Below are 72,089 nucleotides of genomic sequence, written 5' to 3'. Positions count from 1 at the left end.
TTCTTCCCCCTCCCCCCACCGCAATCAGTGTGAAAAAATGTCCCCACACGACACGTCACCCATCCATGTTCACCAGATACTTTGCTTAACCTGCTGAGTTACTCCAGCACATGGTGTGCCTTTTTTTATATTGATTTAACACCTTTAGATTATCTTAGGTATCCTAGAGACAGCTCGCATTGTCTCTAAAAAAGCTTGTTGATATGCAGCAGCAGAATTTGATATCTAGAAAAAAATATTGGCATGGGCTTGAGAAAGATGGTTGTCCTTTTACCTCTACACCTTTTTTTCCAGCAAGAAAACAACATTGAAACAATCGAATAGAAAATAAAGTTACCGTTTGGGTAAAAGGTGAAATATATATTTGTTTCCAAACACCTTTATTCAACAGCAGGAGTTAAGGCTGCTCGACAACTGAAGAAAATTATTTCACAAACCTAAAAAAGGTTCTGTAAGAACTGCCAAAAATAGATTTCAAGCTGCCAGGTATATTCAATGCTTTGTGTAGCACAGAAAAATCAAGTCAAAGCGGTTTCAAATGTAGTTCCCTGTGGGCTAAACTGATACTGTAGGAAAATAAATGCTCAGATTACAATGCGCCATTGGTCCAGGGTGGTTTGTGCCTGTAGAGGACACTATTTGTGCTGCTACCTGCTACAGGTCCACCACCGATTTTCCAGCACCTTTGGTTCCAGAGCCTTTCTCAATGATCTGTTTTGCCGGACCAATAGAGGTCACGGCCTTGAGGGGGCTGAAATAATGACTTGCAAATTCGACCTTGGAAGTCGGCTATGGGAACGGATATGCTGGCTCTGGCTGGGCTGGAGTTCCAGAGCCCCAGCCACAGGCGGCAAAATCTTCCCGGCAATCACCGTGGAAGTCCCGATGAGGTCTGAATCGGCCGCCTCACCCGTTCTAGGTGCCACATTTTCGGGGGGACTTCCAGGGGGGGATATCAAGTGCGATCTCGTAATTTTGTCTGAACTAAAGGTGGTTCTAGACCTAGACGGATATGATCGTGGCGTTTAAGCAACTTTTTGAGAGGCACACGAATATGCAGAGGACAGTGGGATACGGATCATGTGTAGGCAGAGGAGTTTAGTTCAAGAGTCAACAGTGTTTTATTGCCATATGTACCGAAATGGAACATTGAAATTCTTACTTGCACGAGCACAATAGGTTTGTAAACACAGTACTCAATAGATTGTATAATGAACAAAGAAAAAAAAGTTCCATAAATTAAAAAAACAATACATTGCAAACCAAAACAAAGCCCAAAGTCCCTAGTGCAACCAAGACAGTTTGTAGTTTAGTTGTTTGTCTCGGCACAGATATTGTGGGCTGAAAGGCTGCAGTGTTGGGTGTTCTATGTTAGTTGTTTACTTGCTGCAGTAAAGGAACAAATGAATTGATCACCGGTGGGCAAACCTTGTCACCCCGTCGTGGAGTAAACAGCTCAGAAAGAGGAAATGGGACGATGAGGCAAACGGATTCATTGTAGTCAAGTTTGCAGCCAGGAATTTGCGAGGAATAACTGCATTTATGGGGTTCTGTTTCTCATCAGGATTGATGGAAATTTAGGCTCCCTGCTGTGAGAAATAATACGACTGATATTTCTAAATGACTGCTGCTGAGACGTTGAATGCGTTAAGACTCATTTAACTCAATAAAGGCTACTGCAACTGAAATAATTGACTCCAAGAACTTTCCACAGCGATAGAAATGTTCTCAGTTGAATGATGATATCCATTATCAACTGGGGTACCAAAATACTATTGGTTTACGGTTATATTTGATAGAATTCTCGCTTGAACGAAAAGTCAGGCTTTACCTGTGAAACCACATCCGTACACTTTACATTTCTTTTTGTAAACCAGCATCCGCAGCTCCTTATTTCTACGGGCATCATTCCTTTTCCGATTCCTGAGGACACCATTCCCATCACAATTCCTTAGTTGTGGACACAGCCCAGACCATTATGCAAACCAACCTCCATTCCATTGAGGCCACCAGCATAATCAAGGACGAGTCGCATCCCGGTCACTCCCTCTTCTCCCCTCTCCCATCAGGCAAGTGGTACAGAAGTGTTAAAATGCATACCTCCAGATTCAAAGACAGTTTCTTCCCAGCTGTTATCAGGTAGGTCAACCACCCTACCAACATTGAGAGCAGTCCTGAGCTACTATCTACCTCATTGAAGACCCTCGGACTATCTTTAATCGGACTTTACTGGACTTTATCTTACACTAAATGTTATTCCTATTATCCTGTATCTGTACACCGTGGATGGCTTGATTGTAATCATGTATAGCCTTTCCACTGGATTACACGCAACAAAAAAACTTTTCATTGTACCTCGGTACAAGTGACAATAAACTAAACTAAACTAAACTACCCTGAACTAAACTAAACTAAACTAAACTGAAATAAAATAAAATAAAATAAAATAAAATACACTATCTGTGAAACTACATCCATATAGACTACACCCATTTTGTTGTAAACCAGCATCTACATTTTCTTGTTTCTACATCTAAACCACATCCCGAATGAGTTCGCACCAGTTCACAGGAGGAGAGGAAAGGAAAGAATACTCAAAAGATAGATGAATGAGAGTACTTCAGTGCAATCTTACAATACAATGTTCTAACAATCACATGTGACACATTGTCACACTCTGAGTAATGGCAATGTGTAACTGAGTCTGGCTTGTCAAAACCTCTCGCAGAAATAAGAGCTCTCTGTAATCTTTCACTCAATGTGATTTATGCTTCAAATTTTCAACCAGCAATAAAAAGGTGTTATATACTGAGAGTGCTGTTGGTTCAATGGTTTTGTTTAAAAAAAAGGCTATTTGAAATTTATTTTCTTTGCTTTTTTACATCATCATTTTAGCACTGTTATTGGATAATAATTTGACTTTGCTCTTATGTGACAGACCCAGTGCTTTTAGAGTCATAGCGTCATACAGTGTGGAAACAGGTCCTTTGGCCCAACTTACCCTCACCAACCGACATGTCAAGTCAAGTTTATTTGTCACATACATATACAAGATGTGCAGTGAAATGAAAGTGGCAACGTCTGCCGAATTGTGCTAAACTACAAAACAGAATAGAATTATTTTTTTAACACAAAAAATAAATTAATACAGTAAATTAAATTAGTCCCTGGTGATATGAGAGTTAACAGTCCTGATGGCCTGTGGGAAGAAACTCCATCTCATCCTCTCTGTTTTCACAGCGTGACAGTGGAGGCGTTTGCCTGACCGTAGCAGCTGAAACAGTCCATTGCTGGGGTGGTAGCGGTCCCCCATAATGTTGCTGGCTCTGGATCTGCACCTCCTGATGTATAGGTCCTGCAGGGGGGCGAGTGTAGTTCCCATAGTGCGTTCTGCAGAACACACTACTCTCCGCAGAGCCTTCCTGTCCTGGGCAGAGCTATTCCCAAACACTGTCCCATCTCCACTAGTCCCACTTGCCTTCGTTTAGCCCTTTTCCCTCTATCGTTGCGATAGTCCCTGCCCCAACTACCTCCTGGCAGCTCATTCCATACACCCACCACCCTCTGTGTGAAAATGTTACCCCTCAGATTCCTATAAAACCTTTCCTCCTTCACCTTAAACCTATGCCCTATAGCCTACTCTGGGAAAGAGACTCTGTGCATCTACCTGATCTATTCCTCTTATGACTTTATACACCTCTGTAAGATCACCCCTCATCCTCCTGCGCTTCACAGAATAGAGTCACAGCCTGCCCAACCTCTCCCTGTAGCTCAGACCCTCAAGTCCTGGCAATATCCTTGTAAATCTCTGCACCCTTTCCAACTTGACAACATCTATCCTATAACATGGTGCTCAGAGTATAACACAATACTCTAAATGTGGCCTCACCAACGACTTATACAACTACAACATGACCTTCCAACTTCTATACTCAGTACTCTGACTGATGATGCTTCCTTTTGTAATGGGAGTGACTACTGGCACCTCTGAAAAGTTAAAAAAACAAAAAAAGTTTCATTTTTAACATTTCAGGTTTTAAAGTAGAGTTTAATTTAGTTTAGTTTAGTTTAGTTTAGTTTAGTTTAGTTTAGTTTAGTTTAGTTTAGATGTACAGTGCAGAAACAAGCCCTTTGACATGCAATACTCCGAATGCAGTCTAACCAAAATCCTATCAAGCTACATCGTGACTGCTTGACTTAAGAGTCAGAGTGATTTATTGTCATGTGTCCCAGTCAGAGCAATGAAATTCTTAATAGCATCAGCACAACAGAATATGTACTCAGTGAACCATATAATACATGACAAAAAGGTTCAGTGTTTATATATACACATAAAAACATCAAACAATAATAGTGCAAAAAGGGAAAACCAATTCCTCCAAGTCTATCTAGTTCAGAGCTTATTTGGATGCTGTAGTGTTTAATAGCCTGATGGCTGTAGGGAAGAAGCATGTTCCTGAACCTGGAAGTTACAGATGCCTCTGTACATTATTGTTGTTTAAGAGTCTGTAACTTTCACCTTCCATTCAACAGTTAGTGATGACCCATCATTCTCCCAGAGAACAAAGAGGGAATCAGTCTCCTCTGTTATGTTGAACCAAGGAACTGCAGATGCTGGTTTACAATAAAAAAGACACACAAGGTGCTGGAGTAACTCAGCGGGTCAGGCAGCATCTGGAGAACATGCGTAAGTGATGGTTTCCGACCAAAACATCGCTGATCCTTGTCCTGTGTGACCCGCTGAGTTCATAGAGTCATAGATTCATACAACACGGACACAGGCCATTCGGCCCAACTTGCCCATACCGACCAAGTGGCCCACCTACACTAGTCCCACCTGCCCACATTTTGCCCATATCCCTCTAAACCTGTCCTATCCATGTACCTGTCCAAATGTCTTGTAATAATTACTCCAGCACTTTATGTCTTTTTATTCGAATTAAAATTTTGACAGGCGCATTGTCACACTAGTTCTGCAATTCCACAAGATGGCGCTAAGACTCCTTGTTAGATACTGAACCACCCAACGTTTTGGAATGTACAACCTTATTAATTAGTTAAATAAAATAAAATTGAATTCGGTACTGCTGATTTCAACTTATTTATTCAGTCTTCTTCACTGACGGAGATTTAAATCCAAATAAAATAATCCAATACACATATGTATGTTTCAAATCTGTAGATAGACACAAAATGCTGGAGTAACTCAGCGGGTCTGGCAGCATCTCCGGATAGAAGGAATGTGTGACATTTCGGGTAATGACCCTTTTGTAGTTTTGTTTAGAGATACAGCGTGATAACAGGCCCTTCAGCCCACCTAATCCGCATTGGCTATCGATCACCAGTTCACACTAGTTGTGTGCATCCACTCCCTACACACTAGGGGCAATTTGCAGAAGCCAATAAACCTACAAACCTGTATGGCTTGGAATGTGGGAGGAAACCTGAGCACTCAGAGAAAACCCATGTGGTCACAGGGAGAACATGCCAACTCCACAGAGATAGCACCCATAGTCAGGATCAAACCCGGCTTTCTGACGCTGTAAAACAGCATCTCTACGGCTGCACCGATCTGCTAACTGTAGTTAGGTTGATTTGCGAATCTGGGCAGTTGAACGAGTTTAGATGTTATATTCCTTCTTGTAACACAGGTCCTTAAAATATAAATAAGTCGGAACAAAAATGTCTCCATTGTTCCAACATGGAAATAACAACACAAAGTTGGAATTCTGTGGCACTCTGGGAAAAGATTTTCACTAATAATTGTTGCTTTAAAGCAAAGTCGTAAAATATTTTTACATTTTCTTCATAAGTAGCAAAGATCAGCTGGCATTCTGTCGCTTACTGAGAAATATATAGAGGAAGTTTAGAGTTTAGAGTTTCGAGATACAGTACGGGAACAGGCCCTTCGTCCCACCAAGTCCACGCCGACCATCAATCACATGTTCACACTAGTGTTATGTTATCCCACTTCTCATCCACTCCCTATACACTAGGGGCAACTTACATAAGCCAATTAGCCTACAAACCCACACATCTATGTGATGTGGAAGGAAACCAGAGCACCCAGAGAAACCCACGCGGTCACAGGGAGAATGTGCAAACTCTGCACAGACAGCACCCGAGGTCAGGATCGAACCCGGGTCTTTAGCGCTTTGAGGCAACGGCACTACCACTGAATCGAGCAAAGTTCAAGATGTCTAAGCAGAGGAACCTTGATGAACTGTCTATGGATGGTTAATTGAGACAGCACAGGTAGATAAGTTGGTTAAGAAGATATATCAGAAATTTATCTCCATTGACCAGGATCTAAAATGTAGGAGCACAGAGGTTTTGGAATAACTTTATAAAATATGAGTTATGCTGGATTCAGTGCAAAGTTCCAGTCACCACTACTAGTTTACTGCCGTCCTGCTGAGTTTCACTGTCTGTATTACGGATTATCACCTTCCTGAAAGCCAATAATGGCCATTGTGGGCTCCACCTTTCCTTGATCATCGTTGCTGGCTTTAATCTACCTTTTGCATATCTTTCATTAATTTGTGTTATGTACCTATTCATATCTCTCACTTCCCTCTACCCTGAAGAAGGGTCTCGACCCGAAACGTCACCTATTCCAGAGATAACTCCAGAAATGCTGCCTGGCCCGCTGAGTTACACCAGCTTTTTGTGTCTATCCTTTGTGCTATATAAGTCTGTGACTTCAAAGTGTGATGGCGTTTAGTTCTCAATTTGAGATCACTTGAGTGAATAGTTGCTATATCTTTAAAACAAAATTATTTTGTAGAAATCTTTTTCTGGTGCACAATAATTCCTAAATAACCCAATCAACTGCAGCGGAGAAAAATAACCTTGACAGTAAATCTCAAGACCTGGTACAATTTACACGGTAAACTATTTTGTGTCCCATTAATTAACCACAGTAAAACTGTCTGCACCAATAAAGTGGCAAAGTAGTTGACAGATAAGATTCAATAGGGCTTCAGCAGCCAATATCCTGTGGTTTAAATAAACTATTTGTGCAAATTAAGATACAGATTTCAGATCAATAGAAAAAAATGCAATACTGGAAACTGGGAATTATTTTGTTATTCCCTGAACATGCATTTAAACACATCAAAATAAAAAAACAGAAACATTGGGTGGATAGTTGGGTTGAAATCTTACTTTTGCTTTTTTCACAGATGCTTATAATAATTTGGAAATAACCTCCACTGCGTGAAAGCATAATTAAAATAATTATGCCTCGTGTTCAACTGTACCTTATTATAACTTCCTGATCCAGGTTATAGAGAAACATTGAATAGAACATAATAACATAGAACATAGGGTACAAAACAATACAGCACAGGGCAGACTGCTTGGCCCACAATATCTGTGCCGAACATGATACCAAGATAAAATAATCTCCTCAGCCTGCATATGATCCACATCTTTCCATTCCCTGCATATCCATGTGTGTTCATATGCAAAAACACCTACATGTTTTCTCAAAATTAAAGATGGATAGTTGTCTTCAGTCAGACACACATGTTAGGCAAGACACAAAGTGCTGGAGTAACCCAGCATGTCAGGCAGCATCTCTGGAGAACGTGGATCGGTGGGTGACGTGTTAGGTTGGGACACTTCTTCATATTGATTGTGGGGGGTGGGAAGGGAAAGAAAGCCAGAAGAGAGGAGGGGAAGCATCAAGAATATTGATTTCTCTAATTTCAAGTAAGCCTTGCATTCCCTCTCTCCCCGGCATTCCCCTACCCTAATCGTCCTGCTAGTTCCTCTGTTTGCATCCATCTATCCCAACTTTCCTTGGTTATCGGTGCCGCTCTGATTTGTTCTGAACCTTTTCCTACCTCCAGTTTCCCTCTCCCCTGCATCTCAGTCTGAAGAAGGGTCTCGACCTAAAGAGTCACCTATTTCTTTTCTCCAGAGATGCTGCCTGACCCACTGAGTTCATCAGCATTTTGTGTCTATCTTAGGGACAGGTCAAAGCCTGGCAAGTAATAGGCTATTATTCTCCTCCCCTCCTCAATCAGTCTGAAGCAGGGTTCCAACGCAAAACATCCCCTTTATCCATGTTCTCTGGAAATGCTACATGATCCACTGAGTAACTCCAGCACTTTGTGTCTTGTTTTATAAGTCAGTGCCTGCAGTTCCTTATATCCATATTTGTCAGGCAGTTTGGAGAAATTTCTTCAGTAATCCCCATAAGGTGGTGCTGTTTTGTTGTATAGGTTCCAGAGATGTATCCAGAATGATTGAGAAAATAGCCTGCAATCTACCAAATCTTCAAGTCAAGTCAAGAGTCAAGGATGTTTAATTGTCGTATGTACGGGCAACGTAATAATGAAATTCTTACTCGCTGCAGTTTAACAGATAGAACATAGAACTTAGAGCAGTACAGCACAGGAACAGGCCATTTGGCCCGCAATGTCTGTACCAAACATGAGTCATCGGGTCATGCAGCGTGTAAACAGGCCCTTCGACCCAACTTGCCCACACCGACCAACATGCCCATCTACATTATTCCCACCTGCCTGCATTTAGCCCATATCCCTCTAAACCTAACATATCCATGTACCTGTCTACCTGTCCAAATGTCTCTTAAACATTATGATAGTACCCACATCAACAACGTCCTCCAGCAACTCGTTCCAAACACCCACCACCCTTTCTGTAAAAAAGATTCCCCCTCAGGTTCCTATTAAATCTTTTCCTTCTTACCTCAAACCTATGTCCTCTGGTTCTCAATTCCCCTACTCTGGGTAAAGGACTCTGTGCATTTACCCTATCTATTCCTCTCATGATTTTATACACATCTTTATATAAGATCACCCCTCATTCCCTTGCGCTCCAATGATGCCAAGACCAACTCTTATTCATCTGCACTTGATCCATATCCCTTCATTCCCTAAATTCCCTACACTTAGGAAGGCCTTTGATGAAGTGCCATACGGGAGGCTGCAATGAGAGCCCATTGTATCAGATATGGATGGATAGAGGTTGGTTGGATGAGAGAAGGCAAAGAGTGGCAATAAAGGAGGCTTTTTCTGGTTTTCTGCGAGTCACGGAGTCCAGCGTGGGGTCGTGCTGGGGACACTACTCGGCATTTTGTCTATTAATGATTTGGATGAGGGAATTGGCAGCTTTGTAGCCAAATTTGCAGATGATACAAAGATAGGTGGAGAGGCAGGTAGTGTAGAGAAAGCAGGGACTCTGCAAAAGCACTTGGACAGGTTGGGAGAGTGGGCAAAGAAGTGGCAGATGGAATACAGCACACTAAAGTGTGAAGTTGTGCATTTTGGTAGTCGGAGTAAAGGCATAGACTATTTTCTAAATGGGGAAAGAATTGAGAAATTGGAGGTGCAAAGGAACTTGGGAGTGCTGGTGCAGGATTCCCAAGTATAGGAGCAAAGAGGTCCTTCTACAGTTGTACCGGGCCCTGGTGAGACCGCACCTGGAGTACTGTGTGCAGTTTTGGTCTCCAAATTTGAGGAAGGATATTCTTGCTATGGAGGGCGTCAGAATAAAAGGGCGTACCTTAATAAAGGAGATGAGGAGGATTTTTTTTAGTCAGAGGGTGGTGAATCTGTGGAATTCATTGCCACAGAAGGCTATGGAGGCTGAGTCAATGCATATTTTTAAGGCGGACAGTGACAGATTCTTGATTAGTACGAGTGTCAGGGGTTATGGGGAGAGGGCAGAAGCATGTTGAGAGGGAAAGATAGATCAGCCATAGCCTAATTCTGCTCCTAGAACTTATGAACTTATATCCCTGTGCCTATCCATAAGTCTCTTAAATGCCACTATCGTACCTGCCTCAACCACCAACCCCGGCAGTGCGTTCCAGGCATCACCCTCTGTGTAAAACAATTGCCCTGCACATCTCCTTTCAACTTTACCCCTCCCACCTTCAACCTATGCCCTCTGGTATTAGTTTAGTTTAGTTTAGTTCAGTTTAGTTTAGTTTAGTTTAGTTTAATTTGGTTTTGTTTGGTTTAGTTTAGTTTAGATTAGTTTAGCTTAGTTTAGCTTAGTTTATTGTCACGTGTACAGTAAAAAAAAATTTTGGTACGTGCTATCCAGTCAGCGGAAAGACTATATATGATTACAATCAAGCCATTTACATAGTATTCTTTTAGTTCAAGTCATCCAGTGCAGAGTGGGAAGCCTCCATACAAACACATTAAATCCACCCTCTTCACGATACCATGTTATCCATTTAATCTGCTGAATTTGAAGCAAATCATCACTGCTTCGGAGGTAGTCAAATAAGCAACATTAATTTTTAAAAGTGTGTGCATTGAAAATGACATTCACTCATTCAGTAACCTGTTCTGAACCTTGCCTTTTGCTGTTGGCTACAATTCAAATATATTTATGAGAATTACAAGCTGTTCAAATGCAGTGTAATTATATATCATGAAACATTTGATATTTCTGGTTTAATTACCAGCAAAATGTACTAGTTACATGAGGTTGCCATGGTTCCAGTGGATTTGTGGCTTTGTAAATATGTATCTTCCATAGCTGCGGACAATAAATGCCTTATGTAACTTAGCTTGAAGGAGTGAACAATTTAATTGACAATAGTATCTTTGGCTTTCTCGTTACAGCTGCTTCAGAATTTCAATGGGGTGCCAAAATAGTCCAGAGGACTTTAATACCATTTACCTCTTTATCTTTGTCTTTTTATTATTTTTCTGTTCTGGTAATAGATTTTCGCACATAGATGGTATAAACACTCGGCATTGTCATTGTGAACATCCTGAATTTGTGGCGCAGGGGGTAGAGCTGTTGTATTGCAGAGCCAGAGACCCGGGTTTGATCCTGACTAAGGTTGCTGTCTGTGTATGGAGTTTGTATGTTCTCCCTGTGACACCATGGGTTTTCTCCGAGTGTTCCGGTTTCCTCCCACAATCCAAAGATGTGTGTGTTTGTAGGTTAATTGGCTTCGGTAAACTATCCCTAGCGTGCTGGGAATGGATGAGAAAGTGGGATAATGTAGAACTAGTGTGAACATTCGGCGTGGACTCGGTGAGCCGAAGGGCCTGTTTTCATGCCATATCTCTAAACTAAACTAAACTATACTAAACTAAACTAAACTATACTTTGAAAAAAATAAAATAAACTTAGATAACATCTACACTTTAAGTAATACTCTCCATTAAAAATTAAAATTGGCCTCTGTATAAAAGAATGTCTATTCGCTGAGAAAGTTTGATAACATAGAACTAGTGCGAACAGGTGATTGAAAGCGGGCATGGACAGCTCGAAAGTGTAAAATAAATAATCACCAACTTATTGATTTCCACCTTTTCATTTTTTAACTTTGTTTCAAAATTTGTAGAAGCTAAAAATGTAGAGCTAATCTTTCCATTCTTTTATTAGAATTTACTTTACATTCAACTGTTCATTTTAACCCCCCTTTCTCGAATTGAATATATTTTAGTTTCGATCTTCATGGAAATCTTCTAATCTTAGTTGATAAAAGTAGTTTAGTGAGTAGTCAAATTCTTCCTTCTTTTAATCTACCAAAAACTGTCTCAGCCACTGATACCACCTCAGGGTATGAAAATATTTGCAATTGAATTGACTAACTGGGCATAAAATGGAGTTTGTTGAAGTTTCCATGAATAACTGAGGGTTCTTTATGCTTATTTCAACATGGAAACTTCTGCCTCGATAACCATAGGCCTGGCTTTGATGGGTTAATAATAGCGTAAATTATGTTGTAAAGTCTTAAGACTTTACAGCCACATCAGTCAATCTAATTACCTTTTAGTGAGTCTGCTTGGAGCTGTAACACTAATCTTCAATTAGTATAATTCCTTGTATACTATAGTAACTTTACAAATCTATTACGCTGAAGTGTCAAATAATACCCTACATTGATAAAAGCCGTGGAGGTTAATAGTGGCCGATGTAATTCAGGCCTCGTCAATATTTTTTTACAACATTGTAAAAGCCAATTACGCTCAAATTTAGGAGTGAAATTTGTTGACAACAATTTTAGATGATAATGTTTAGGAAACAATTATCTTGGGTGAATTATACTGTCTGGTGTGTTAAATAAGTTTAGCCTGATCGCATTGGATTCCCCTTTCCATTCCTGTGAGCCATGTTGCTTTTTTAATAGTCGAGAATTTATCGTTGCATTTCATTGTTAAAAATTATGTTATTCTAAAACAAGGAACAATTAAGTTGGAAAGAGTGCAGAGAAGATTTACAAGGATCTTGTCAGGACTCGAAGGCCTGAGCTGTAGGGAGAGGTTGGACAGGCCAGGACTTAATTTCTTGGAGTGCAAGAAGCTGAGGGTTGACCTTAGAGATGTATATAAAATCTTGATGGGAGTAGATAGAGTGGATCACACTGGCTTTTACTCAGAGTAGGGGAATCAAGAATCTGAGGTTTAAGGTGAGAGGGGAAAGATTTATATGGAACAAGCTACCAGGGGAGGTAGTTAAGGCAGGTACTATAACAGCCTTAAAAACTAGAGAGCCTAGGTTTAAGGTGAGAGGAAAAGAATTGAACAGAGACCTGAGGGGCAACTTTTTCCATACAGAGGGTGGTGGATATATGCCAGAGGAGGTAGCTGAGGCAGGTACAATAGGAACATTTAAATGACACTTGGACAGGTATGTGGATAGGAAAGGTTTAGAGAGATATGGGCCAAACGCGAAACTAGCTCAGGTGAAGGCATCTTGGCCGAGGGGCCTCTTTCCATGCGGTGACTAGAACTCTCTAAGAAACACGTGTAATAGTGGTAAACCTTCTATTCTATAAAATTAAACTGAAAATGCCAATTTGCATCTTTTTATGGTGAGGAAATTTAGACATTTTGTGAATTATTGTAATAAAAGACAATTTTCTTTTACTGCTCAAGCCATTCATAAAGATTTCAAGAATATATCATTGTCACAGGCAATTTTTTCTCTAAAAATACACTAAAGTCAGAATAAAAAACAGTGCAAAAACTCTGTCTCAGTGTCTATGCATAAAATAGTATCATATTCAGTAATGTTCGCAGCTATCTTTAAACAAAACATTCTTGCCATTCATGTGCCCCCAACCCTGGCAGTTGTCCTTCTAACTGCCTGGGGCTTAACGTCTGGTATTCTGTCCTTTGAGCCTCTGTTTCTCAGGCTCTCTCCTTCTCCAGCAGACTGAAGAAGGGTCCTGACCCAAAACGTCACCCATTGCTTCTCTCCAGAGATGCTGCCTGACCCCCTGAATTACTCCAGAATTTTGTGTCTCTCTCCGTCTCCGTGTAGTGTGTGCTGGAGTACGGGGATCACTGGTCGGCATGGACTCGGTGGGCCCATGGGCCTGTTTTCGCGCTGTATCGCTAAATTAAACTGAACAAATCTGCCTTGCTTTTATAAATTTCTAGCTACATATTTCGCAGCCGTAATCTAAAATTTATCCAGTGAGAAGTATTTTATTTTACCTAACCTAATAATGTTAATGAAATAAATTGATGAAGCTTACACCTCAGACTGCTTGTCTCTCTCACATAGACCAAGCCCCTCAATGACAAGGGGCAACAAGAAAATACTTTGCTCTGGCAAATCTTATCAGTCAAAGCTGTCCTTTGATCAGCTGTAAACAGGAGAGGTGGATAATCGCAGGCACCTGCCTTCCCATGACTGTGCAGACCAGTAACTCATAAACATTTATGGCCTGCTTAACACTGCTGATAAAGACAGGCCCCACATCTCTCAACAGTCAGCAGCTTCCAGGAAAAGCAGCTCAAAATATCTCCAAGGTTTTCTTGTTTAAACACAAATGCAATGTTAAAGCCCTACCCTGTGGTGACATTTGGATATCATGGAGACGAGTAGACTCATGGCTTTTCCAGTGAAAATTTAGTATGCCTTTCTTTGAAGTTCACGGGCAATATCATAATGGACACCAGCCTCTCGCTTAATTGTGAATGGCTCCTCAGTGCAGGCTGGTGGCGAAAAGATTAACAAAGCTTTATTAAGTTAAATTAATTCTATACTTCAAGTAGCAGGAAAAGAGGCAACGTATTTGAGTCTGAAGAAAGGTCCCAATTCGAAACGTCACCCATCCATAATCTCCAGGGATTTTGCCTGATCTGCTGAGTTACTCCAGCACTTTGTGTCATTTTTTTGTAAACCAGCACCTGCAGTTCCTTGTTTCTCCTTCTTCAACATATCTGCTTACTTGTACTCTGAGTATTAGTTTCCAAAAGCTACTTCCTGCTGTTAGCATTCTTCTCTCTCTAAAGTAGCATTTCATATTTACGATCAAAGTAAATGTAGGGATTGTTTTTTTATTTTATTGTGCATCATTTGCCATTTTGATTGTTTGATTGATAGGTTCAGCGTGGAAATAGGCCCTTCAACCCATGGAGTCCACGCCGACCATCCATCACCCGTTCACACTAGTTCTATTTCATCGTACTTACTCATCCACTCCCTATACTCTAGGGGCAATTTACAGAGGGCCAATTAACCTACAACCTGCATGTCTTTGGGATGTGGGAGGAAACCAGAGCACCCGAAGGAAACCCACGTGGTCACAGGGAGAATGTGCAAACTCCACACGGACTGGATCCAAGGTCAGGATCGAACCCAAGGCTCTGATGCTGTGAAGCAGCAGTTCTACCTGCTGCACAACTGTGCCGCCCAGACAGAGTAGGGAAGGTCTTGCGGCAATCACCAGTTCATGCTGACTTGGTCTCGGCAACAGCAAAGGAAATGGCAGACCTGGTGCTTGCTTGTTATAGTGTGTGTAATTATCATAGGATGGCCTGTTGCTGGCAGATATTTATGATGCTGCCCACACACATATGTGAAGGCTTGATTCTGCCAGTGTCCCTCCGGAAACTGGAGGAGCATTGAGAGAAGAAACAAGAAAGAATCTGGGCAGCACAGTGGGCACAGCGGTAGAGTTGCTGCCTTACAGCAACAGAGACCCGAGTTCGATCCTGACCAAGGGTGCTGTCTGTATGGAGTTTGTCGTTCTCCCTGTAACCGCTTGGGTTTTCCCCGGGTGCTCCGGTTTCCTCCTACACTCCAGACGTGCAGGTTTGTAGGTTAATTGGCTTCTGTAAATTGTCCCTCTTGTGTAGGAAAGCACTGGTGTATGGGTGATTGCTGGTTGGTACGCACTCGTGGGCCAAAGAGCCTGTTTCCACACTGTAGCTCTAAGCAAATCTCTAAACATAGCTTCAGAAAGGAATGAACTCCAGTTTAATAGAAGAAATGTTAATGCCGTGAATGACAATCATCACCATATTATCCTATCTCATTATGGGTTAAACACACATTTAAAATAGATAAATCCACTAAAAGGTAGATTTTATTATCCAATTCACAGTTAAGATAAGCCATGAAGATCATGAGAAGAAATTGAAAGTAAGATTGGGAGTTGATTGCAAGAATAAGCATCAACTTCTCAAATAGTGAAAGGCCTGGATAGAGTTAATGTGGGGAGGATGTTCCCACTAGTGGGAGAATCAAGGACCAGAGGGCACGGCTTCAGAATAAAATGACGTACTTTTAGAATGAAGATGAGGAGGAATTTATTTAGTCAGAAGGTGGTGAATCTGTGGAATTCATTGCCACAAAATGCTGTGGAAGCCATCAATGGGTATTTTTAAAGTGAAGATTGATAGGTTCTTAATTAGTAAGGATGTCAAAGGTTATGGGGAGAAAGCAAGAGAATGGGATTGAGAGGGAAAGATAGATCAGCAATAATTAATTGACAGAGTAGAACCGATGGGCCAAATGCCCTAATTCTGCTCCTATGACTTATGAACCATAAGTACCTTTAGATGCCCCATTAGAGGAAGGCTTTGGAGAGGGTGCAGGTGGTTTACCAGAAGGATGCCTGAATTAGGGGGTATTATTTACAAAGAGAGGTTGGATAAACGTGTTTTCCCTAGAACACCAGAGGTTGAGGGGAGACCTGATAGAAGTATATAAAATTATGAGAGGCACAGATAGGGTAGACAGTCAGAACCTTTTTTCCCAGGATGGAAATGTCATAGACAAGAGGGCAGAACTTTAAGGTGAGAGGTGAAAAGTTTAAAAGCGATGTGTAGGGGAAGTTTTTTACACAGAGAGTAGTGGGTGCCTGGAATGCATTGCCATGGGTGGTGGTGGAGGCAGTTACGATAATGGCGTTTCAGAGGTGCTTAGATAGGCACATGGTATTCAGGGAATGGAAGTGGATCCTGTGCAAGCAGATAAGGTTTGTTTACCTTGGCATCATGTTCGGCCGAGACATTGTGGGCAGAAGGGCCTGTGCCTGTGCTGTACTGTTCTATGTTCTATCTAAGTACATGACTAGAATCTATCATAGAGTCATAGTCATACAGCATGGAAACAGGCCCTTCAGCTTAACTCGTCCATGTCGACCAAGATGCCCCATCTAAGCTAGTCCCATTGCCCACATTTGGTCTTCTAAACCTTTCCTATCCATGTACAAGTCGAAGTGTTGTCATTGTTTAAATGTGGTTATAATGTATCTCCTCTGACAGCTCATTCCATACAACCACCACCCTCTGTGAGAAAAGGTTACCATTCAGATTCCTATTAAATATTTCCCCTCACCTCTTTAATCTATGTGTTCTGATTCTTGATTCCCCTCGCCTGGGTCAAAGACTGCGCATTCACCCGATCAATTTCCCTCATGATTTTATACATTTGCTCTAACATTCACAAAAGGACACTGAAGAATGAAACACCAAGTCTAAAGAAGGGTCCCAACCCAAACCATCACCTATTCATGTTCACCAGAGATGCTGCCTGCCCATTGAGTTACTCTAGCACTGTGTGTCCATTCTGAGTCTGTTGTGTCTGAGTTTTAGTTTTAGTTTTAGGGACACAGCGTGGAAACAGGCCCTTCGGCCCACCAAGTCCACACCGATTAGCAATCACCCATATACTAGTTCCACCCTACACACTCGTGACAATTTACAGAGGCCAATTAACCTACAAACCTGCCGTCTTTGGGTCTTTGAGTGTGGGAGGAAACCAGAGCTCCTGAAGGAAACCTATGCGGGTCACACAGAGAACGTGCAAACTCCGTACAGACAGCACCCATAGTCAGGATCGAAACTGGGTCTCTGGCGCTGTGAGGCAGTAACTCTACCTCAGCGCCACCGTGCCACATGTTGTTTGTCTTGTTGTTGAGCTACACCTTCCTCACTCAGGTATTGAACACTGATCCATCCTTGCTACTGGAGGAGAACAGGAATGTCAGTTTAACGCATCCACCCTCCAGCCCAGGCAGATGACAGCTCATACAACCCGCTAGATGTAAGATACAACCCCAGAGCTACACCACCCTGCAGCAAGATAAATTATGGCTGTAATTATCTTAATATACATGCATCAAAGGAAAAGCGGTAAACCTGCACTAAAGACGCAGGATAAATAAATCTTCGAGACACACTTAAAGTGTTGGAGTGAAGTCATTCATTATATGTGGGCGGTAGGATAATTGTTCCACATAATCCTTATATGGAACATTTTTCTTCACTGTCCATTCTTCAGTTGACTCAACTGTCTGACAAAATGATAACTTACCCATTATTTTGTGTCTTAGGCGAAGATTTTGCATTCAAAATATAATCTGCTTTAATTCCATAATTATCTTGCCACTCGAAGAATAAGTAAGTAAATAAGAATTAGGGCGGCACAGTGGCGCAGCGGTAGAGTTGCTGCCTTACAGCCCCAGAGACCCGGGTTCGATCCTGGCTATGGGTGCTGTTTGCACGGAGTTTGTACGTTCGCCCTGTGACCCGTGTGGGTTTTCTCCAGGTGCTCTGGTTTCCTCCCACACTCCTAAGATGTAAAGGTTTTTTAGGTTAATTGGCTTCTGTGAAATTGTAAATTGGCCCTAATGTGCAGGATAGTACTAGTGTATAGATGATCGCTGGTCAGTGCGGACTTTGTGGGCCGAAGGGCCTGTTTCAATGCTGTATTTCTAAAGTCTAAAGAGTCCACATCAACCATTGATCACCCATTCACACACTTTCTTATCCATTCCCTGCACAATAGAGGCAATTTTACAGAGGCCAATTAACCTACAATCCCTTATATCTTTGGGATGTGGGAGGAAAATGGAGCAGCCGGAAGAAACCCACATTATTGCAGGGAGAATGTGCAAACTCCACACAGACAGCACCCGAGGTCAGGATTGAACCTGGGTCTCTGGAGCTGCACCACTGTGCTGCCACACCTGGAGCTTATTCCCATGGCGTTGATTTCTGGAATCCCAGAGAAATTACATGTATCCAATTATGGATAATTATGGAGAAGGGTGTAAGAGATTTAGTGTTAGATTAGTTTAGAGATACAGCATAGAAACAGTCCCTTTGGCCCACCGAGTCTACATCGACCAGCAATAATCCATTCACACTAGTTCCATGCTACACACTCGGGACAATTTATAGAAGCCAGTTAACATACAAATCTGCATATCTTTCGAGTGTGGGAGGAAACCAGAGCACCCGGAGAAAACCCACGTGGTCACAGGGAGAACATGCAAACTCTGTACAGACAGCACCCAAGATCAGGATCGAACCCGGGTCTCTGGGGCTCTCAAGCCGCTACTCTACCACTGCGCCAATGTGCCGCATCAGGAGATCGGGTGAAAGCTGTTAAAATTCTCCCCTTTACCCCTACTATGTGCAAATATTCACATAATTGTGATGTTTGAACTTTAAATTATCAATATAATCTTTAATACAAGTGCACTTTGATTTAATCACCATTGATCAGTGACTTTGATAGTATACTGTACATTACAAATGTACAACATCACGGTAAATAAACTGGTAACATTAGTTTCTATTTCACTAACTGCGGGGAAAGCAAAACACAAAGTGCTGGAAGAACTCAGCATGTCAGGCATCATCTGCGGAGGGAATGGACAGGTGATGTTACAGGTCAGGGCCCTTCTTCAGACTCTGAAGTTAAAGAAGAAAAATACTTTAGCCTTTACTTTAGCGATACCTTGGGGTAACAGGCTCCTCTACCCACCGAGTCCGCGCCAACCAACCATCACCCCGTACACTAGCACTAGGAACTATTACAGTTCACAGAAGCCAATTAAACCTGGAAGTCTTTGGAGTGTGGGAGGAAACTCATAGGGTCATGGGGAGAACATACTAACTCCATACAAACAGCACCTGTAGTCAGGATTGAATGGTCTCTGGCGTGGTGAGGCAGCAACTCTACCGCTGTGCCATTGTGCCACATCAGGAGATTGGCAGAAAGCCGTTAATGGTCTCCCCTTCACTCCTATCATGTGAAAATATACACACAATTGTGGGGTTTGTGCCACTGTGCTGCCTCAATAAAGAATGAATAAAGAAGTCTGAAGTAGGGTCCTGAACCGAAACATCACCTGTCCATTCCCTCCATAGATGCTGCTTGACCCCTTGAGTTCCTTCTGCACTTTGTCCTTTAGCTCAAGATTCCAGCATCTGCAGTTTCTAGTGCTTTAATTCGCTGAAGGATCTTGTTTCTAGCAAATAATTGCACATAGATATTTCATGCAGTACTAAACTACAGGCACCTTGTGTAAAACAACGGTGGTGCAGTGGTAGATTTGCTGCCTCTCAGTGCCAGAGACCCAGGTTTGATCCTGATTATGGGTGCTGTCTGAACGGAGTTTGTACGTTCTCCCCGTGACCGTGTGGGTTTTCTCTGGTTGCTCCAGTTTCCTCCCACACTCCAAAGTCATACAGGTTTGTTGGTTGAGCAGGAAGGAATTGCAGATGCTGGTTTAAAACGAAGATAGAAACAAAATGCTGGAGTAACCCAGTGGGACAGGCAGCATCTCTGGAGAGAAGGAAAGGGCGACGTTTCGGGTCGAGACCCTTCTTCAGATGATATGAAGGCAGGCCTGAAGAAGGGTCTTGACCCGAAACGTCGCCCCTTTCTTCTCTCCAGAGATGCTGCCTGTCCTGCTGAGTTACTCCAGCATTTTGTGTCTATTTTCAGGTTTGTAGGTTAATTGGCCGGTTAAAATTGTAAATTGTCCCTAGTGTGTAGGGTAGTGCTAGTGTACTGGGCATCGCTGGTCGGCGCAGACTCGTGCGATGAAGGGCCTGTTTAACTGCTCTAAACTAAACTAAAAACAAACAAAAAATTTGATTTAGATGTTTTAAAAATAACATGCTTGTTCCTTTAATACCAAATAACATGCTTGGTCCTTTAATACGAAAGCTTGATTGGTATTTATGGAATATTCCACTCAAATTTACTGCTGACAGCCTAGTCACGTATATGTTTAACTTACATATTTTTGAATTACGTGCTGCTTTTCAAGCACGTAACCCCCCTGTAAAACGCAAGGCTGCCTGTGGTAGGAAAGTTATTTCCAATTACTTCAAATTGATCTGTGCTTAATTATCATTGATTCGGCAAAATCTATGCTCATTGATCTTATTCTCCAATCAACCTGAAGGACTATTGTAAGAAGGAGATGAACGCATAACTAGGAAATTAAGAACTAAATCTTCCCTTCAGAATGTTTTAAATTAATATAAATATGTGATACCATTTCTGTGAGTTTATGAATGATGGCAAATTGGCCATCTTCTTGAAAACAGATCAGGCAACTGAACCGGCCTCTCACCAACTAGAGAGCGGTCCAGACCTCCCATCCACCTCATTGAAGACTTTTGAACAATCTCTAATCGGGCTTTACTGGACTTTATCTTGCGCTAAATGTTATACCCTTTATCCTGTATCTGGACACAGTGGATGGTTTGATTGTAATCAAGTGCAGTCTTTTCGCTGACTGGATAGCACGCAGTAAAAGGCTTTTCACTGTACCTCACTACACACGAAAATAACAAACTAAACTAAACAATAGTTAGTCATTTTCATAGAATATAGATCTGTACAGCGCAGGAACAGGCCCTTCAGCCCACAATGTCCATGCCCAACATGATGCCAAACTAAAATAATCTCAAAGTATATAAAATTTTGAGAGGCATAGATAGGATAGACAGTCAGAACCTTTTTCTAAGCGTGGAAATATCACTTACTAGTGGGCATGGTTTTAATGTGAGAAGGGAGAAGTTTAAAGAAGAAGTGCAGGGCATCTTTTTTTACACAGAGGGTGGTGAGTGCGTGGAATGTGCTGCCTGGGGTGGTGGTTGAGGCAGATATAATTGTGGCATTTGGGAAGCTTTTGGATAGGCACATGGATATGTAGGGAATAGAGGGATATTGATTATGTGCAGGTATGTAAGAGTTGGTCTTAGCATTAGTTTAAAGGAGTTGTGCAGGTCAGGCTTTTGTACACAGAGAGTGATGGGGGCCTGGAACGTGCTGCCTGGGATGGTGGTGTCAGATATGTTAGTGGCATTTAAGAGGCATTTGGATATTCAGGGAATGCAGTGATATGGATCATGTGCAGGCAGAGGAGTCTAGTTTACCTTGACCATGTTTGGGCCAAAGGGTCTGTTCCTGTGCTATACTATTCAATGATCTATGTTCTATCTGCCAGCACATGATCCATAACCTCTGTGTGCCTATCTAAAGGTCTCTTACCCCCACCACCAACCTTGGCAGCGCATTCATTATACCCACCACCTTCTGCGTTAAAAATGTAAACTTGCCCTGCGCATCTCCTTTAAACTTTGCCGTTCGCGGATGAATCCTTCCCAGATTTTAAAATAATACTTTCAGCATTTGAAATAATTGACATTCAATAATTCAATTATGCTTTCATAACCCAATTTTAAAACAGCCCACTCTGCAAGTGAGAGGAAGGTTGAAGATGTGTTTGTCGCGCCAGCGCTAGATAGGAGTCAAAGTCAGTACACACCCACTGTCAACAGAGACATCAGTTCATTTAGTTTCCCAACAGGTCAACGGAGAATAAACACGCAGGATATGACCTCTGCTTCGTGGTGCCGTTAATAGCAGCCAATCGCCTTCATATTATCACGCAATGCAAACAGAATCCAAGGCTGAACATTTCTGCTCCAAGCAATAAAAAAGCTCCATGCCTGCCAAACATGTTTGATAACTCGCAGAATATGGCAGGCCCGCTATTAATGATTAACCGGCCAGTGATGAAAGTCCTTATTTCGGAGTGATGAATGCAGAGATAAACAAAATGTTCCCTCCGCTATCTCGGCTACAGGGAGGCTTTGTAGGTGTTGTCAGCCTGACAAATTGCCAAAGTGTTCGCACAGCAGAATCGTGGGCCAAACTTAGTGGAGACTGCAGTTAGACTTCTGTACTTTGTTTCTTCAAGGAGGAAATTGCAATATTTCATTGTGTAAACGTTATTCCCTTTATCCTGTATCTGTGTACTGTGGACGGCTCGATTGTAATCATGTATAGTCTTTCCACTGACTGGATAGCACGCAACAAAAAGCTTTGCACTGTACCTCGGTACATGTGACAATAAACTAAACTAAACTAAACTAAACTTTACCTTGCACTAAACATAATTCCCTTTATCTTGTATCTGTACACTGTGGAAGGCTCGATTGTAATCACGTATAGTCTTTCTGCTAACTGGATAGCAAGCAACAAAAAGCTTTTCACTGTACCTTGGTAATGTGTTATGGGGAGAAGGCAGGAGAAGGAGGTTGAAAGGAAAAGATAGAAATGCCAGAATTAAATGGCGGAGTAGACTTAATGGGCCGAATGGCATAATTCGGCCCATCAACTTATGACCTTATGACGTAAACTAAACTCAACTTATTGCAATGGAAAATCAAATTCTTACAAATAATGAATATTAAAATGACCAATGTGCAGGAAGGATCTGCAGATGCTGGTTTAAACCAAAGATAGACACAAAAAGCTGGAGTAACTCAGCAGGACGGGCAGCATCTCTGGAGAGAAGGAATGGGTGAAGTGTCGGATCGAGACCCTTCCTCATACCAAAGTAACCAAAGTGTTTTAAATCGCTTTTGAGTCGTAACAGTACTGTTTTTTCCAGGTTTTACCTAATGGATGGGTAACCTTCATAGAGTCAGGGTCACTGGAACACCTGGTCTTAAAGTAAGACGACAAATGGAAGATTAATGACTATAGTGTCAGGGATTGGGAATCATACTTCTCAGGGGAGCCTGTCCAAACTGCGATCACTTTCTTCGGAGACCATTGGGAGATTTCACTGAGGTGTACCAAGTTATATGTTTAATTGTGTGTTGTGCGTAAATGGGACTCTGGACCTGCAGCAAGGAAGGATTTAATTGTCCCAATGCTGTAACCTATGACAATTAAACACTTTAAACTCTTATGGTGGCTTAGGCAGAGTGAGACGGAAGGAGACAGATGTCGGGTTAGTCTGTAGAAGGGTCCCAACCCAAAATATCATCAAGGGCGGCACCGTGGTGCAGCAGTAGAGTTGCTGCCTCACAACGCCAGACAATAGACAATAGACAATAGGTGCAGGAGGAGGCCATTCGGCCCTTCGAGCCAGCACCACCATTCAATGTGATCATGGGTGATCATTCTCAATCAGTACCCCGTTCCTGCCTTCTCCCCATACCCCCTGACTCTGCTATCCTTAAGAGCTCTATCTAGTTCTCTCTTGAATGCATTCAGAGACTTGGCCTCCACTGCCTTCTGAGGCAGTGAATTCCACAGATTTACAACTCTCTGACTGAAAAAGATTTTCCTCATCTCCATTCTAAATGGCCTACCCCTTATTCTTAAACTGTGGCCCCTGGTTCTGGACTCCCCCAACATTGGGAACATGTTTCCTGCCTCTAACGTGTCCAACTCCTTAATAATCTTATATGTTTCGATAAGATCCCCTCTCATCCTTCTAAATTCCAGTGTATACAAGCCTAGCCGCTCCAATCTTTCAACATATGACAGTCCCGCCATTCCGGGAATTAACCTAGTAAACCTACGCTGCACGCCCTCAATAGCAAAACTGAACGCAGTACTCCAGGTGCAGTCTCACTAAGGACCTATACAACTGCAGAAGGACCTCTTTTCTCCTATACTCAACTCCTCTTGTTATACCCAGACTCCTGGGTTCGATCCTGACTACTGGTGCTGTCGGTACAGAGTTTGTACGTTCTCCCTGGACCACATGGGTTTTCTCCGGATGCTCTGGTTTCCTCACACACTCCAAAGATGTACAGGTTTGTAGGTTAATTGGTTGCTGCAGTTGCCCCTAGTGTGTACGTTATCCCTAAGTGGGATAATATAAAGCTAGTGTATGGGTGATCATTAGTTGGTGTGGACTCAGTGAGCTGAAGAGCCTGTTTCCACAGTGTATCTCGAAACACTTTTACATCCAGAACTTGATGAGGGTCTGGATCCCACATTACGTTTTGGTGAGTCTGGAAAGGTATTGGAGGACCAAACCCTCGTGTAGGAAGTACCTCGATGATAACTTAAAGAGCCATCATTTAAAACCAATTGATAGAGAGCTGGGAAATGAAATTAAAGTTTATTTTTGGTCAAAGTGGTTGAATTGCATCCCTCTGCTGTAAATTTCTACGAGTTCACAATTTGAGTCCTTGATATTAATCTCTCATAGAGTCATAGAGTCATACAGCATGGAAACAGGCCCTTTGGACTAACTTGCCCACACCAACCAACATGACCCATTTACACTAGTCCCACCTGCCTGCATTTGGCCCATATCCCTCTAAACCCATCCTATTCATTTTTTTTTAGATTTTAGAGATACAGCGCGGAAACAGGCCCTTCGGCCCACCGAGTCCGTGCCGCCCAGCAATCCCCAAAACATCCTACACACACGAGGGACAATTTTTACATTTACCCAGTCAATTAACCTACATACCTGTACGTTTTTGGGGTGTGGGAGGAAACCGAAGATCTCGGAGAAAAACCCACGCAGGTCACGGGGAGAACGTACTAACTCCGTACAGACGGCGCCCGTAGTCAGGATCGAACCTGAGTCTCCGGCGCTGCATTCGCTGTAAGGCAGCAACTCTACTGCTGCGCCACCGTGCCGCCCAACATGTACCGGTCTAAATATTTCTTACATGTTATGATAGTACCTGCATCTCCCAGTATAAACACTTGAAACAAAATGCAAAGACTAAAAACCTGTAGATCTTGAAAACCAGGAATTAAAGCACAAAATACCGTAAACACTCAGCATGTCAGACAGCATCCGTGGAGAGAGAAACAAAGCTAACATCAGAGACCTTTCATCAGTACTGCTCAGGTGGACAATCATTGATCCAAATCAGTAAGCTTAGTTCTCTTTCCACAGACGCTGACTGACCTGCTGAGTGTTTCCAGCATTCATTGAGAACCTTCATAATGTAAAATATACGAGTAACAGCGGTAGAGTTGCTGCCTTACAATACCAGGCGCATGGGTTCGATCCTGATTATGGGTGTGTCTGTACAGAGTTTGTACATTCTCCCTGCGACAGCGTGTTTTTTCAGGGTGCTGCGGTTTCCTCACACAATGATCAGCCATGATCACACTGAATGGCGGTGCTGGCTCGAAGGGCCGAATAGCCTTCTCCTGCACCTGTTTTCTATTGTCTATTGTCACACTCCAAAGATGTGCAGGTTTGTAGGTTAATTAGCTTTTGTAAATTGTTCCTGGCGTGTCGGTTTGAAACAGTGTACGTGTGATCACTGGTTGGTATGGACTCAGTGAGCTGAAGGACTTGTATTTCTAAACCAGACTAAGTTAGTTCCATGCCAATGTGTCATATGGGAGATTCTCATTATCCACAACACTGTACGAAGTTCTCGCTTTGGCCACATGGGTTTTCTCCGGGTGGTCTGGTTTCCTCCCACATGCCAAAGACGTACAGGTTTGTAGGTTAATTGGCTTCGGTAAAAATGGAAAATTGTCACTAGGATAGTGCTAGTATATGGGGATTGCTGTTCGGCATGGACTCGGTGGACCGAAGGGCCTGTTTCCTTGCTGTATCTCTAAACAAAAACTAAACTAAACTTGTTTAACTCAAATTGTTCTTGAGAAGCAGTCAACATAACGTTGATGCCCCAACTTTCTCTTTCAACATCTTCCCAATTATCATTAACATTGAGCAATTGGATGGATGACAGAATGACTCTCTCTTCTTGCATAAGGTTTACTAAGTGTTCTGGAATGTTTCTCCGTGGTGTTGTTTATTATCACAGATACGGATATCTTGATGTGGATAAGTGACTTATTTGATAGTCTGTAATAAATGCCTCTATCTCCATAAAAGTAAATCTTTCATATTTATTTAAAGAAATAGAAACATGTCTGAACTTATTGGGAATGGGCACAAAGTGCTGGAGTAACTCAGCGGGTCAGGCAGCATCTCTGCGAAAGGAATAGATGATGCTTTGGGTCAAGACCCTTGTTCAGACTCATTGAACGTATTGGGGTGGCGTTAATATAAGAATGGGCTACGTTACAGATGCGCCGTAGAAAGCATTTTATCGGGATGCATCACAGCATGGTTTGGGCACAGCTCCATCCAAGTCTTTGCAAGAAATTGCAAAGAATTATGGATTTAGCCCAGACCATCACACAAACTAACTTCCATTGACTCCATTTGCATCTCACGCTGCCTTGGCAAGGCCACCAGCATAATTAAGGACCAGTCGCACCCTGACCATTCCCTCTTCTCCCCTCTCCCGGCAGGCAAGAGGTATGGAAGTGTGAAAACGCACACCTCCAGATTCAGGGACAGTTTCTTCCCAGCTGTTATCAGGTGACTGCACATCCTACCAACAACTAGAGAGCAGTCCTGAGCTATTATCTACCTCATTGGAGACCCTCGGACTAGCTTTGATCGGACTTTACTGGACTTTATCTTGCATTAAACGTTGTTCACATTATTCTCTTTATTATGTAGCTGTACACTGTGGATGGTTCGAATGTAATCATGTATTGTCTTTCCGCTGACTGGTTAGCACGCAACAAATGTTTTTCACTGTACCTCGGTACATGTGACAATAGACTAAACTCAAACTGAAATATAGGCTGTGAAACTTCTGCTTTGCTGCACTGGGTGACTTAGATTTTACTTCCTGGCTTTTATCCTCTGTTCAGACCCCTGGATTTTGTTTTATAAAGTATGGTTGACCTAATGCAACATAAATAACTCTTAATTATTTAAAGTAGTTACTGATGTTTTTGGTGAAACTCCTCACCCTTCTCTCTATTAAAAGTTAACCAACTGCAAAAGTTCTTGCTCATTGTTAAATTTTAAATCCTGTTTAGGATTCAGAAACAGAATTAGATTCATGCAATAGACAGGTACAAAGTGCTGGAGTAACTCAGCGGGTCAGGCAGTATCTCTGGAGAACATGGGTAGGTGATGCTTTGGGTCAGGACCCTTCTTCAGTCTTTGATATAAACCAGCAACTGTAGTTCCTTTTTATTAGATTCTTGCAATGTTCTACAAGTAAGAATGTCATTGTTCTGGTTCGTTACATATAACAATTGCGCACTCCTAATTCTTGCTTCCATTGCTGGTCATTGTAAAACTAAAACACTACAGCACAGGAACAGGCCATTTAGCCCACAATGTTTGTGCCGAACATGATGCCAAGTTAAATTGATCTCATCTGCCTGCACATGATCCATATCCCTCTATTCCCTGTACTTCCATGTGCCTATTAAAAGCCTCTTAAATATCGCTATCATGTCCGCCTCCACAATTATTTTATTTTTTCACAAAAAAATACAAGGAATTATTGCCTTCACAATTATTATTTTAGAGATACAGCACGGAATCAGGCCCTTTGGCTCACCGGGTCCGTGCCGATCAGTGATCACCCCGTACACTAGCACTATCCTACACACTAGGGACAATTCACAATTTTACCGAAGCCAATTAACCTACAAACCTGCACCTCTTTGGAGTGTTGGAGGAAACCAGAGCACCTGGAGTAAACCCATGCGGTCACAGGGAGAAAGTACAAACTCCGTACATACAACACCCGTAGTCAGGATCGAACCTGGGACTCTGGCGGTGTAAGGCAGCAACTCTACTGCTGTGCCATTGTTGCACCCCAATATTATGAAGTCTTGCGGAAAGGTTTTGGAGCAGATTTGCCAGCATCCGAAATTTACACAACAAATCATGTTATTAATGTCTTAAGCTATTTTTACATGTGATTTTCTCAGCTTCATACTCTAGAAGTGTGAAACCACAATAAGAATCTCTTTTATTCTGCACGCCACATCTTTCAACCACTTTATATTGTGATAATATTAATGGGTAAAGTATTGATTGAACAAAGAATGGATGGAGGCAGTCTAAGGAAATACAATCAGAATGGTTATGATATATTCTGGCGCCATCCAGTCTCAAACCGAGTGTAATTAATCATCTAGTCTCACCTACATGTTTCCAGATACTATAGAATTTATCATATGTCGATATAGCAGATATTATATCTGATGAACTGCATTATAATTATCTATAATTCATTTTTAAAAGTTAATGCAATTTAAATAACTCTTAATTACTTAGAGAAAGCTGTTACTGATATTTTTGGCAAAACTTTTCACCCTTTTTAGTATTAAAAGTATGCTTCCTGCAAAATGATTTTACTTATTGTTGAATTTTAAATCCTGCATCGAGATGCCCTTTTCTTTAGTAAATGCAGACTTTACTTTTGAAAATAATTTGAATTTTATTTTACAGTTTAAACAGGATTTTCTTCCTGAATCATTGATCATACAAAAACAGTTATGTGTACAAACAAATTATGAGCAGGCCTATTAGAAGTACAGTTCCACCACCAATTTTCCAGCAACTGGTGGTCTGGCACCTCCTTTAATCCAGACAAAATTACAAGAGAACATTTGAAATCCCCAACCCCGGAAGTCCCCCCGAAAATATAGTGCTTAGGCTGGGTGAGACGGCTGGTCTCGACCTTGTGGGGACTTCTGTGGCCGATTGGTGGAACTCCGGCCTAGCTGGAGCCAGCAGATCCATCCCCATAGCCAACCTTGCGACCGACTCTGTGGGCCAGTCCCCCCCCCCCCTCCCCCGCCCCCCTCCCCCGTCCCCCTCTCCCCCCCCCCCCCCCACCAAAGGCTGTAACGTCTCTGTTGGTCTGGCAAAAGGATAATCCAGCAGGGCTCTGGAACCAAGTGTGCCAGAAAATCAGTGATGGATCTGCATATATAAAGTTGTGAGAGGCAGAGAGGATGGGGAGTCAAACCCTTGTTCCCAGGGTGGAACTGTCAGAGTAGAAGGCGTAGCTTTAAGATGAAAGGGGCAAAGTTTAAAGGAGATGTGGTGGCAGGATTTTTTAAGCAGAGAGTGGTGGGTGCCTGGAATGCACTACCAGCGATGGTGGTGGAGGCAGGTTTTAAGATAGGCACATGGATATGCAGGGAATGGAGCGATATGGATCACATGCAGCCAGGTGAGATTAGTTTATCTTGGCATCATGTTGGGCACAGACATTGTGGGCTGACGGGCCTGTTCCTGCGCTGTCATGTCCGATACTCTATGTTCTAGCCAGTTCAGCCCTTCAAACCTGCTCTGTCATTTCAAAAGATCGTGGTTTATCCTCCATTCTGCAATTCCACTCACCCCTGGTAACTTTTCACTCTAGTGTGTAGGATAGCGCTGGTCTACAAACCCGCACGTCTTTGCGATGTGGGAGGTAACCGGACCACCCGGAGGAAACCCATGCGGTCACATGGAGAACATGCAAACTCTACACAGACGGCATTTGAAGTCAGGATCGAACCCGGGCTTCTAGTGCTGTCAACGCAGACCAGATGGGCCGAAGGGCCTGTTTCCACACTGTGTCTCTAAAGTAAAGTAAAGTGAAGTAAATTGTTAAATGATAATAACTTGAGATAAATAATATGAAGTAATTAAAAAGTATTATCAACTGAATGATTGTTAAAACATGAGCGATCCTGATCCTAATTTAAAAGCATTGATTTCACTGTTGCTTCGTTTTAACCACCTCAGGCTAATCTTATTAAACCTTCTCCCTCTGCTGGCTGTGAGCTTCCTAAGTAAAATAAATTCGCAGCCTCGCAATATGAAGTACATTGGTACTGTTTATTTTTAAAGTAAGTGCTTGTAACTATTGTAAGGAAGATATAGATATCTCGAAAAGCACCCAGAGCACCGCGCACGGCGGCAGAAGCTCCCAGATTGCCATGGTCTACGGTGGTAACCGCCAAGCAGTTCCCCTGTAGGCCGTGGTTCACCAGGTCTTGCGTTCGGCCGCAGGGGACCAGCTGCCGGGCTGGCCCCCTCTCGTGGGACCCGGCGGACCGCGGTGCCAGAAGGGGAGTCCGCTGAGCCAGCCCCTGCTCATCCCCCAAAGACCAGAGATCAGGAGGATGGAGCTGGCGATGAAGGCAGACGCGACAGGCGAGGAGATAGGCTGGTAGGAGAGGAGAGGAAACCGGGATCTGGCCTAACAAGCCCTCGTAATCTGCTGTGGGAGGCACCCCCGGGGAACAAAGATGGACGGGCAAGGAGAGGGACGTCATTTCGCAGGTTGACCCACACATCCAAGGCCTGAAGCAGCCTGGGGCTCGTCTGGAACGGGCACCACTCAAAGTATGGACTGAACTGCGAAAATGGCGCCAAAACGTGGCGCCTTTTGCATGCGGGCTCAGTAGACTATTTCTGTACAATTTGCTAATCGGATGTGCTTAGGAATGGCAATACTCTACTGGACTGTTTGTAAGACAATAATATCACGGTGCATTTGCAGTTTGCACAGGTAACAATAAAAGCACCATTGAACCACAATGGAACCATTGAACCACAATGGAACCATTGAACCACAATGGAACCATTGAAAATGGTACAAAAAGGGGCTAAAAAGATCGGTCTCACCTGAAACGTTGTCTGTTCATTCCTTCCACAGATGCCGCCTGACCTGCTGAATTCCTCCAGTACTTTGAGATTTGCTCAAGATTCCAGCATCTACAGTTTCTTGTGTCAGTTACCACAGAAATCTCCTCGACACCCAGACTAGTTAAAGCATATATTTCTTGTAAAGACAGACACAAAATGCTGGAGTAACTCAGCTTTTAACAATAAAACATTCTTAACTCTTAAATTCCATTCACCACGCTTGTGCCCAATGACATTTCATCCTGCAATCCTATACTTCCCTTCGACCTACTTACTATTTTGTCTCAACTGTACCATTTTTGATTGTAAATTATTTATATTGCAGAAATCCTGATTAGTTACATTTTTAATTTTCTTGTGAAATCTTGAAAAATGACAAATAATTTTCACATGCTCTTGCTATACACTCCACTAGATGGCAGTGAGAGACAGTTCTTTGATAATCCCAGTGCCAGAGAAAGTTTGTGTACAGCTCAAAAAGAGTAATGGACCAGTGCAGATACAGACCCTTTGTCCCATTTTACTGGGTCCTCAAAACCCTTCCTTATCCTTTCTAGAGACCAATCAAACGAAACCTCACATCAGAATAGTAGATTTCTGGATGAATGCATTCTTGACAAGGATTGTAATATAGTTGTTTAATAGTATATTTAGTATTGAAGAATATTCGTTTGACTTGTACTATGGTGGTGGGTTTTGTTTCGATTTATTTCATAGAAACATAGAAACATAGAAAGTAGGTGCAGGAGTAGGCCATTCAGCCCTTTGAGCCAGTACCGCCATTCAATATGATCATGGCTGATCATCCAGAATCAGTACCCTTTTCCTGCTTTCTTCCCATATCCCTTGATTCCGTTAGCCCTAAGAGCTATATCTAATTCTCTCTTGAATACATCCAGTGAATCGGCCTCCACTGCCTCCTCTGTGGCAGAGAATTCCACAGATTCACAACTCTCTGGGTGAAAAAATGTTTTCCTCATCTCGGTCCTAAAAGGCCGGCCCCTTACTCTTAAACTGTAACCCCTGGTCCTGGACATCGGGAACATTTTTCCTGCATCTAGCCTGTCCAATCCCATAGGAATTTTATATGATTCTATAAGATCACTTCTCATCCTAAATTCCAGTGAATATAAGCCCAAACGATCCATTCTTTCATCATACTGTATGTCAGTCCTGCCATCCCAGGAATTAACCTGGTGAACTTACGTTGCACTCCCTCAATAGCAAGAATGTCCTTCTTCAACTTAGGAGACCAAAACTGCACACAATACTCCAGGTGTGGTCACACCAGGGCCCTGTACAACTGCAGTTGGATCTCCTTGCTCCTATACTCAAATCCTCTCGCTATGAAGGCCAACATGCCATTTGCTATCTTCACTGCCTGCTGTACCTGCGTGCTTACTTTCAGTGACTGATGTACAAGGACACCCTGATCTCATTGCACCTCCCCTCTTCCTAGTCTGACACCATTCAGTTAATAATCTGCCTCTTGTACTTGCCACCAAAGTGGATAACCACACATTTATGCACATTATACTGCATCTGCCATGAATCTGCCCACTCACCCAACCTGTGCAAGTCACCCTGCAGCCTCATAGCATCCTCCACACAGTTCACACTGCCACCCAGCTTTGTGTCATCAGCAGACTCGGAGATGTTAAATTTAAACGTGGAAATGTTACATTTCGTACTCTACATATTATTGTAAATAATTGAATAAATTATTTTTGATTAAAAAACAAAGGCTGCTGCAGAGCCTCCAATTGTCACCTCCGTCCGGGTCATCGCGAACGTCGTCACTCTCCTCGCCCCGCCACCTTCAGTCTTTGTGCCCCGGGGGCCCCTCCCGCAGCGGACCTTGAGGGCACGGAAGGTAAGACCCCGGTTCACTCTCTTACCGGCCCTTGCTCTTGTGTCTGCCATCGCTGGCTCCCGGCGTCCTCCTCTCAGGTTCTCTGGTCCTCAGGGAACGAGCAGAGGTAGGGCTCGGTGGCTCCCTCGACAGGTAACGAGTGATGTGTAGATCCTTGTGCTCCTATGACCATGACATTACTGTCGGCTATGACGTATTGTATTAGAATTGTCACTCACAAAGGAGAAGGCTGTGGCCACCCTCCTGCTACAAAAGAAGGGTCCCGACCCGAACGTCTCCTATCCATGTTCTCCAGAATTGCTCCCTGACCTGCTGAGTTACTCCAGCACTTTGTGTCCTTTTGTGTAAACCAGCATCTGCAGTTCTTTGTTTCTACTTCTTAACAGATATGCTGAACCCCTTATCCAACAGGGGCCTCCGGAGCTGACCCTCCCCACCTCTGGCTTGTGTCTGAGTTTTAGTTTAGTTTAGAAATACAGCATGGAAACAGGCCCTTTAACCCACCGAGTCCATGATGACCAAGGGTCACCCGTTAACACTAGTTCTATCCTACACTAGGTACAATTTACAGAAGCCAATTAACCTACAAACCACACGTCTTTGGGATGTGGGAGGAACCCAGAGCACTCGGAGAAAATCCAGACAGTCACAGGGAGAAAGATAATTTGTACCTCGGTACATGTGACAGTTATAAACCTAAATCTACACCTGCCTCTCCACCAATACCATTCAATCTGTTGAGCATTTTCCATTTTTATTTTCCAACCCATCAATAATCTCACTGCAGAACACAAAAGAGCTGGAGTAACTCAGCAGGTCAGGCAGCATCTCTGGAGAACATGGATAGGCGGCATTTCGGGTTGAGACCCTTCTTCAGACTGGGAGGTTCAGCCTTTGTTGCATAACCATACTCCTATACCACATCCACCACATACTCTCTGCAAAGGTTACTGAAGATGGGAAATGTTTTCCAAAATTATTTTTTGTATTTCTTGCACTCCAATTTATTTTGCAAAGAGGTAAGGGAAATGAAGATAACAATCATGCAACATGTGGCAGCCAAAATTACAGAGGCAAAGTATTAAATATAGTTGTGTGAGACTGTTAAACTAGAGAAAGGAGTTTTTCAATGCAGCCACAAGGAACTGCAGAGGCTGGAACCTGGAGGAAAACGCAAAGTGCTGGAGTAACTCAGTAAGTCAGGCAGCATCTGCGGTGGGAAAGGACAGGTGATGTTTCAAGTTGGGATCCATCTTCAGACTCAATACATTTGTCTGTTAATTAAATGATGTAGCCATAGAACATGATAGATGGTTAGAATGTAATGGCACAGCACAGGAACAGGCCCTTCAGCCCTCAGTGTTCATGCTGAGCGCGATGCGAAGTTAAACTAATCTCCTCTGCCCCCAGATGATCCATATCCCTCCATTCCCTGCCTATCCATGTGCCTATCTAAGCCTCTTAAATGCCACTTTGTATCTGCCTCTACCACCATCCCCCAGCAGCAGCTTCCAGGCACCCACCACTCTGTACAAAAACATCTGGCCCTGCACCTCCTTTATGCTTTGCCCCTCTCACCTTAAAGTTCTGCCCTATAGTCGTTGACATTTCTCATGTCTGCCGCCACCACCACACCTGGACTTCGGGGCTTTTCTTTTGCACTAATACAGTATTTTTTTCTTTTTCATTTATTTAACTTATTTGTGTCATCTATGACAATTATTGTGTCATCTTTGAGTACTGTGTTTACAGCCCTGGTACGCTGCTGCAAGTAAGAATTTAATTGTTCCATTTTCGGTACATTTGACAAATAAACGCTCTTGACTTTCTTGACAGGCTAGGATGGCCTTGTACAATTTGGAAAAAAAACCTCCTGTGTTTTAGTGTGCAATTGACACGAGAATAGCATTTTTTTGTCGTTTTTATGTAATTTCCTGCCGAGAACCAGGCTGTCATATAACTAACATTAATTCATTTGTACTCCCATGCAATTATGACAAGCATCTAATTGAAATGTGACAGGAAGCCATTTGTATGAATTTATTTTACGAGTTCGTGGTAGACAGCTATGAAGAGTTTGGCACGGCTCTCGAGTTTGGCAGATAGGCCTGCTAGCTGCTGACGCAAGAAACGACGGAGAAGGCATGAGGAAAATGATGAATAAGCTGAATCACTTTCAACACAATGCAGATCGCAAGAGTACATGTCAAAGTGTTGTCTGCGATGACACACTTGCATTACCCGTGCATGCGACCTCGCTGGCTGCTGGGAAATGAGCAGGGTCGTTCTGATGATTTACATGCAACAGCTGAGGTGTGGGTACGAGGGGGTTATCAACAAGAATGTGAGATGTAAACGTGTATGTGACGTTAAGAGGGTTTTCTGTGTAATTCACTGCAGTCGTAGATAGTGGACTGCAGTAACAGAATCATTAAAGCAATGTGATAAATAGTACACATTTTATCCAATTAATATGATATTAATTCAATGACTTTAGACTTTGGAGATACAGCGTAGAAGCAGGCCCTTCGGCCCACCGAGTCCACGCCAACCAGCGATCACCCCGTACACTAACACTATCCTACACACTTGGGGTTCAATGTTTACAGAAGACAATTAACTTACCAACCTGTAGAATTTGGAGTGTGGAAGGAAGCCGGAGCACCCAGAGAAAACCCACAAGGTCACAGGGAGAATGTGCAAATTCGACACAGACAGCACCTGAATTCAGGATTGAACCCGAGTCACTGGCGCTGTGAGGCAGCAGCTCAACCCGCTGCGCCACTGTGCCGCCTTTTAAGCCTGGTCCACCAATCAATATGATCATGGCAGTCACCCACAGCAGTACCCCATCCCCATTTTCCACCTCCATACCCCTTAATCCCCAAAGATAGACAAAATTTACCCATCTCCTTCTTGAAAACATTTTAAAATTTGGCCTCCACAGAATTAGGTGGTAGAAAATCCCTTAAATTCACCAACAGGGGGATGAAATTTCTCTTTTCTATCCCACTTTCGTATCCATTCCGCACACACTAAGGGCAATTTACAGAAGCCAATTAACCTACAAACCCGCATGTCTTTAGGATGTGGGAGGAAACCGGGGCACCAGGAGGAAACCACCTGGTCTCAGGAACAATGTGCAAACTCTACACTGAGAGCACCTGATGTCAGGACCGAACACTATGATTACATATCTATTGTGATGCTGCAAATAAGAATTTCATTGTTCAGTTTCAGGGCATATGACAATAAAACCCTCTTGAACCCAACTCTCTGGCCCTGTGAGGCAGCAGCTCTACATGCTGTGCCACTATGTACCACTGCGATAGCATCAATTGGCATAAAGTACGGGAAGAATGATCACTTTCGTGAGAAGCACCCAGGCACAAAACTCCTTAAGCAGAGGTAAATTAAGTAGGAGTGCCATTGGCAACCTGGTTGTGTTACATAGGCTACTGAGAAGATATTGCATGTGGTCGCAGTCAGCTCTCTCTCAGGCTAACTTCAACATTACCCCAGCTGACAAGATACGTCACTTGCCATGGCCCACCATTAGCCAGCTAGACAAATAAGCTTTTGCTTTACTTGGAAAGAACTGCTACTATAAAAATGGATTGCAGGCTATCTTGATGAAAATCAAGATACTGCAAATCTGAAATAAGGAGGGAAATCGCTGGAAATGCTCAGCCGGGTACTTCTGGAAGAGATATGGCAGTAAATTCAACAAGCTGTCTTAATGATAGCCATCTTAATGATTCTCTCCTGGAACTTGTCTGCTGTTCATCATTAGGAAAATGCTCCTCTCCCTCACTGCCTGCGTTTTGAATTACTGCATCCTTAATCGCAACTTTAAGGCGGCACAGTGGTAGAATTGCTGCCTCACAGCGCCAGTGACCTGGGTTCAATCCTGACTATGGGTGCTGTCTGTATGGAGTTTGTACGTTCTCCCGGTGACTGTGTGGGTTTTCCCTGGGTGCTCTGGTTTCCTCCCACACTCCAAAGATGTGCGGGTTTGTTGGTTAATTGGCTTTGCTAAAAATTGTAAATTGTCCCTAGTGTGTAGAATAGTGCTAGTGTACGGGGTGATTGCTGGTTGGCACAGACTCGTTGGGCTGAAGGGCCAGTTTCCGCGCTGTATCTCTAAACTAACCAAAACTAACGTATTGAAGAAAGAGGCCAACTATTTTCAAATAAATAAATTTGAAAATAATAATTTTACCTGTAATTGAGCTTTCTAAATCATTTCCAACATGGATAAACAAAGAAGTTTTATACAAAGACAGATTTCTTAAGATCTAAATTCAGGATTACCTGCCATGTACAAAAGCGGCCTTGCAAGATTATGTACATTAAAATCTCGGAGTGTAACAAAAAGGAAATGTACATTCTGGTTTATACCAATGCTAGACACAAAATGCTGAAGTGATTCAGCAGGTGAGGCAGCATCTTTGGAGAGCATGGATAGATGACGTTTCAGGTGGGACCCTTCTCCAGGCTCATGTCTGAAGAAGGGTCTAGACCCAAAACGTCACCCATACATGTTCTCCAGAGGTACTGCCTTGCCCGCTGAGTTACTCCAGCATTTTGTGTGTGTCCTTAAAATGTCAGAGGATTTGGTGCAAATTTTAATATGGAGGATGTATGAATGGAAGTGCTCCATGAGTATTTACCAGAGATAACCAGGAGAAAACTTGGATACATAAGGGATGGAGTTGGAAAGGGGAGACAAAAGTAAACCAGTTTAGAGCAATATCTAGGCACCAGTGGAATGTAGCAGGGTTGTTGAAGATAATGAAGCTTTTGGGCTAGTGTTAATGAATACTGACAAGATGTGGGAGCATTGCTTGGTTTAGTTTAGCGATACAACGCGGTCCCTTCGCCCTACTGAGTCCATGCTGACCAGCCATCACTGTACACTAGCATTATCCTACACACTAAGGGCAATTTACAATCTTTACAAGGGCGGTCACGGTGGCGCAGCGGTTGAGTTGCTGCCTTACAGCGCTTGCAGCAACGGAGACCCGGGTTTGATCCCAACTACGGGTGCTGTCTGTACATAGAAACATAGAAAATAGGTGCAGGAGTAGGCCATTCGGCCCTTCGAGCCTGCACCGCCATTCAATGTGATCATGGCTGATCATTCAGCTCAGTAGCTTGTACCTGCCTTCTCTCCATGCCCCCTGATCCCTCTAATACGGAGTTTGTACGTTCTCCCCCGACCACATGGGTTTTCTCCGAGATCTTCGGTTTCCTCCCACATTCCAGAAATGTACAGCTATGTAGGTTAATTAGCTTGGTGTGTGTATATTGTCCCTAGTGTGTGTAGTATAGTGTTAACATGCAGGGATCGCAGGTCGGTGCAGACTCGGTGGGTCTGTTTCTGCGATGTATCTCTAAAGGAAACTACCAAAGCCAATTAACCTACAAACCTGTACGTCCTTGGAATATGGGAGCACCCGTAGAAAACCCATGCGATCACAGGGAGAACATACAGATAGCACCCATAGTCAGGCTTGAGCCCGGGTCTCTGGCATTATAAGGCAGCAACTCTACCACTGTACCACTGTGCATACTTGGTTACCGTATTTATGGAGGCAGAGATAATAGTGCCATTTACGATGTAATTAGATAGACACATGCATTTGAAGGGAATGGATCATATGCTGCAGAGATTAGTTTAATTTGGCATTGTGTTCAGCTTAGACATTGTGGGTCGAAGGGTCAGATCCTGTGTTGTACTGTTCTATGTTCTAACATCACAGACGATTCACTTGCACGTTATTTCTTACCTCTGACCTACATGTTCTTGCTGACAAAGTCAAAGACACCAGGTGTGACAAGTCTGCTCACCAGTTGAATGTCAGAAACCTGGCTTAGGGTAAAAGTCTGGAACTATGCTACTTGAATGCACTGTTCACACTTCACCACTTTATCACCTTTTTCCAAATGAGTCGATTCTTGACCCATGGAAAACGTTAACATTTAATTTTTCTACCACTTAGTCATTGTCATAGAATCATACAGCACGGAAACAGTCCCTTCAGCCCAACATACCCATTCCGACCAAGATGCCCCATCTGCTCTAGTCCCACCTGCCCACATTCACGCGTGCGTGCGTGTTTTAAAAAAAATAAGCATGTCATTACAGGTGACATTTCGGGTCGAGGAAGGGTATCATTCCTTTTCTCCACCTATTCCTTTAACTGCAGCGGGTCGAGTTACTCCAGCATTTTGTGCCTCAACTAACTGTCTTTTTCAGATAACTGCCCAGTGTAATATGCTGAGTTCAATTGATCCTTGCTGGTTCTAGGGATTTTTGTGCCGTTTTGACATCAAAGATGTCAAGATGAGTCTTCACACAGTGCGAGAATGGCGCTGTGGCACAGCTGGTAGAGTTGCTGCCTCACAGCATCAGAGATCCAGTTTCGACCCTGTGCTGCCTGTGTGGAGTTTGTACATTCTCCCTGTGACAGTGCAGGTTTCCTCTGGGTGCTCTGGTTTTCTCCCACATCCTAAAGATATGCAGGTTTGTAGGCCAATTGGCCTCTTAAAAAAAGCCCCTAATTTGCAGGGAATGGATGAGAAAGTGGGTTAACATAAAACTACTGTGATGGGGCAATCGATGATCACCGTGGACTCAGTGGATCTGAGAGCCTGTATCCATGCTATATCTCTAAACTAAGCGAGATTAAATCATACATGTAGAAACAAGGAACTGCAGATGGTGGTTTACAAAAAAAGACAAAGTGCAGCAGTAACTCAGCAGCTTAGGCAGCATCTCTGGAGAACATCGATATGTGATGTTTCGACCCTGAGCTGAAACGTCATCTATCCATGTTCTCCAGAGATGCTGCCTGATCTGCTGAGATTAGACTTTATGGATGCCTAACATTAATTTGAACTGCTTAAAGAATAGAAATGACTAACTTGTCTTTTAAGTGCTATATTCAAATGATAAATCATTAAAACCAAAGCTTTGCACGTCACTTGATAAATTCCTCTTAGGTCAAGATAATGAGACATTAAAAAACATCCAAAGTATTAGAAAAATGTAATGACTCAAGCCGAGATGCATTTGATTCTAATGACCTAGAAAGCAGCAGTAAGTTTATTAATTCTAACCGAGTGATCCAGTTAGTTCAATAATTGAGTAGCCACAGAATCTAAATATGCCATGATAATTCAAACAAAGTGAATCATTTATCCTGACTCTTGCTACGAAATTGCAAAATACCAATACAGATGCCCTTTAGGAACAGCAACAAGCGACTTACATCACAAGAAGCAATTTAATCAGCTTCTATCCATTATTCTTAGTTAATGAAAACAGTGTTTGTTTTCAGAAGAAGGATTGCGATGATGGAAGCAGTCAGTTATCTGATCTGTGAACATCTATATCAAATCTATCCTGTCAGATCAGTCATGTACCCGGCCTCTTTTTTCTTTGATTGTACAGATTACTCCAAATGTGTGCAGGCAAATTTGTACCTTGCCAGTGAAAAATAGTTTGCTTGTAAGAAGACAAGTTATTTAATCCAGAGCTTTACACTTTCCCTGACACAGCATGGTAAATGCTCATTTCATCCTGGTATTTACTGAAAGTGAGAGAGCTGTTTCATTTAACAAAAGGCAGACAGTCCTTAGACCTGTAAATTTTTTTTTTTTATTTAAGACAAAAACATAATTAAACAACAGTCTCAAATAACCCCTTAAATACACCTAAAAATCAGTATCAAAAGTGCAACAATTTATAATTTAGAGTAATTTTTCAATATATATATACATACAATATTATGCTATCAAAGAACATACATTTTTTTCTGTAGAAATTTCTGATCCAATTTACAAAATATTCAGCTGTGTCCCAAAGAACCTCTTGACGTAAAGACACAAATCAGTTCCATTATTCACTGGTTACATTTTTCCCCTGCCCAGACACCCTGATTTCTGCTGGCTAAAATGCAATTTTGTAGTACTTTATCGAACTATGCACCATCTGACTGCAATACAATAGCCAAATCAATTCCTAAATCACTAAAATCCACACCCAAACATTTTGTTTCACAAAACCCGAGCAAACACAGGAACAAATGCATAATGCTGCAACATTCTAAAGTTATCTCACTCTACCAATGATTTAGTTTTTTTTACCTTTTAAAAAATTGAAGCATTCTCTAATTTTTAAAAAACTAGAGTGATCGTTAAGTGGACAATCCTTCCAAAGATTAAAAAAAGAGGCAGTGAAGACAGGGCAAAAAATTGCATTCAACAGAATGTAGGTGGCTTCCCTTTTACTGAATCCCAAAATGTGCTTTAATGCAGGGATAGAAGGAACCCGATTGAAATACTGTTAAGATTAACAGGGTTCAACAAAAAATAATATTTTTGAAAACAAAATATGTAGGACTTAAGTTATTACTTCATCTACTTCGAAGCCAACCAGTCCGAATCCCTGTCCCCAACAACCTTACACCTTGCCACGATAACATGATACTACACTTCTTCAAAAAAACAGAAACACAAACGCTGAGGGCTAAAAGGGCAGCAATTGTTAAGACCACAACATTTCCTGAGGCAGCAGGTCAAAAAGCATTATTCTAGTAGCTACAGAATGTTCTCTGATGAATTAAAGTTTTCTTTTTAGCAGCTGATACACATTCTTCATTGGATTTCAAGGTATTGATATGAAGTACTGTACAAGAGAGAGGTGGCAAAAAAGTTCTCCACCCTGGTCTATTCGAAACAGTGATTCTGGTCTTAAACCCTAGAGTAAAGTTTTTTTGCAGGCCACTTTAAAATTAATTTGGGGATGAATATTTTATATTCTCCCATCAGTCAGCACAGATGCACACAGAGATTCTGCTGAATTAAATGGAACCCAGTCTATCTTCTGACTACAATAATTACTGCTTGGGACATTTAAATCGGACAGCGTCAAACTTTGCATCAGAGGCAATGGGCTGCATCATGAGGGGGAATCGGGGCAGCAATTTAAAGTTATGTTTAACTGAAGTTAATTGTTAAATTTGAAACTAATGCAGGGAAGTAGGAATCTTTACCAAACAAAAACAAAACTGCCAGTTGTTTATGGGAACCGTATAAACAGTGTGCTTTGATTCCCACAAACAGAAACGCAAAAGAACCCAAACCCCACTCATGCTATGTTAACAGGGCCTTCAATATTACATTCAGTGACTGCGAGTTCAAGTAGGTGCATGGGAGCACAGACTACATTTATACAGGCAAAATATTCAGACACTTCAGTTGCCATGTTGACGTACAGTGGATCAAATTAATGTCGAATTAATGGACACAATGTAGAAGAAATATGAAATATGCAATGACAAAGAATAATTTTAAACAACAGTGAGCAAACCAAAGATTTATAGCTGAAATAGTTAATAGAAACCAATGGATCTTAAAATGTATAAACACATTATTTATACAATATATACAACAGAACATAATTACTGAGCATTCCAATATAGCCAAACAATGAGGGCTTTTCATTTTACGGAGGCGTTTAAAATATGGCCTTATTTCATGATATGAAGTTAAAAAAAAGCTGGAATTACTCATAACATTTTGCCACTTTATAATTTTTTCTGGGATTAAAAAAAACGCTACAAAAAGTATTTGAATCTTTGACACTTGAAAAAGCTGCTTTAATGTTGTATATTTACAAGGCTCTACAACTCTGCCATTGATCCTGCCCTGTATTCATCATTTACACGTATGTGATGCCTCTTGTGTCTAATGACAGCTTTAGTAATCAGCACCAGATTTTTGTTAACGAAGAGTGCAGTTGTATGATTAGCTGGTAAAATAACATACTTCAAATTTAATGCAACTTAACACCAAGACTGCTGGAAGGTTACACATTCAACTTGTGGAAATCGAAAAGAGACAACTACAAGACTCGATGTTGGTCAAGTCTTTAAAAAAAAGTTTTACAAGCCATACAAAAATCCACAATACCATTTAGTCTTTGGTGACAATTTTTGCGCAAACTTGCTAGTATCAACTGTCATCATTTTTGGTCAATTATTTGAAATGAAAACCTAATTTTCAGTAGTTCCAAAATTTGAGGATGTAAAAATTGTTTAACTTAAAATGTTAACAGAATGAAACGAGGATTCATCAGATCAAACATCAGTTCACTTTGGTTTCATACATATGCATTTAGCATGCAATACCTTCAATTATGTCAAATTGAGCTCTGGATCCAGTGTTCTATCACCGGCCCAGTGGCCTCCTTACATAGGCAGACCTAGCTGCTACTTATGTCAATGTGATTTCTTAATGAGTAAAACTGCTTATATCCCATGGATACTTTTGACTTGTCCTTACAATCAGTATTACTCTAGTGTAACTCAAACTTTGCAAACAAGACGACAAGTTCTTCTATCTTCTGCATGATCTCGGTGTCCTGTTCTGCAAGTGAGAGTGCTTGGAAGTGAGAGAGGTGGAACTGTCTCTTGCATTCATTTAATCCCTGGACTGGTAGAAAAGGATATAACCAGATTCAGAGGTCTTAGAGATATCAGAAGTCAGTCCATAGAATTCCTCAATGGCTTGGGCGTCTATTTTCTGTTTGATAGATAACATGAACAATGTTAACAGGAGAGCAAAATGAAGCTTTGTTCAACTCTAAAAGCGCAGTCTTACCAACATATTGAAAAATAATTAATTGAAAACAGTTAGTTCAACAATGAAAGGCTTTGTCTAAGGCAGAGACAATCTTTAAGAACTTGAAACTTGAACGGCCTAAGATGGCACCAGAAACTTGCGACTCTTTGTATGCTGCCTCAGTGAAGTCTCCTATTCTTACATTACAATCGTTGCACTTTTATGCTTTTGCATGATTGTGCTTATGTAGAGGATGATTTTATTTAATTGTTTGCAAAACAAAGACTTTCACTGTATCTAGGTACACGTGACAATAAAGTACCATTGAACCATCTACATTTCTTATCATCAACAGTCATCAAATTACTGGGGAGGGCAGGGAATTTAGTTTGGTTTAGGCATTCAGTATGGAATCAGGCCCTTTGGACCAGAGTCCACATCGACCATTAATTATCTGCTCACACGAGTTCTCCCACTACACACTACGGCCAATTTAAAGAAGCTAATTAACCTACAAACACACACTCTTTGGGATGTGTGAGGAAACCAGAGCACCCAGAGGAAACCCACGTGGTCACAGGGAGAACATGCAAACTCCACACAGATAGCACTTGAGGTCAGGATCGAAGCCCGGTCTCTGGCATTGTGAGGCAGATATTCCTCTGTGTTGTGGTGATATTCGAAGAGTCAACAGGAGCACAAGGACGATCAGAAATCAAAACTTGACATTGCTCCAAAGAATGTGTGGATTCACTGTCATCCATTTTGCGATAATGCTCAGAAAAAATGTCAAACCATCACGTGCTTGACTTGGATTATATTCAGAGAGCAGCATCAGCTACAAAATGTGTCCCGTACTGTCCTCAAAAGTCTTTCTCCATCAATCAAAAGGGCATCCTTCTCTAATTTGGCTGCCTGGATTTTAAACTGAAGCATTTAGCAAATGAGTCTTGCATCACAAAACAAAAGCCCTCTAACAATCTACCACTACTGTACAACAGTATTAAGTAAAAGCCCACATTAACACCCTGAAAAAGCATGGAACTCTTCCCACATCTCTCAACGATAAAGACATCAGTGACATTCATCACTGCCTTCAGCCGTCTGAGAAAGAGTGTGTTTGTGGACCATGACCCAAAGCCTGCACAAATTTCATGGTCTACCTGGCAGGAGTTAAACTTGCTCTTCTGTTCATTTCCGAGTCACGGACTTTCTACAGGAGGCACCACAAAACACAGAAAGGATACTACTAACACAATTTCCACAAAAATCCTCCAAATCTACTGGCAGGACAGGTGAACTGAGAAAATTCAGCATGTCTTCGGAAGCACTGCAGAAAGCATACTGCCGGGTTGCATCTCAACTTGATTTGGGAACAGGTCTGCCCAAGGCCGCAAGAAATTGCAGAGAGTTGGAGATACAGGTCCACCACCGATTTTCTGGCATCCTGTGTTCCAGAGCCTTTCTGGATTATCCGTTTTGCCGGACCAACAGAGGTCACGGCCTCCGAGAGGAGTCTAGTGGGACCGGAGCAGTCCGCCTAGGTAGCCGAGGAGCCGAGATATTGGCCCCAAGCTCGGCTATGGGAACGGATCCGCTGGCCCCAGCCATGCCAGAGTTCCACAGCCGTGGCTGCAGGGAACAAATTTGATCGGCCACAGAAGTCGGCTATGGGAACAGCAAACAGAGACATTCTCGATGAAACCGTTGTTTCTTTTGAAGGGCACAGTGGCATAACAGCATTGCTGTTTTACAGTGCCAGAGACCAGAGTTCGATCCACATTACATGGACAGCACCACTTGGAGTTTGCATGTTCTCCCTGTGACCATATGGGTTTTCTCCAGATAGCCTGGTTTCCCCCCACACTCCAAAGATGTGCAGGTTTGTAGGTTAATTGGCTTCGGTAAAATTGTAAATTGTCCCCAATGTGCAGGGCGGTGCTGATGTACGGGGTGATCGCTGGTCGGCGAGGACTCAGTGGGCTGAAGGGCCTGTCTCCCTCCACACTGTATTCCTAAACTACACAAAAATCTTGGGTGACAATTCGGGTCGGGACCCATCTTCAGACACGAGTTCTGAAGAAGCGTCTCAAAATGTCACCCATCCTTTTTTGTAGGTTATTCAGCTCTGTGAAATTGTAAATTGGCCCTAGTGTGTAGGATAGTGCAGGTGTATGGAGTGATCGCTGGTCGGCACGGACTCGTTGGGCCAAAAGGTCTGTTTCCATGCTGTATCTCTAAAGTCTATAAGTAAACTCTAAGTCAATAGGACCACATATCAATATCAGCAATGTGATCATCTTCACATTAATTACCACTTAGGAAATAATGTTTAGGGAATGAAAAGCATTGTGGCTTCAAATTGTTGTACAGAAAATAAAGCTGCTCTTCTCCAAGTGGCTCTTTTTGGCTCTGCTGCTCCCTGCTCTTAAATTACTGGCAAGAGACAGTACAGGAACACAAATCTCCCCGTGATATCACGCAGTTGATGTACGCATTCTTCAGCAACCCATCTCCAGAAGGTTAAAAAAGCATTTGACAAAACAGATATTTAGAAGGCACCCAAGCAAGATGTTTATGGTTTAATACAGTGAAGCAGACACTCTGTAAAAGTCACCCGAGGAATTTTTCATGAACTTGCTCTGTTTCTGAACAGAATTAAACATCATTGCTTCTGCAAAGAAAGGGATCACTTCCAATTACACCGTATGAATTGTTATCAGAGATGGATATTGTGATAAGCTGTTTACTGTTTCATATTTAACCTTCAGGTTTAGAACTACACATTGATTAGTTGCCAGACCACATCAGAACTATTTGAACCTAGACTTATTTTTTTAAGACAGACGGTGTGTGGGGGGGGGGGGGGGGGGGAGGGTAGACCGAGGGGAAGGGGGGCGGGGGAGGGAGAGCCGGAGGGGGGGGGGAAGGGAGGGCCGTAGAGTGGGGGAAGGGGTGGAGGGAGGGCCGTAGAGGGGAAAGGTAGAGAGGGGGAAGAGGGAGAGAGGGGGAAGAGGGAGAGAGGGGGAAGAGGGAGAGAGGGGGAAGAGGGAGAGAGGGGGAAGAGGGAGAGAGGGGGAAGAGGGAGAGAGGGGGAAGAGGGAGAGAGGGGGAAGAGGGAGAGAGGGGGAAGAGGGAGAGAGGGGGAAGAGAGAGGGGGAAGAGGGAGAGAGGGGGAAGAGGGAGAGAGGGGGAAGAGGGAGAGAGGGGGAAGAGGGAGAGAGGGGGAAGAGGGAGAGAGGGGGAAGGGGATACAGAGTGCGAGGGGGTGGGCGAGATGGAGGGTGGCGGGGGGAGGTAGAGGAATGCGGCAGACTGGGCAGATGTGTCACCGTGCCACCTACGCTGAGCAAGTACATGATATAATCTACAAGTAATAGTTGGGAGGCACAGGGGGCTACGTTCATGAAGCTGTGCCCATAGGTTTATTTCTTCCTGGCCTCGCTTTTAATTCACTGGAGCCCAGTGCTCCCTCTTAACACACCTAATGATTAGAATATTTGTTCTACAATTGTGTTACATTTCCAGAAAAGTGAATTAAATTTGTGTTGCTCTATTAATAAATCATCCTGTCCAATTGTGCTCAACATCTGCTAATCTAGCACCACCCAATTCTCAAGGCTGTGGATTGCCAGAGCAAAGCTCCAATATGTTAAAATTGTTCATTAACATTGTAAATTAAACTTTATCTCTCCATGCCTGTTAATCATCTGGTGAAAGTTCTGTACTTTTATTTATACATTTTAATAGCTTGATAATTACCTAGTGTTGTATTTCAACATATCCTTTCCTATTCATTAGCAAGTCCCCTAATAGTTACAAGCAGTTCCTAAAGAATTTATTCATAGAACACACAACAGTCCAGCATAGTACTGGCCCTCTAGCCCACAATGTCTGTGCTGAACATCATGCCAAGTTAAACTAATCTCCTCTGCTTGCACAAGATCCATATTCTTCCATTCCCTGCACATCCATGTGCCTATCATATCTGTTTCCACCACCACCCCTGCCAGCATATTACAGACATCCACCAACCTGTGTTCACCACCTTACTCACCATTGTCCTGGGGACACTATCATCCAAGTTTCATTCAAATTGGTCTTATATTTTTAAAGTTAGAGAGATGGGACTCGCCCGAGTGATGGCCAATGAGGGATGAGCAGTTGGGTCCCGTTTATCTAATACTTACGTGTTGCCAACGGCTCCGCGCCTGCGCAGTTGGGTTACGTAAGATGACCGCTGGATCCGCGCGTGCATAGAACACAACAGGTCCGCGCCTGCGCAGTTGGGGCCCATTGATCTGATACTTACGTAATATGGCACGACCGGATCCGCGTTTGTGTAGAACCCAACAGGTCCGAGCCTGCGCAGTTGGGGGCCGTAGATGTTGAGGGGGGATGGGGTGGGTGAGTGGGGCGGGTTGGGGGGAGGAGCGGGGGGTGTTGGGGGGCGGAGGAGCGGGAGTTGTTGGGGGGCTGAGGAGCGGGGGGGTGTTGGGGGGCGGAGGAGCGGGGGGTGTTGGGGGGCGGAGGAGCTGGGGGTGTTGGGGGGGGAAGAGCGGGGGGTGTTGGGGGGGGAGGAGCGGGGGGTGTTGGGGGGGGAGGAGCGGGGGGTGTTGGGGGGGAGGAGCGGGGGGTGTTGGGGGGAGGAGCAGGGGGTGTTGGGGGGAGGAGCGGGGGGGTGTTGGGGGGGAGGAGCGGGGGGTGTTGGGGGCGGAGGAGCGGGGGGTGTTGGGGGACGGAGGGTGTTGGTGGGAGGAGCGGGGGGTGTTGGGGGGAGGAGCGGGGGGTGTTGGGGGGAGGAGCGGGGGGAGGAGCGGGGGGTGTTGGGGGGAGGAGCGCGGGGGTTGGGGGGAGGAACGGGGGGTGTTGGGGGAGGAGCGAGACGTGTTGGGGGAGGAGCGGGGGTGGTGGAGGGGGGTATTGGGGGGGAGGAGCAGGGGGTGTTGGGGGGAGGAGCTTTGCAACTCAGGGGGTCAGGCAGTATCTCTGAAGAAAAGGAATAGGTGACGTTTCAGGTCTCGACCCTCTGCAGACTGAGCACAAGACTGTGCTTTTCTATGTTCTGTGTTCACATTTAGACTGTGCAAGAGCTTAATACTGTACAAAATTCTGTGGTCCCTTTTATCCACATTTCATCTCGGTAGCAATCATATGTTTGAACTAACTTTGATATTTGTTAAACTTATTATTCAAGACTGGCCTGACTACACAAATTCAGTTTAATCATTGTTAGCTACCAGGACCTATAAACATACCTCTACAATATCATCGTCAAACAGCAACCAGAAGTCATGGCTCTTCACTATTGCAATGTAGTGCCCTCGGTTCGGACCACTAATCAAAAGAAATAATTGACACAATTAGCAGGAAAAGAAACACATGACAAAACTTTCAGCTTCAGATAAATTAACAAGAATGATTGAAAAGTTGCAGCAAAACTATTTCCACTAATGTTGAAATTACCTTGAAATATCTTTTTGTGAGATTCTCCAACTTTGTTCATGGTTTGAAAAACCAGCAGATACCCAGTGAACAAGGCAGGGTACCACAAAATAACATTGGCTCGTACATACGCAGATAAAAATCAAAGACTGCTGCAGTATTTATAACATGTCAGCCATAGCAACTTTTGAATCTCTGATCAGATGGGAATTCACTTGCACTTACGATACACTGCAATTAGCCGGCTCTGGAAAGAGTTGTACTGCACAGAAATAGGCCCTTCAGCCCAACTTACCCATGCTGACCAAGTTGCTCTTGGGTTGGCCCAGTGGCGCAGCAGTAGAGTTGCTGTCTTACAGCGCCAGAGACCTGGGATCGATCCTGACTATGGGTGCTGCCTGTACGGAATTTGTACGTTTTGCCTGTGACCATGTGGGGTTTTTCCAGGTGCTTCAGCTTCCTCCCACAGTCCAAAGATGTACAGGTTTGTTGGTTAATTGGCTTTGGTAAAGATTGTAAATTGTTCCTTGTGTAGGATAATGCTACTGTACCGGTTGATCACTGGTTGGCGCTGACTCGATGGGCCGAAGGGCCTGTTTCCACGCTGCATCACTAAAGTTTTAAGTATGTACTAATCCCAAACTGCCTACACTTTTCCCCTGTTCCTCTAAACTTTTCCTATCTAAGAGTTGAGTGTTTTATTGTCCAAACAGAACAGTAACATTCTCACGCAGCAGCACAACAAATATGTAAACATAGTACTCTGGATCATCCATCACTGATCATCTGCCTTTCCTGATTTCTCCAAATTTCAATCTCTTCTGTCTTGCCAACGTTTTGTATTACCAATGCCTCTCAACCTAGTTGCCTCATTTGTTTCCTTCCTCTCAATTAGTCTTTTTTGTTATTTTTGGTTTGTGTTAAAAGTATGTTTTAGTGTTCCTTGTTTTATGTGGTGGGTGGGGGGGGGGACTTGTTTTCAATCTCTTACCTTGACAGAGATGCAATTTTTTTCCGTATCGTATCTCCGTCCCCACTGCGACCTAATATCGTGGAGTTGGCGGCCTTTCCTGGAGACCGACCCGGCGCTCCAAGCCGTGGAAGTCTGCGGGACTTTAACATCGCGGAGCTTGCAATCCCTTTGCCGGGGATCGAAGCTCCAACCGCGGGGCCTGTGGACTTTAACATCGTGAAACCCGCGGTCTCTGATAAAAAGAGGCTGATTCGGGAGCTCCATGCTGCAGTGAGTTTCAACTGCCCCGACACAGGAGTTTTAATCACCCCAACGTCAGTTCGATCGTCGGCTGCAGGGGCTTTGATCGTCCTGACTGCGGATGGTTTGACTGCCCCAACCGCGGGATAACAAAGAGGACGAAGATGGAACTTTATTGCCTTCCATCACAGTGAGGAATGTGGAATCCACTGTGGTGGATGTTTATGATAACTTTTATGTGGTCGTGTGTCTTGTTGCTTTTCACAGTATGGCTGTATGGTAACTCAAATTTCACTGTACCTTAATGGCACATGTGACAATAAACTGACCTTGAAACTTTGAACATTGTGTAATGAGTGGAATCGTACAGCTGTCCTCCGAGACAAATACTCCTTGAATTACAGAATTTTATTAATTACTTTTTCTTGGCTTGGGAGGGGCACATGAGAAGAGGGGGGAAATGAGAACTTTATTCTGGAGATAAAATGGGTCGGACAAAGTGGAAGATCGAGCAGAATAAATGCAGGTGAACACTGAATGCTTTTCTTTGCAAGTTTAAATATAAAAGGCATGGCAACAACCAAATAGATGGAATGGTAACGAACAGTTTGCATTGACGTCTTTAATCTTTAAAGTATTTCTTTGAGGAGTTTTATCAACAAATAAATGGATATGTTAATGCAAATAATCAGAATTGGGTTTAAGGAGTGGCTGCGAAGTAAATAAGGAGTTGGAGGGAGTGAAGATTTAGAAAAAATCTTATCAATCGACTGGCACCAATGATAGAAAGATTAAATTCAGGCACCATAAAGAGACCAGAAATGGAGGAGAGCTTAATTTGTGTGGAGCAATCATTAGTCAATAAAAGAGTAGAGAAAGATGACAGCGACATTCTGTTTTGTATTTGGACGACTTTGTGAAGGTCACCGTGTACTTGACCAATAAGGGTAATTACCAATAGTTCCTTAGGAATAAATGGAGAGTAAAGGCACAGTTATAGGGCTGTAAGAGTTTTCGATGTAGCAAGAGGAGAGGCTACTAATAGATTTGAAAACAAATGTGTTGTTTAACTGGAGGCCAATGAAAGTTATGAGGTTAATGGAGAAACAGGACAATTCACGTTGAGATGTAAGCAGCAGTTTTGAATAATCTTAAATTTCATGAGGTTAGAACATTCAGGAGTTTGAGTTTAGTTTATTATCATGTGTACCGAGGTACAGTGAAAAGCTTTTGTATCGTGCTAACCAGTTAGCGGAAAGACGATACATGATTACATTCGAGCCATCCACAGAAAACAAATCATTTTAAAGGGAATGGCGTGAATAAGTAAGAAATATTGCTGTCAGAGTAGAGATTTAAAAGAGTGGAGGTTGTAATGTGTGATCGCAGATCCACTTCTGTGACTAGCACACAAAGAGTTGCCAGGGTTGGGCTTAGAGATACAGGGCCTGTTTCCATGCTTCGGCTCACCGAATCCACGGCGACCAACGATCATCCTGTACACTAGTTCTATGTTATCCCAGATTTGCATCTTAATTTAAAGCCAATTAACCGACAAACCTGCATGCCTTTGGAATGTGAGAGGAAACTGGAGCACCTGGAGAAAACCCACGCGGTCACAAGAGAACGTACAAACTCTGTACAGACAGCGCCCATAGTCATGATCGCATCTGGGTCCCTGGCGCTGTAAGGCAGTAGCCCTACTGCTGCGCCACTGTGCCGCCTCTGTATCTTTCAATCAATCCTCTGACAGAGCTGAAATATGACAATAGTGATACAAAAAGAAAATTGTCCACAATTTTTTAATGCTACAACATGCTCCAGGACTTGAAATGGAGGCGAGAGATGAAGATCCTTTGAGGTAAGTAGTGCCATGTGTACAGAGCTACAGTGAAAAGCTTTGTTGCTTGCTATCCACTCAGCGGAAAGACTATATATAACAATTAAACCGTCCACTGTGTAAAAATACAGGATATTAATGTTTAGTACAATATAAAGACAAAGATTAAGCTTCCGTGAGGCAGAAGCTACTCTGTGTGAGGCTTTAGTCAACCTGTCCTCAAACTACAAAGAGAATCACCTGTGAGCCAATCCATCTAAAACCCAAGTCTGGGCCTTCCACTTGAAGAACAAGTATGCAAATAGAAGGTTGAAGATCACATGGAATGGAGTCCGATTGGAGGCCAACGACGTGGCACTAAAATTTGCTCACTATTGGCAAACAGTTGTGTGATGACACAAAATAATAATAAGTACAGTAAAGGTCCTTGACTGAGACTGGATTATGCTGATGGCCTTGCAGAGGCAGCGTGAGGTGTAGATGGTATCAATGGAAGGGAGGTTGGTATGCGTGATGGTCTGGACCTAGACAGATGTGCACAAGAGGATGTACAGAAAGATGTGGATTTAGGGGTTGGACTGAACAGGGGGCTGTTTGATGATACGCTGTGCTCCTACCTTCCACAGTGCACCACTACTGCAACAAGGTCATACATTCTGTCCGGGTTGGTAGCATCTCCTGACGTGTTGAACAATCGAAGTTCTAAAGGAAAGACGACTCTGTAAGATAGTTTTGTGTATCGATGCAGCTGATCCATATATTTGAACCGTTTCAGATGAAGAGCTAAAATCATAGGTAGCTTTTTTACTTTCATCCTGCAATGTGACAAAAGGAAGACAATTAGCAAATGCTCATAAAACAAAACACAAGTTACATTTTAATGTAATCTAACAGCATTCCTCTATCGCGTACACTGCATCCTTCAGGACTATCGAATTTTCCAACTTACTCTTACTTTCTATCCTTCTCAGAACTGGCCATTACAGGTATATAGGATGGCTAAGAAGGCTTTGGTACATCGGCCTTCATCAGTCAGGGTACTGAGCATAGACGTGGGAACGTTATGTTAGAATTGTACAAGTTAGGAAACTTGTCTCAACTATCCGAGCACAAAACAAGCACAACAGACAATGTTTCACATTAGGACCCTTCATCAGATTCTATCTAATCCCATCATGATTTTATACACCTCTGAGATCACCCCACAGTTTCCTATCGTCCAAGGAAGAAAGTCCTAGCCTGACCAGCCTTTCCCCATAGAATAGAATCATAGAATAGAATCATGAATAAGACATATTGAAAGATAACTCTGTCACTAGAAGTAGAAAGTACTCATATTAATCATGTATTTGTAAATGTGGAAGTCCCTGATCCAAAAATAAATTAAGTGGTTTACAAAACAGTCTAAAAGGAGCAAAGAAAATTGTTTCTATAACTGTACAAGATGGCGCGGCCGAATCCAGTCGCCGTCGTGGAAGCTCCGCGGAGACTGTGCGTTTTAAAAAGTTTTTTTAACTTGTATGTTCATTTTAAATTTATTTTTAAGTACTAACACACGAGCACTAATAACGTACGACCGGAAAACTCTCGTAAAACTAAACTTTAGAGTAACCAAAGACTTATTAGACACTGTACTCACCGATCCAGCGTGGCCGACAGAGATCAAAAGAGCGCGCCGTGACAACAATGGTAGCGCGGCTCCGAGAAAAAGTCGGAGAAAATATTGAGGAAAGCGGGGGGGGGGGAGATTCGGAATAGGCTGAGAGCCCAAGCCTTCTGTCCACCTCTGCCCAGCATCCTTCTGGCCAACGTCCAGTCCCTGGAGAACAAGCTGGATGGCCTCAGGGCTAGGATCAGATTCCAGCGGGACATAAAAGATTGCAACATCTGTCTGACCGAGACATGGCTGACCCCGTTGGTGCCGAATCAGGTGATCTGCCCAACTGAGTCCTTCACTGTTTTCCGTGCGGACAGAGCGGAAGAATCCAGGAAATCCAAGGGTGGAGGAGTTTGCTTCACGACCAACAATAACTGGTGCAACCCTAGGAATATTAAGACGCTTTCTCGTTCCTGCTCGCCGGACCTGGAGCATCTGACTATCTCACGCCGTCCATTTTACCTTCCCCGGGAGTTCAGCTCGGTGATCATCACAGCCGTCTATATTCCACCACATGCGGACACCGACGTGGCACTGTCGGCCCTACACGATGTGTTGTGTCGACACCAAAACAAGTTCCCTGATGCGGCTGTGGTGGTGGCAACTACCGCTCTGCCACCGAGCCACCTTGATCATCAGAAAAATGCCAGACACTTAACTGTAAAACCATCCTAATGCAAATATGCTGCAGTCCGCAGTCCAAGATACAATTTATAATTAAAATTAAAATTTAACTCACTGCCATTTTACTGCTTCATTTGGTGCATTACATTCATACCTTTTTTGAGCTTCCTGTTTACTGCAGCATACTTCACAGTAGTATTTGTATTCACTACACAGCGTCTCTGTATTACTAAACCCTCTGTTCAAAAAAAACAAAACAATTATCTTGTAATTATCTTGAATATTTAGGAATAAATTCAATTTAAAAAAGATGAAAACTGATTATATTTGAAAATGCTATAAAGCTCAAATCTAATCGATTCACATGCAAGATTAGTAATTATATGCTGTATTCTTTTCACAAAACAAAATTAACTGCAAAGCTGTTAAAACATTTTACTCGGCATACCTCAAGCAATGAGTAATTGAAGTGTTCTGCTCCACATCAACGGAAAGGTCTAAAAAGTCTTCATCTTTGCTACTTACCTGTGAAGTAGGGACAATTTAATTACTAAAAGCACAAGGCAGTAATGCAATAATCTGAAATTATTTAAGTATAACACGTAATTTCTTTCCCAGCCTTCAGTAAATAGTTAAAATGAATAGGTGTGGGATTCTGTTTTAAAGCAAAAACAGAAACAAATCATTATTCAAACACACATGATAAAAGGAAATTTAAGAGAAAGAAAAAGAATGTGAGAAAAGTGCAGGGACATTGGGTTTACAGAAGGTATTCTGCTGTGGAGCTATCACTGGTCAAATGACATCCTGTGTAATTCATGCCACCCATTACCAACAAAGGAATTGCAAATATGTTCACATCACATTGAACTTACAGTTTCACAGTTAAGACATCTGGTTTCGTTAGTTAATGTCCCTTGAAACATCTCATGTACCCAAGTTGGTTCCGGTATGTCATTGCCATTGTCGTCATTGATACAACCATTATGCAGCTGTCCGTTTTGTTTTTCCTGTTTTTTCTCTTCCTGCAGGATATCAGCAATAGTGTTTAACAGGTAGTTAAGGAACTCGTGAGCGTCTTGTTGCATGTAATTATCAAAAAGTTCTGAAACAAAAAAAGTTGAGTGGTAAAAAATGACGGCTGTTTGATTAGGAAAATTAGCATATGTTGTAACATAAGACCCACAAAATACTGGAGTAACTCAGTAAGTCAGACAGTACCTCTGAAGAACAAGGATAGGTGAGGTTTCGGTCAGGACCCTTCTTCAAACTGTTGGTAACTCAGTGGTTCTGAAGCATTTCAAGAGGTGTCCCGACCCGAAACGTCACCTATGTTCTCCAGGGATTCTGCCTGACCTGTTGTGTAACCCAAGACTAGAAGAAGGTTCTCAACCCCACAGCATCACCTATCCATGTCCTCCTGAGATGCTGCCTCACCAACTGAGGCCCTCCAGCATTTTATGCTCTACGCAAGATTCCAGCATCTGCAGTTCCTGCTGTCTAAATTGTCAAGGGACCAGATGCCAAACCATATGATTTCCAAACAATCAATAACTGAGTTACTGGCGTTTTAGTGTATTGAGACTTCAGGTTATTCAGATAACCTATGATTTATTTTGTAATTACTGTGCCAGATTAAAATCAATCCAAGATGCTACCGCAACACAAAAAAAGTCAGACAAATTAAGTAGGCAGCACAGTGGCGCAGCAGTAGAGTTGCTGCCTTGGAGCATCAGAGACCCAGGTTCGATCCTGACTAGGGGTGACGTCTGCATGGAGTTTGCACATTCTCCCTATTACCACGTGGAGTTTCTCTGCGTGTTCCGGTTTCCACCCACATCGCAGACATGCAGGTTTGTAGGTTAATTGGCTTCTGTAAATTGTCCTTAGAATGTAGGATAGAACTAGTGTACTTGTTGGTCGGCGTGGACTCGGTGGGCCAAAGGGCCAGTTTCCACACTGTATCTCTAAACTAAACTAAACCAAATAAATTGTTTCTTTACTCCAGTTACCCGTTCTACAATCCACGATCTCCATTTATTTTGACAATAGCCTTATTATGAGAATTATGAATAAATTGTTAAACTGACTGAATTTCTAATAATAGGATACCAATTTAAACAGATCTAATTCCCTCTCAAAGAAAAAATCTTACCATTTTCTTTTCGTAGTCTTGTTATAAACTTCTTGGGAGGTATCACGCCCACTCTCTTCTTTTGCGTGGCTATGTTGTAGAAGAGATCTGCCAAGCAGGTGAGTAGATTTTCCTTTCTCCTTGGCTGATTCTTGTAGGCTAGGACTTTCTCTCGGAATGGACGACAAAAGTAAAGTGCCTGAAGGACTGAATTACAGTAGCAAGTGTTCCCAAACTGAAACCAAGAGTGGACACAACAAATTAAGAGTGTCAAAATGCAGTTCATCACAATAAAACTTTACAACGATGCACAAGAAAATGATTATTATTCTCCAGCTATTCTGGAATCATAATAGATATCTATTGTTAAAAGAAATATTATCCCTTAATTTAGACTTTACTTCAGACTTTAGATATACACCGTGAAAACTGGCCCTTCAGTCCATCGAGTCCACAGGACCAGCGATCACCCTGTACACGAGCACAAGGGACAATTACAATTTACAGAAGCCAATTAACTGACAAACTTGTACGTCTTTGGAATGTGGGAAGAAAGTGGAGCACCTGGAGTAAGTCCACACGGTCACAGGAAGAATGTACAAACTCTGTACAGACATCACCAGTACTCAAGATCAAACCCGGGTCTCTGGCGCTGGAAAGCAGCAACTCTACTGCTGCGCCACTAATTAGTTATTCCAAATCCAGGGAAGAGTCAAAAAGGTTGCATTTTAATTCAAAGTAAACATACAATGATAATGCATGCAAAATTAAAACCTTTTTCAATTAGTTATTTTAAAATATCAAATCAAATTTTCTTGGACTCGTGTGCACTGAAATCTGGCCGCAATTTAGGTCAATTTCTATGCTGCTATTTGAATCTAAATTTCTTGTGGAGTTTTGTTTAAATGTCAACCTTAAATGAAAAGCATAAAATTAGTAGAAAAAGACACACAAATTGCAGATGCAAGGCTATCATACCATTAGAGTGTCAGGGGTTATGGGGAAAAGGCAGGAGAGTGGGGTTGAGAGGAAAAGATAGATCAGCCATAATTGAAAGTCGGAGTGGAGTCCTTATGAACTTATGCTCAGAGCCTTGCTTCCTCATCCTGTATAAACTTGGATCTGCCCAATGTGAATGTAACACAAGCTGTTTTATGTGTCGGAATATGTAGGCAGTAATGCGGCCAGGTGGTAAAAAAATTCAATTGCAGAGACTGACTCTTTCGATGAATATTCTGCCTGATTCAGTAAAAGTTCCTTATTAAATGGCTGAAATTGTTAGCAAATTAAAAAAAAAAAAAATCACAGTTGTGAGATACAGCATCAGGTAAACTTGGGCTCCGTTGAACTAAATCCACATTCCATTTGCCATCCTTCACCCCACTATCAATATCCCACATAACAGGTACTATCGCAACGTTTCAGAAACATTTAGACAGGTACACGGATAGGACAGGTTTGAGGGATATGGGCCAAACATAGGCTGGTGGGACTAGTGTAGATGGGATAAATTGACCAATGTGGGCAAGTTGGGCTGAAGGCCTGATTCCAACCTGGATGATACTCTAATTCTTGCTATCCTCCTGCAGACTACAATAAGCCCAATTTTCATGTGATCTGCACACATACTAACTCTGTTCTTTATCAACTATATTAACAATTTGGATGAGAGGCAATGGGCCCAGCACTGAACACTAAAGCACACCACTAGTCACAGGCCTCCAGTCCAAAAAACAATCTTGCAACTCTCTGCAATCTCCCTATGAATAGTGAAAAGCCTGGATAGAGTAAATGCGGAGAGGATATTTCTACTAGTGGGAGAGTCTAGGACCAGAGTCCATTGCCTCAGAATAAAAGGGCATATCTTTACAAAGCAGATGAGGAGGAATTTCTTAAGAGGGTGGTGAATCTGTGGGATTCATTGCCTCAGGCAGTTGTGAAGGCCAAGTTAATGGATATTTTATAAGGCGAGATTGACAGATTTTTCATTAGTAAGGGTATCAGTGGGTTTTTTTTTGGGGGTGGAGGCAGGAGAATGGGGTTGCAAGGGAAAGATAGGTCAGCCATTATTGAACAGTGGAGTAGACTTGATGGGCCGAATGGCCTAATTCTGTTCCTATAACTTATGAACTACATACGTTTCCCTAATTGCCGTTGACTATTTGAGGGCCTGTGGCAGAATGCCAACAAAGTGATTGCCCCTTTCTTATTTATCATCTCCAGTCATAAACCTCACTGGTCGATCCCTCAGAAAAGTCATTTTGCAATTTAGCTTGAGAGATGAATGAAGGGAGCAGTGTTGACTTTTAAAAAAGGTCATAACAGGTTTCATTGTTATGCCAGTCTTGTCAATACCTTGTCATTTTGTTCTAATGGAAAGTAACAGACACTTATCAAAACACTTGGGAGATTGAAGAACCACACTCAAGAACAGCATAGAATAATAGCATGACTGTTTTCAATAGGAATCATGGTGTTGAGACTGAGAACTATTAGGAGATATCCTCATTTTGTACTCTGTTTATGACCCAATGGAAACTCAGTTCAGAGGCCTACTCTCCTTTTCCATTTCAAGTAGTACTTGATTTTTAATCTCAACGATTGAGGTGCACACTAGGTGTGCAGTTCAAAACGCAGATATCACAGCTTTTAGTATTCTATTCCTTGTTGATTGTAATTTAAAAGGCATATATTACTTTTTAATAAAGTTACATGTTTCTCAATATTCTCTCTGCCAAAAATGTTGACTCTTAAACCTCTGGCTATAACTGTTAGTTTGAAGAGTCATAAGATAAAAGCTAAAATTTTTAAGACTGCTCTTCAGCCATTTATAAAATTTAATTTAGTTTAGTGATACAGAGCGGAAACATGCTCTTTAGCCCACCGAGTTCATGCCGACCAGCGATCCCCACACACTGGGGACAATTTACAATTTTTACCGAAACTAATTAACCTACAAACTTGTACGTCTTTGGAGTGTGGGAGGAAACCAGAGCACCGGGAGAAAACCCACACGGTCACAGGGAGAATGTGCAAACTCCATACAGACAGTGCCCATAGTCAGGCTCGAACCTGGGCCTCTGGCACTGTAAGGCAGCAACTCTATTGCTGCACCACCATGCTGCCCGAATGCCAGATACAATAATCTATTGACTTTGTTAGTGCCATTTAAAATTTTCAAATACTTACATTGACTAAACCAAAATAATGCTCGTTAATGGGAAACTGCTCTGGCCCAATCTCTTTCTCCAAAGCAGAGGCATTGATGCCCTGGTAAAAAAAAAAGGGAAAATAATTAATAATTTGTTTTGAATGTCTGTAAACAATGATGCAGCTGAAAAATCAAACTATGAACACACTTTTATCGTGTGAAACAACAACAGTTAAAATGGAATTTGTAATCCTCTGCTAATATGACATATGATGAGCATTTGACAGCTCTGGGCCTAGACTTGCTGGAGTTCAAAAAACTGAGAAGGGGACCTCATTGAAACTTACCGAATAGTGAAAGGCCAGAATAGAGTGAATATGGAGACGATGTTTCCACTATTGGGAGAGTCTAGGACCAGAGGCCATAAGTTCAGAATAAAAGGATGTACCATTATAAATGAGATAAGGAGGAATTTATTTCGTCAGAGTGGTGAATCTGTGGAATTCAATGCTACAGACGGCAGTGGAATTCATTGCTACAGACAGCTGTGGAATTCATGGCCACAGAAGGCTGTGGAATTCATGGCTGCAGAAGGCAGTGGAAGGCAAGTAATGCATATTTTTAAGGCGGAGATTGACAGATTGATTAGTAAGGGTGTAGGCGTTATGGGAAGAAGACAAGAGAATAGGGTTGGGAGGGAAAGATAGATCAGTCATGGTTGAATGGCGAAGTAGACGGGGCGAATGCTCCTAGAACTTTTTCACATAGTATCTGAAGTTCAGGGTTCAGTGCAGGTATAACCTTTAATTTTCCACTGGATGGTAATCAGACTCGATCAGCCCCTTTAATGTGCTAAAGCATGGACTTTCTTGTGAATTGCATCTCATTATTGCACAGGACTTTACTGTAATAAATATACAGAGCTACTTGCAGTCCACGAGAACAATAAGTTGCAAGTAATTACTTATTTACAGCATCCTTCCAAACTCAAAGCTGTGGGAAGATTTTGACTATGAACAAACTAATTAAGTGTTAACTATTTTCTTAATGATTTTGACGTCTTTCAGAAATTCGTTTAGTTTAGTTTAGAGATACAGCGTGGAAACAGGCCCTACGACCCACTGAGTCCGCAGCGATCACCCGTACACTAGTTCTATCCTACACACGAGGGACAATTTACAGCAGCCAATTAACCAACAAACCCGCAGGTCGTTAGAATGTAGGAGGAAACTGGAGCACCCGCTCTCCTCTCCCACCCCACTCACCTTCCATCCAGCAAATGTTCAGACTTATTCATGTGTAGGAAGGAACTGCAGATGTGGGTTTATACCGAAGATAGTCACAAAATGCTGAAGTAACTCAGCGAGTCAGGCAGTATATCTGGAGAAAAAGAATGGGTGCTGTTTTGGGTCGGGATTCTCCTTTTGAAGGGTTCCAACCTGAAACGTCACCTATTCTTTTTCTCCAGAGATTTTGCCAGACCTGCTGAGTTACTTCAGCATTCTGTGTCTATCTTCAGGCTTATTCGTATTCTTTATCCACATCCTAATTCTCGCCAAGTCCCACTTACCCATTACCCATGTGCTCACTGATTATGGGTCCAACAACAAATTATTTTTTAAAGTTTTGATCGCTTTTAAACCCCCCACAACGACCTATCCACCCCATCCTAACTTGCAGCCCCACAACCCACCAAGATCTGTTTCTTTTGAATGGTTATCCTTCCACTAGAGAGCATGTTTCCAACTGCTTGTGGTCAAAAATCAAATTCCCACTGAAGATAGGTACAAAATGCTGGAGCAACTCAGCGGGTCCGGCAGCACCTCTGGATATAAGGAATAGGTGACGTTTCATGTCGAACGTGGGAAGAAGGGTCTTGACACGAAAAGTCACCTATTCCTTTTCATTAGAGATGCTGACTGTCCCACTGAGTTACTCCAGCATTTTGCTTCTTAAAATCTACTACTTCTTTCTATTTTATTAACCCTTCTTGAGGCTGTGTGTTAAATTCTTGATGATACTTCTGTGAAGTGCCAGAAATGTTTTATTACGTTAAAAACAATATACAAATGCAAGTTGTTAACTGTTACAGTAATTGCTCTCTATTTTATGGTGAAAGACTCTTAGGGATTATGTTACCAGCTGCGCACAATTTGCTCACTCTTTTCATGTGTACTCATGCAGATACAAAACAAATTGTTGCTCAAACAGAGCCGTGTTTCCCAAAGGGGGGGAAACGAGGAAAACAATGGCAGGAAATGCTAGGATATTATCCAAAATTCAAGTACACCTTTTCCTGCATGCACATTTAGTTTTTAAGTTTCATTTTTCGAGATATAGTGTGGAAACAGGCCCTTCAACCCACCGAGTCCTCACAGACCACCGATACACTAGTTTAGAGATACAGCACGGAAACAGGCCTTTCAGCCCACCAGTGACCCTCTGACCAGTGATTCCCGTACACTAGCACTATCCTACACAAGGGACAGTTTACAATCTTTACTGAAGCCAATTAACCTACAAACCTGTACGTCTATGTAGTGTGGGAGGAAACCGGAGCACTCAGGAAAAACCCACGCGGTCACTGGGAGAACGTATATACTCTGCACAGACAGCACCCGTAGTCAGGATCGAACCCGGGTCTCTGGTGCTGTAAGGCAGCAACTCTACTACTGTACCACCATGCCATTAGATCTATGTTATTCCACTTTAGCATTCTACATACTACTTGGCAATTTACTGCTGCCAATTAGCCTACTAACCTGCATGTCCTTGAGATGTGGGAGGAAACCAGAGCACGCAGAGGAAACCTACAGTCACAGGGTGAACGTACAAACTCTGCACAGATCACACCCGTAGTCAGGTTTGAACCCAGATCTCTGGTGCTGTGAGGCAGCAGCTCTACCACTGTTAAAAGGTAAGAAATGCTAGAGTACATTAAAAAATTCAAGCACATCTTTTCTTTTATTTACATTTATTCTGCCAACTCTTTTTGATCTATTAATGCGATCCGTGAACTAATCTACTCTTTTCTTTGCACTGCTCCATTTCATCTGCCATTTGCATGTTCTGAAGGTTAATTGGGCTCTGTAAATTGCCTCCAGCGTGTAGGGAGAGGATTGGAAAGTGGGATAACATCGAACTAATGTGAACAGGTGATTGATCGTTGGTGTGGATTCAGTGGGCCAAAGGGACTGTTTCCATGCTGCATCTTTCAATGATTTTTAAAATACACTATTTTACCAGTTATCAAATTCTGATAGCCTTTTTGGTTAAAAAAACTGAATAGAACGTCATGTAACTGGCTCCAGATGTTAAATTTAGGTGTTTGAATGTTTTAAAACAGGATACGTTTAGAAGCAACCATTTGTACATCACCATAAATTTGATTTATTCTGCTGCCAATCAAAAATCCTATAGTTAAAGCTTAACATATTTTGCATGATTCATAGTCCCCTTGCTTCATACAACTTGATTCTTGTTTTTACATGCCATGACCTGCTTTGTATTGCCTTAAAGTGTTTTCATTTTCCCTCCATTTCTTGAAGTTGCCTCATTTCTTAGTTTTATATGTTACATGTGGCGCAGTGCTGCAGATGATTGAGCTGCTGCCTCACAGCACCAGAGGCCTTGGATCATTACTGACCAAAAGCGTCCCGACCGAAAACGTCATCAATCCATGTTCTCCAGAGGTGCTGCCTGACCCGCTGCGTTATTCCAGCACTCTGTGTCTTTAAATAGCGAGAGCGCCAGATATAGCAACGGCTGCGGACCCAAAACACAACATGGCCAAAGCTTTGAAGACGTACTCCGGAGACAGCTCGGTCTCACATTAGACTGTTCTGGTAGTTACAACATTGGCTTCCACCCAACAATGTGGAAAATAACCCAGGTATGCCCTGTTCACAAACAGCCAAGAAAAATCAAATCTCCCATTCCATCACAACTGTTTAGTTTGGTTCCTTGTCCCATGTACCAAGGTATAGTGAAAAGCTTTTTTTTTTAAAGTGCTATCCAGTTAGCGGAAAGACTCTACATGATAACAATCAAGCCGTCCACAGTGTACAGGTACAGGATAAAGGGAATCTGATGTTAAGGTAGAGGTTTAAAAGAGTGGAGAAATTGTAACTAATGAGTGTAGATCCGCTTCTGGGATCAGCACGCAGAGTCGCAAGGCTTGGGCACCATCACACGTACTCACTGACTGACTCCAGTTTGCAAAGACTGGATCCGTCCCCACCCACTCCTCCCCAAGCAGCAATTCACACCTGGAAAAGAATTGGCGGCGCCTAACGGCTGCGGCTCGCTAGCAGTCTGTTCGTATTTTTTCCTTTTTTTTTGGTTGTGTGTCGGTGTTGGGATGGGTTTTTTTTTTTTTTTGGTTGTGTATGTGTGGGGGGTGGTGGTGTGGGGGGGGGGTGGTGGTGTGGGGGAAACCTTTCTCTTTTAGGTCTCTTCCTCACGGCGCGGGGTGCGGCTCGGCCGCGGGGCCTTCCATCACCCGGTGCGGCTTGGCCGCTGGACTTAACATCGCCCGGCGCGGCTCGGCCGCTGGACTTAACAGTGCCCGGTGCAGCTTGGCCGCGGGGCCTTCCATCGCCCGGTGCGGCTCAGCCGCGGGGCCTAACATCGCTGGTGCGGCTCAGCCGCGGGGCCTAACATCGCTGGTGCCCCCCACCCCCCCCCCCCCTCCCACCCCTCTGCAATCACCAATTTGCACATCCTCACAGAATGCCTCCAGTTTAACAATAGAAATTGCAGAGGTGGAGAGCCTATTCAGAAAACAGAAAAGCCGGAAATCTCCAGGACCGGACAATGTTTCCCCCTCCACCCTCAAGCTCTGTGCCGAACAACTGGCGCCAATCTACACAGACATTTTCAACCAGTCCCTGCAAACCTGCACTGTCCCTGCCTGCTTCAAGGTCTCCACTATTGTCCTTGTACCCAAAAAGACAAGGATCACTGGTCTTAATGACTACAAGCCTATCGCACTTACCTCTGTAGTCATGAAGACCTTTGGAAGACTTGTGCTGGCCCAGCTAAAAAACATCACAAACCCCCTGCTGGACCCTCTGCAGTTTGCATACAGGGCCAATAGATCGGTGGACGACGCAGTCAATCTAGGCCTGCACTTCATCCTCCAGCACCTAGACCACAAGGGGACCTATGCCAGGATTCTGTTTGTGGACTTTAGCTCTGCTTTTAACACCATTGTGCCAGAGCTACTACACTCCAAACTTTCCCAGCTGACTGTGCCTGAACCCCTCTGTCAGTGGATCATCAACTTCCTGATGGACAGGAAGCAGCATGTGAGGCTGGGAAAGCACATCTCGGACCCGCAGACCCTTGGCATAGGAGCTCCGCAAGGCTGCGTACTCTCCCCTCTCCTTTACTCTCTACACCAACGACTGCACCTTCAGACTCCTCTGTCAAGCTCCTCAAGTTTGCGGATGACACTACCCTGATTGGACTGATCCAGGATGGGGAGGAATCTGCCACAGGCAATGATGGTCCAATTCTATACTGCTATCATTGAGTCCGTCCTCACTTTCTCCATCATGGTCTGGTTTGGCTCAGCCACCAAGCACGGCATCCGGAGGCTGCAACGGATTGCTCGCGCAGCTGAAAAGGTTGTTGGCTGTAACCTTCCCTCCATTGACGAACTGTACACTGCAAGGGCCAGGAAGCGAGCGGGTAAGATCATCTCTGACCCCTCTCACACTGGCCACAAACTCTTCAAAGCACTTCCCTCTGGAAGGCGACTCCGGACTGTCAAAGCAGCCACAGCCAGACATAAAAACAGCCTTTTTCCACGAGTGATAGTTCTACTCAATAACCAAAGTCTGTAGTCTCGTTTTTGCTCTGATTTATTTTCACCCACATGTTTAGAACGTAATGTTGTATCCTTATTGTTTTGATGTGGTTATGCTTTATTCTTAATCGTTAACTGTATGTTTGTGTTGTCATTTGTGAGCGGAGCACCAAGGCACATTCCTTGTATATGCATACTTGGCCAATAAACTTATTCATTCATTTATTCATTCATTCATCTTGTACTCAGCACTATTGATACTGAAGGCACTATTGACTCTTATCCAGTGACAGTTATCTTCCAATAACCCAATCGTCAATCTCAGTTTGGGTTTCACCCAGGTTCCAGACCTCATCTCACCTTTGGTCCAATCAGCCAATTTCCAGAGGGAAAGCAAGAGTCAAGTGTGTTTTATTGTTATGTGTCCCAGATAGAACAATTAAATTCCACTCCCGTGCGTTCAAGTTGCCGAACCAGGCCATGATGCAACCAGTCAATGTGCTCTCTATTGTACATCTGTAGAAGTTCAAGATAATCCTCTCTGACATACCGAGTCTCCGTAATCTTCTCAGGAAGTAGAGGCGTTAATGTGCTTTATTGATAATTGCATCAGTGTGCTGGGTCCAGGAAAGATCTTTGGAAATATGCACGCCCAGGAATTTGAGGTTTTTGACTCTCTCCACCATCTTGTTGATATAAATAAGTTTGTGGGTCCTCATCTTTCCTCTTCCAAAGTCCACAATCAGTTCATTGGTTTTGCTGATATTGAGAGCCAGGTTGTTGTGCTGGCACCATTTAGTCAATCGGTCGATCTCACTTCTATACTCTGACTCATCACCATCTGTAATTCATCCAACAACGGTGGTGTCGTCAGCGAACTTGAAGATGGAGTTCGCACTGTGTCCGGCTACACAGCCATGTGTAGAGTGAGTAGAGCAGGTGGCTGAGCACACAGCCTTGAGGTACTCCTGTACTGATTGTTAATGAGGAAGAAGTATTTCTGCCAATTCAAACAGACTGTGGTCTGTGGATGAGGATCCAGTTGCAGAGGGATGCGCAGAGACCCAGTTCCGTGAGCTTGGTAACCAGCTTGCAGGGGATGATGGTATTGAACGCCGCGCTGTCGTCTTTAAACAACAGCATGACCTAAGAATTTTTATTGTCCAAGTAGTCCAAAGACGTACAGGTATGTAGGTTAATTGGCTGGGTAAATGTAAAAATTGTCCCTAGTGGGTGCAGGATAGTGTTAATGTACGGGGATCACTGGGCGGCACGGACTTGGAGGGCCGAAAAAGCCTGTTTCCGGCTGTATATATATGATATATGATATGATATGATAGTCCAGTGCGGAATGGAGAGCCAGTGAGATCGCATCCTCCGTTGTCCTGTTGTGACGGTAGGTAAACTGTAATGGGTCGAGGTTCTTGTTGAGGTAGAAGTTGATATGCACCATAACCAGCCTCTCAAAGTACTTTATCACCACGGACGTTAGTGCCACTGGTCGATAGTCGTTGAGGTACGTCACCTTAGTCTTCTTGGGCACCAGTATATTTGATGCCCACTTAAAGCAGGTAAGCACCTCAGACCTCAATAATGTGGTTGAAAATGTCCGCAAAAACTCCAGCCAGTTGGTCTGCACAGGTTTTGAGAACTCGAACGGGTATACCATCAGGTCCAGGCGCTTTCCGATGGTTCACCCCCCCTGAAGGATCGTCTGTTGTCGGCCTCTGTGACTGTGACTGTAATGGGGGCTTGGGAAGGCACATCAGTGTTCTCCCTATCAAAGCTTGCGTAGAACGCATTGAGCTCTTAGGGAGTGATGCTTCGCTGTCGCTTAAGCTGCCTCCTGACATCACTGTGACGTCTTTGTAAAAGTGAAAGCAATGGACATCAATGGGAAAACATTCCAATGGTTGCTATCCTGCCTTGGACAAAGGTGGTCATGGCTATCATAGGGTCCAGGAAAGACCAGGTAGTATCAAAGCCAAATTATCTTCAGCTACTTTCTCAGTGACCCTTCCATCAAAAGGGCTAAAGTGAGGATATATGCTTATGATTGCACAATGTTAAAATTACTTTCACAACTCCTCAGCTCCTTACTACACTCCCCATAGACTCACAGCTGTGCAGTCAAATTCTTTTCCAATGCCATTTACAACTTTACAGATGACACCACCCTAGTGGGCCGGATCTCATGTAATGATGAGACGAAGCACAGGAATGAGATAGAGAGCTTAGTAACACAGTGTCAAAGCATCAGCCTCTTCCTTAATGTCAGCACATCAAAGGAGCTAACAAGTAGAAAGGGACTGCAGATGCTGGTTTATATTGAAGATAGACACAAAATGCTGGAGTAACTCAGCAGGTCAGGCAGTATCTCTGGAGAAAAAGGATGGATGATTTTTCCGGTCAAGACCCTTCTTCTTCCTTCAGTCTGAAGAAGAGTCCTGACTTAAAACGTCATCAATCCTTTTTCTCCAGGGATGCTGCCTGAACCACTGAGTTACTCCAGCACTTTGTGTCTATCAAAGAAGCTAGTCGTTGACTTCAGGAAATGAGGTGGTGTACATGCCCCAGTCAGGCTCAATGGTTGCTCAGTGGAGATGGTTGAGAGCTTCAATATCTTAGGCATTAATATCACCAACAATTTATGCTACGAACTACATTGAAGCTGCAGCCAAGAGTGCAGACCAACATCTCAACTTCCTCAGCAGATTAACGTAGTTTGGCATGTCTCCAATGACTCTTACCAATAGTTCTTAAGTCAAAGGAGAAGAATTAACCATCCGGCCCATGGAGTCTACTCTACTATTCAATCATAGCTGATCTATCTTTCCCTCTCAACCCCTTTCTGATGCCTTCACCCCACAACTCTTGCAAATCAAGAATCTGTCAATCTCCACCTTAAAAATACCCAATGATTTGGCCCCCATAGTCGACTGTAAACAATATAACGAATTCCATAGATTCCATAGATTACTCATCTCCTTTCCAAAGATATGTCCTTTTATTCTGAGACTGTGCCCACTGGTGCTAAACTCTCCCACGAGTGGAAACATCCTCTACACATCCACTCTATCCAGGCCTTTCACTAACTTCCACAGATGCACGATTGAAAACATATTTTCGGGATACATCAGTTTCGTTCTCCGACCAAAAACATAATAAATTTCAGAGTTGTTGATGTAGTCCAGTCCAGAACATAAACTAACCTCCATCAACTCCATCTGTACCACATTGCCCTGTGAAAGTAGCTGACATGATCAAGGCCTAGTTACAAAAACCTGAAATAAACCACCAGATTCAGGAACAACATAATCAAACACCATTTACTCACACGTCAAGCAGAATACACAAAAGCTTGAAAGCACGTATCAGCAGATTCAGGAACAGTTTCTTTACTGCTATTATAAGACTACTGAATGATTCTCTCATGAGTTAGGGTGTAATCCCATTCTCCCAACTACCTCATTGCAGTTCTTGTATTTCTTTGAAAAAGTTCATATGTCATAGGAGCAGAATTAGGCCATTCAGACCATCAAGTCCACTCCGCCATTCAATCATGGCTGATCTATCTTTCCCCCTCACCTCCATTCTCCTGCCTTCCCCCCATAACCTTTGACATCCTTACTAATCAAGAATCTATCAATCTTCGCAAAGCACGCACGAGGAGCACTCAGGAATAGCACCTTCCTGTCTGCCATCAAGCTTCTGCACCATGAAAATGATGCGCTACAATGCTGAGAACAATATTCTGCACTCTGCATCTTCTCCTTTGCTCCATCTTTTGTACTTGAGCTTGACTTGATTGAATCACTCCTGCCATCTGGATGATATAGGAGCCTGAAAACTGTTTGATTTTATGTATGCATACACATATGAATGCATGTAGAACTTTTTTTTAAAGTATTTTTTAAAGTTTAGTTTAGAGATACAGTGCAGAAACAGGCCCTTCGGCTCACCGAGTCTGCACCACCAGTGATTCCCGCACATTAACTCTACCCAACACGCACGAGGGACAATTTTACATTTACAACAAGCCAATTAAACTACAAATCTGGAGTGTGGGTGGAAACCAAAGATCTCGGAGAGACCCACTCAGGTCTCGGGGAGAACGTACAAACTCCGTACAGAAGCACCTGTAGTCGAGATCAAACCCAGGTCCCTGGCACTGTAAGGCAGTAGCTCTACCTCTATGCCCCTTTCATTTATTATATTGTTTACAGAGTACTATTTTTTACATATTCTGTTATGCTGTTGCAAGTAAGAATTTCATTGTTCTATCTGGGACATTCAACAATAAAAGACGGTATTATTTGATCTGCATGCAAAACAAAGCTTTTCACTGTACCTCGGTACACGTGACAATAATCTAAACTTAAACACAAAGTCCTTCCTTCATTGCTGCTGGATGTAAATTCAGAATCATTCTACCCAGATAGTTCTTGAGAAAACCCTCATTAGTAGGACTGCGTCATTTCTAGGTCACTTATCATCTGTACAACCATTTTGACCTCACAACTGAGAGAGTAGTTCATAAGATCATGGCATAAGAACAGAATCAGGTAATTCAGGCCATCGTCTGTTCTGCAGTTTGAACATGGCTGATTTATTTTTCCTTCTCAACACCATTCTCCTCCCTTCACCCCTTAAACTTTGACATCCTTACTAATCAAGGATCTATAAATTTCTGCGTTAAAAATACCTAATGACTTGGCCTCCACAGTTGTCGGTGGCAATTAATTCACAGATTCACTACCCTCTGGTTAAAGAAATTCCCCCTCATCTCCATTTTAAAGATACGTCCTTTTATTCTATGGCTGTGCCATATGGTACTAGATTCTGCCACTACTGGAAACATCCTCTCCACCTCCATACTATCTAGGCTTCACTATTCAGTAGATTTCATTAAGATTCCCCTCATCCTTCTAAACTCCAGCGAGTACAGGCCCAAAGCTGTCACTTGCTCCCAATACGATAACCCAATCATCCCCGGGATCATTCTCGTAAATCTCCTCTGGACCCTCTCCAATGCCAGCACATCCCTCCTCAGACACAGGGCACAAAACTATTCACAATATTCGAAAAGTGGTCTGACCAGCACCTTATCAAGCCTCAGCATAACATCCTTGCTTTTATATTCTAGTCCCCTCGAACTGAATGGTAACATTGCATTTGCAATACAATTTGATAACAAAATACTGATTTTAAATACATATAGCCATAAGCTATAAAAGACTTTAAAAGACTGTGCTTTAAAAGACTGTTGTTGTGACTTTAACAACTTGATAAAATATCTGAGATTTCTCATCTATTCCACTGGCACCTCGTTTACGCTGTTTAAATTCCACATTTGAATCAAGTGTTAGAGTTAGCAACATGTGCCAAGCACCAAATCCCCTTCGGTACCCAACCAAAAATTGCTGCTATGAGATGGACAATATCAAAAAATGTGAGTTCTTAAAAATATGCTGATAACTAAAAATGAAATGTCAGGAAACAAAGAAATGAATCAAGAAATTGAAACATTAAGCTGTAAAATGAAATCCTCAAGATGTGTCCTGAATCATGAACAACAAATCACCTGTTCTATCAAATAACACAAGATATTGATAAAATCACTGATCAGATTATATTCAAATATAGTTTTTTGTCATCAACATGTAAATAATGTCAACAACATGCCAAACCATTCAATTAAGCTACTTCAGGTGGAAAGGAATGAGGGCCGTTTTCAAAACAATATTCTATCTACAAAATGAGTTACGAAAAGGTGCAAGGAACAAATGAAAGGTATGAAAAGGACAAACCAAAGCTGACACTGATGACCAAGGAAAGGTTGAGCCCACAATGGTCAATTGTTGACTGTGGACGAGGTGATAACGAAAGGATACAATCAGTGAAACTATCAGGACAACCAAGTGGGAGAGGGGCGGAGAGAGAATGCAAGGGTTATTTGAAATTAGAGAAATCAGTAATCATACGGCTGGGTTGTAAGCTGCCCAAGCGAAATGGACAACACTGCTGGTAGTTAGACTGCACATTTCTGAAAGTGGGTAGGCTTCGTTGAGATTAAATGTACTGCAACACGAGGGTTGGGGCCAGGGAAAGGTTCTCTCACACTCACTCACTCCCGACTCCCGGTTCATTACACCTGCCTCTTCCCTTGCCCTTCCCCAGGCCAGGCCAGTGCCTGCATCCAGGGAGAGTCTGGGTGCTGAGCAACCCGGCCGGGCTCCGGGAGACTAGGCCTCCCCGTCCCCTCCCTGCAACTTGAGGGGCTGTTCCGAGCTCGCTCGCTCCCTCCCCCTTCGCCTCGGCCTGTCCTGTCCTGTCAGGCCCGGGAGAGGAGCCGGGGGAGAGCGGGTAAAGCCGGGCCCGCCTCGACCCCAAGGCGAAGCCTCTGTTGCTGTTGTTGCTGCTGCACACTGAGGAGCGAGCTCCCCCCGCGGGGGCCGCAACCTACCATGGTACAAATGGAAGCGAGTTTGCCGACTGTCATTAGTATTTCCATCCGTCCGCCGCCATGTTTCATCCGCTCACTCAGCGCCGATTGAGGGGGCGGGGATGTGTGGGTGACGCTGCGGCCGCGGGGTCCTAGCGCCGGTCTCACAAACACCGCCCCATGCACAGTGCACACGCACCCCTCAACTCATATCTTGCAAATGTATTCAGAAAAAAAAGTCAAACCACAAGGTGCAAGTGGCAATTGCAATTTTAATGGCAACCTGTAAGCAGAAAAGACAGGTGAAGGAATGTTTTTTAATCAAAAATATCATTTATTCAGAATGAAAAATATACACAAAACAAAAGTTTAGTTTAGAACAAAAGAGATCGTAGAGGCAGAGTAGACTTGATGGGCATAATGGACTAATTCTGCTTCTATAACTTAGGAAT

General features: G+C 43.0%; 1 protein-coding gene across 2 annotated transcripts; it reads right to left on the bottom strand.

Moving 5' to 3' along the window:
• Window positions 1-40,388: 40,388 nt before the first annotated feature.
• Window positions 40,389-71,751, bottom strand: usp12a (ubiquitin specific peptidase 12a). 2 transcript variants are annotated; one of them, XM_078402403.1, is made up of 9 exons: window positions 71,659-71,751; window positions 59,419-59,499; window positions 56,251-56,464; window positions 54,971-55,200; window positions 54,544-54,620; window positions 54,250-54,333; window positions 52,432-52,629; window positions 48,575-48,653; window positions 40,389-43,277 (listed from the first exon to the last, which is right to left on the bottom strand). In XM_078402403.1, exons 1-9 carry the CDS (start codon window positions 71,725-71,727, stop codon window positions 43,176-43,178), a joined length of 1,134 nt encoding a protein of 377 aa, XP_078258529.1. In that variant the 5' UTR covers window positions 71,728-71,751; the 3' UTR covers window positions 40,389-43,175. The 2 variants fall into 2 exon arrangements, with proteins under 2 accessions (XP_078258529.1, XP_078258530.1); XM_078402404.1 differs by lacking the exon at window positions 59,419-59,499 and having other exon boundaries at window positions 71,659-71,728.
• Between the last annotated feature and the right edge of the window lie 338 nt (window positions 71,752-72,089).

This window comes from Rhinoraja longicauda, chromosome 7 (genome assembly GCF_053455715.1).
Source record: "Rhinoraja longicauda isolate Sanriku21f chromosome 7, sRhiLon1.1, whole genome shotgun sequence".
NCBI classification, from domain to species: domain Eukaryota; kingdom Metazoa; phylum Chordata; class Chondrichthyes; order Rajiformes; family Arhynchobatidae; genus Rhinoraja; species Rhinoraja longicauda.
Note: the sequence above shows the minus strand (reverse complement) of the source record. Positions and strands in the feature narration are given on the sequence as shown.

Excerpts from the sequence above, each read along its gene's own strand:
- usp12a (XM_078402403.1), bottom strand. The coding sequence starts at position 71,727 with ATGAAACATGGCGGCGGACGGATGGAAATACTAATGACAGTCGGCAAA. Across the intron at positions 55,201-56,250 it reads AAGACTACGAAAAGAAAATG|AACTTTTTGATAATTACATG; the intron begins GTAAGATTTTTT and ends TTTTTGTTTCAG. Across the intron at positions 43,278-48,574 it reads TTGACGATGATATTGTAGAG|AAAATAGACGCCCAAGCCAT; the intron begins GTATGTTTATAG and ends TCTATCAAACAG.